This window comes from Alosa alosa, chromosome 20 (genome assembly GCF_017589495.1).
Source record: "Alosa alosa isolate M-15738 ecotype Scorff River chromosome 20, AALO_Geno_1.1, whole genome shotgun sequence".
Taxonomy (NCBI): domain Eukaryota; kingdom Metazoa; phylum Chordata; class Actinopteri; order Clupeiformes; family Clupeidae; genus Alosa; species Alosa alosa.
Window position 1 is genome coordinate 14,339,336 of NC_063208.1, and position 71,442 is coordinate 14,410,777.

The following is a 71,442-nucleotide window of genomic DNA, read 5'->3' on the forward strand; positions in this document are numbered from 1 at the left end:
TTTCATGCAAATAGCCTCATTGGAAGTATACTTACTGAAAATTGTTTTGATGTGTTCAATACTTATTTTCCCCGCTGTACATGCTACAGTATATCTTCCTTTTTCAGGACAGCTACCCATATCTTGCATATTTACCCATATCTTGCACAGAAGTACAGGCCCAGTCCCTGCCCTGTCACTGCAAGGGCCTCACGCTTGATCATCCTTAAACACACTGTGGATTTTTGATTTAGTTTATATAGTATATTTAGTATTTTCTTATCTTCTACTGTCTCTATTGTACAGTGGAGTTTTTTATATGTATATATATATATATATGTATACTTATATTCACTTTTTCTGCTGTAAGTGCATGTTGTGTGTGATGTCTGTATGCTACTGAGACCTTGAATTTCCCTTTGGGGATCAATAAAGTATCTATCTGTCTGTCTATCTATCTATCTATCTATGTCTTATGTCAGGCTTTATAGCCTATCAAGAAAAAATAATGTGCGCCTTATTATTTTTTTCGTCTTCATATTTTTGCATTAGCCTTATGTCACTAGGAAGCATGCCAGTAGAAATGTAGGCTATTCATAGCTATGTAAGGGATTCTTGTCCTCAAACAAGAACAATGTCAGGCCAATAAGGGACGATAGGGGAAGACGAAACCGAAACGTGATAAACAGTATCAGCAACACCTGCAAGCATCAAAAAATGCAGTTAGAAAAATGCAGAAATGTAGGCTACAGCACGAGTAGACCCACATACATTTTTGCTGACTGTTGATGCTAATTATTGTCCGTTTGTACATTTTAGGCGAAGTAAGTAGGCTAGCCTAACGTTAGAAATATCTGATTATGATTGGTAAATGCCTTAAGGCTGGACCAATGATTTCAAAGTTAGTGCCTGTCGCGATTCAAGTGTATGTAAACAATCCCAATCGTGAGTCAGTCTCTATTTACTTTGTGAATGACTCTGGATTTTACCACGCTAATTTCTATCTACAAGCTTCGTTTCATTTATTAAGTAAAAACTGACGAGACATCCTTACATCAATGCGCGCCGTTACGTGACATACTGTTAGGTGCAGATAGCTACCTCCGACATGTCAAAACGAAAGTAGAGTCACGGCCATAGGCCTACCATCGAGGACACTGAGGTCAAGTCCTCAGTATTTCTTTGTTCAAGTTTTGTTTAATTTATGAAGTAAAGGTAGCCTACGAGATAAGTATCTCGCATCAACGCACACATCGTCAAGTGACATGTAGTTGCACAACCTCTGACATGACTAAATAGGTTAGTTCTCCATTCAAAATTAGGCCTAGTTAGTTTCCCATTCAACTAAATGCAGTGTTTCTCACAGAACTGAATTCTATTTGTGGTGGTAGGTTTGCAGAATTAACTTGAATGCAACAGTTTTTAACAAATTAGCACAGCGTGTTTATGATGCAGATTTAAGCACAATTTAGCCAGTCGACTTTTTTACGCCAACAATCGCAGGATTGTTAATGTTTTCTTTAAACGTGCATGTAGGTAGTTGAGATACAATGAGAGGCTGTGCAAAGGTGCACATAGCTCTACTATATACTAATTCCATCCAATTTAAATAGTACAACATGGAAAATCATTGTGTGGTGGTCAGTGTTGATATTGTGGTGGGCCGCCACAAATAAGTCAATGTATGGGAAACACTGAAATGACAACATTTGTTGTCCTGTAGAAGAACAAAACTTGTGCCTGGATAGAGTGGGGGAAAACAACCCCCAAGGAATATGTGACATTATGTGAAACAAAAAGCTAAATATGTGTAGAATTGCTAAGTTACATGTCATGAATTATTGAAAATTGATAATTGAGTTTACAATTAATTAGTTAATTAGGCCTTTTGCTCCAGCTGTGGGGGAAACTGTCAAAGCAGTGCCCCTCAAAAGTAAAAAAAAAAACTAAAGTAAACTAAATCAATTGTGGAGCCATACAATATAATCGACAAATTGATTACAAGCTACTTTATTTGATCAACATAGTCCTATTGCCAATAGCACACTTATGTAAGATAGCTAGCCGACTAGCTATCTGATTCTAACCTGAGGTAATTTTTGAAAAATAAGTTTAAATATTCCCTTATGAAAAACAACTATGGGAATCTTGTAGTATTTTGGGACAAAATATTATAGTAATCTTATAGGAATACTGTAGTATTTTGGGACATACTATAGAAGTAGGCTACTATAAGACTAGCCTACTATAGAAAATACTAGCGGCTAAGGATATTATAGAGGTAGTGTAGGATACATTTTATATGTCTCTCATTGAATGTTTAGTATACCTTACATACATGTAGTGAAATCTAATTGCCATCTCCTTACTCTGACCCTTGTGTTTTTTGCAACTCCTAGGTTAGAATGTTTAGTTAACTTAACCCTTGTGTCAGCGTATTGTGGGTAACCTCAGGATGGGGGGTCATAAACATTTCTTACCTTTGTCAAAACACCAGATGGTTAAGTGGGGTTGTAAACATTTCTTATCTCTGTTAAAATACCAGATGGTTAAGTGAGTAATGGAGGGTGACAACTTTTGATTTTCCATGGGTGTGGGGTAAGGTATAAGAGTTGGCTTCACCCACAGATGTGTGGGCTTGTTACTTTGACATTTCATGTGGGTAACATGCTCCCGGCGTCGTGAATAAAGCTGCAGTCTCACACCAGTTGTCTTGGATTAATTTTGACCACAGTAGGCCTATTACAGAACTTCACAGAAGTAGTATACACTTCTATAGAAATCTTATAGGATTACTATAGTTCTTTTTCGTAAGGGTTTTCATTTAACCACCTAGTTAGACTAGATTTAGTGGATCTGAACAATGGATCTGATCATTTGAACCTAATTATGATGGAAATCAATGATGTCCTGTAAGGGGCATTTCACCCTGCATGAAAAATGCATTATGTAAATAATATAATAGTCTACAGTACATGTAAATATAAGATGTAGGCCTAACTGTCTATATAATAACCAAACTATCCACAATATACACATAAATATGATATCTGTAAAACCACAACCTTTCAAACATTTTAATGACTGCTGAAAATTAGAACACTTGCCTTGAAATCCATTTTTCATCTCAAGTACATTGCACGCATACATTTTGTACGTGTGCATCACCACTGTCAACATAGTGCATAGAAACAAAAAAATACATTTTATTTCATCTAGTGGTTGTGAAAAATGGGAGGGGAGGGGGGACTGGTGCATTTTACCCCACTCTAAGCTAGTCATTGATGTGGAGCTATCACAGCAGTTTCTATTTTATTTCAAAAAGGGGAAGTTTCAAAGGATATATATTGTCCGAGGTTGGAGGGCAGGTAGTGCGAAACAAGTGACAAGAAGAGGAGAGCACATAACACCACGGTCTGGCTGCTGTGAAAGTAAGATGAGTATGCTGATGCTATTGATGGCAATTAGCTAATTTGCTTGCTTATTTTCTCAAATTCTTTTATTATGTCTTGTGCTTTGTCAACTTTTAAGGAGGTGTCAGAGGTGGTTTCAGTTACCTGTAAGATTATGCCTTAGAATAAACACAAATATTGCACAACAGACTACTGTTATCACTCAGATTATGTATCCATATTGATATCTATTATCTGGCCAGAGATGTGTCAGCTATAGAAGAAATTCAGTCTGTATCATCTAAAATAAGTCTCTTTTTTACTATATTTAAACCAGTTGATGTCATTAATGTTTATAGTGCAATTCCAGTACAAGTGGCCTGATCAATGTGCAAACTATAAGACACTATAAAACAGTTTGAAGTAAAATCTTGATATCGGAATTGCAGTACAAAAATGGTTTATGTCATGTAAGGTCTTTGTTTTGATACAGATGTTGGTCCATGCCGTGCTGACATCCCTCTGTGTAGGGCTGGTCTCTGCAACAGTTGTTTGCCCAGATGGGAGTCTGTGTCCAGACAAGAACACCTGCTGCCTGACCAAGGGAGGATATGGCTGTTGCAACTATCCCTCTGTAAGTTCATGGACAGAATGATTGGAGCCAATGAAATGTTGGCAAATTGTGCCAGGCCATCAGAATGATAACAGATGTATTGAGTTAGTTATTAAGTAGGTTTGGTGTAAAAATAGCCTGAATACAAAATAATTTAAAAAATCAACAAATATATGACATGTACAGTACAAATAGCTTTAGTAAGTTAAAATCACTGTGCATATGTAATTTGTAAATAAGATTTAGATGACCATGTAGATTTCCCAGACATTGCTCACTGTGCCATCATAGGTTTAATGGGCCTTGGTGTCAAGGGGAACCTACAAGTGTATATCGTGACTGACAACCTTTTTTTTTTAATGATATTTCCCAGGCTGTCTGTTGTTCTGACCAGCTGCACTATTGCCCAGCTGGCTACCACTGCAGCAGTGCAGCTCAATTGTGTGTGAAAGACGGCCAGCCACGGTACAGACTGGCATGGCTGAAGCACACACCCACCCAGGAACCTGAATCCACTCTCCTCAAGCTCTCTCTTCCCGAGTCTGATAGCAGAGCCATTCAGGAGACATCAGATCCTGTGGTGTGGTGTGACACCGCCACTTACTGCAGCGATGATGAAACGTGCTGTTTAGGCCGTTCTGGTAACTGGGGCTGCTGTGGACGAAAAAATGTGAGTGAAAATGTGAAGCGCTTATTCTCATTTACTATCTATGGTATGTATTACTGTATTTAAGCAGACACAGTTTTGACACATGACTTGGTGGTGGTTTGCTATAATATAGTCATCAACAATGTTTGTCATAATGCCGATGTTTCTCACAGCCCTGTAATTTACTTCCCCATCATATCAGGCACTTCAGATTACTTTAAAAGTTATCTGAAAACTTCTTTGAAAAATCTTTTAGCTAGCATATCCACTGTGATTCACTGTGGCTTTGTTTTATTGGTTGTACATTACAGTTATATCAATGTTTTATGAACTGTATTTGTGTGTTTATATTTTGGATGTAACCTTGGGTTATTAAACATTTTAAATGTATTATTATGATTATTATTATTATTATTATGTATTGTTTATTTTTAGGGTCAGTGCTGTAGGGATGGCATTCACTGCTGTCCATATGGCTTCTACTGTAACATAGCCTCTACCAAGTGCCTGAGCGGGGATCTGAGCATAGATGCAATTCCCCAGCTGCCTGCTGTCAGATCTGATGATGACCAGGTATGCAAAACTCAAACTGTCATGGAGGATTTTAATTTTAAAAAGATAACTTCACAACATAAATGCTTGTATTAAAAATGGTACGAAAGGGGCCTGCATGCTCTGATAACTCATAAGCATATTACGCTCTGCTTTGTCTTTATGGCTGCTGGCCAGTGCCATGCTCTTCTAACCATTAGCACTGAACAAATAGCAATACAAAAAAGTTCACCTCTCCATATATTAACCAAGGAACTCAAAACCTCTGTCTTCCAACACTCTGTTGCTTAGTCTGACCGCAGAGCCATTCAGGAGAGGCCATCAGCTGTTGGTAAAGTGATATGTGATGAGGGTGTTTACTGCAGTAATGGTGAAACATGCTGTTTAAGCACTACTGGTACCTGGGGATGCTGCGTGTATTCAAATGTGAGTGGAAATGTGAAGCATTGTTCTCATTTGCTATTGATACAGTGGCTATAACTATTCAGGTTAAATACATTATTTGTGATATTTATGGAATTATAAATTACTCCTGCCAACTATTGCTGTGTATGTCATTGAATTAATGAAATCCACATAGCAATTGTCTTCTTTGTATTATGTAAAACCCCATACAAGTCCATGCATATTTAAACACATGGTTTAGCAATATTAGAATGATTAGAAATATAGGCTTATTGATGGATTGGTTGATTTTAGGCCCACTGTTGTAGGGATGGCATTCACTGCTGTCCAAGTGGCTACATGTGTGACAGCAGCTCTCACTGCCAGAGTGGTTATCTGCGCATAGCTGCCTCTCCCCAGCTGCCTGCCCTCAGATCTGATGGCTATCAGGTATTTAAAAAAAAAAAAAAAAAAAAAAGCTGAAATGTTGGAAGATTTGCATTTATGTGACATATGAAAATGTGATCAGACTGGTTTGAAAACTCATAAGCATACGTCTTAAAGGGATATTCCACCATTTGGGGAAATACACTCATTTGTTTAACTCGAGGGGAGGTGGAAAATGAGTGTATTTCTCCAAATGGTTTAGTATTGCTTTAAAACTTACGCACTGCTCAGTCTTCATGGCTGCTGAGGCTCTGCTAACCATGACCACTGAAAAACTAACAGGACAAAATAACCTAATAGCTGTTAACAAACAGATGTTTGCATACCACCAGCAGAGAGACCCTGAAATGTAATGCCACCTCCATGAGCTGTGTGAGGGGAGACACCAACACCCTTCATCTACCATGAGGAGGATACAGCAACTGTGATGCTGCAACACTGCTATGGGTCTCATGGCAGAACTTCACATCAGTGGGATTCATCCATCAGCGCTTCAGGATGTACACTGCTCAGTCTTTCATTGCTCACTGTTCAGTGTTAGCTTTTTGATTTCCATATAAAATAGTTCATAAATCATAAAATCATGAGAAGCATCAATAAAAAACATGTGGGAGTATAATCTACACTTGGAAATAAAAAATAAAAATGTACACCTGATCAGTGGGAATGTGTTTTTGCATGCTTTTGTTACACATTAAGGTTCAAAGAATTCAATTTGATGTTGGGCATAATAAGGCCTACATATTAGTCAATTATCTATACATAATTTGGTATTAGAGAAATGAGGAACTATAACATAATTTTGTAGGCTAGTTTGGATTTATGGTTATTGCTATATACAAACAGTAAATAGGCCTAACTATAATATTTTTGTTTTTATTATGTAGGCTATATGCTTTTCCTTTAACAATAAAATTGTTCATTTTTGTCATAAGTTAATAATAAAACTGTTAAGAATTATTAGCATTTACTTAAATGAAAGGCCTGTATAATGCATAGTCTAAGCCGTATACATACACATGAATTCATTTGAATTAGAGAGGCACATGGGAATCATTCTAGTTCAATGTGTTGCTTGCAAACACAAATTGTTTCTGTAGGGTGCCCTTTTCTTGCCAGTATATATATATACTGCCAAGACAAGGGCACCATATAATATAATATATTTTGTGTATATATATATATATATATATATATATATATATATATATATATATATATATATATATATTTATTTTTTATATTTTTTTTATTTTTTTTTTCCCCCCAAAAGAGTAGACAGTTACAGCATAATTCAGTTAAGGGGAAAGTGTATAGACCTTGGTAAGTCAAGAAATACACACACACACACTTACATGCACAAACATACCACACACTCACACACACGCATACTCAAACGCAGGACTCCCTGGACACCAGGGCCCCATCTAGAGGTTTTAAAAAGGGGTTACATTAACTGGACCAAGCCCAGGTTCCGATCTACTGAACCCACATCATGGTCACATCAACTGGACACACTCCAGATTTAGCAGACCATCACTAGGTCCAGGATCCCATCTCTGTTACTAGGTTAGACACAGATTTGGTCGCAAACTGGTGGATCGCCTCCAGATTAAGCAGCTATCCAGGACATTTGAAGCTGAGACTGCCTCCTCTTACGGCGGCAGCTGTGGCATACTGGTTAGCGCTTCGGACTTGAAACCGGAGGGTTGCCGGTTCGAGCTGATGGGAATTATTTTTATGACATTTTCTTGCCCCAGACTAGATGGAGGCTTCGCTCCATTTACATTGAAAGTGTACAGGGATTAAAGTGAAAAAAAATCGTTTGACTGAACTTTTTTCAGGCCATAAGTCATACGTTGTTCATATCTACCTATAGAGATAGCACCCCTTTTGCGGTCGCGACCTATTGGTTTTTAATGTACAAAAAGATGCAAACAGCAGAGTAAAGGGAGTATTCGCCTTATTCACACGGCGGCCATTGTTTAAACCAAAACGAGGCTACAGGGTACACTTACTATAAAATTAATGCCACCTACAGGTGAATGCATAGAACATAACAATCCTATGGTTTGTGTACCCTGTAGCCTCGTTTTAGCCGCCAATGGCCACCATGTGAATAAGGCGAATTGAGAGTGTTCTTGATTGAGATTGAGTTTTCCTGATGAACAAAAATATATTTTAGTACCATCCCTGACCATTGCTGATTAGCCATTGCTGTTCTTTTCTACTACAGCAATATTGTAGAAAGGCTTTAACACACTCTTATTTAATTACTTCAGGCCAAAAGTGTTTAAAGGGGAGATTTTTTTTCTTGTTAATATGCAATTCTACACCAAGTAAAATCTATAAAATCAAGTTTGCAAGACTTCCCATTTCCTCATCAAAGTAACGAATCAGAACATTCTAGATATTGTTAATATTTCCATTTGTTGCCTCATCCGCATTTAATGAAAACATGGTAATTTTGAGTTTTACAGACAACTCAGTTTTCCAATGAGCAGCAATACTGTGTGTGCTCATGCAGGAGGTCTGCGCATTTGATAACGACAATCTGGAGACGGTGCTTTTGTCTTCAGCAACAGATTGTATAAGGTTGACAAAAGGGTTGCGATATGGTGAGGGACAGGTCGTGTTGCGCTATGAAAGAACATGCGTAGCCTAAACGTAAAAACGGTCAGCCATAGATAAACGTAGCCTACCTCTGTCGTGGTGGCTAGTTGCACCAGGTAGGGAAGATGTCCTGAAGTGCACGAACGTTAACCTTATGGCGGTCTTCTGATTGGTGGCGTGCTAAAACGTTTTCCTATTGCATCCATAAACAATTTTCTTGCAGCGAACCGCGCAAAAGCAAACAAAAAGCTTTAATTTCTTTACACCATGGCTTGTTAGTTCTCCCCCGTTTCCAACAGCTGCCCATCTCCATTTATTTTTTAACTTTTGACACCTGCCTTCCTTTAGCAACAACGCATCCATGACAGCTAGTGGCCTTGCCAAATAGACGCACACAAATCATGACGCTAATATGCGAGGTTCTGGTAGGCCTACTGGTTATGGTTTTGTGCTATAAATGAATAATATTTTATAGCAAAGTTTTAAGTTGACTATTTTAATTGTATGGTTATTTTTTGTCAACATACACTCACAACCTACTGTCGTTAAAAGTGAGGCCTAAGCAAAATAGGCTACAAGGCTGACCCCCTTACTCAACAGTTCGCGATGATGACAGTGATATTATTATTTTTTTTATGCTAACACGCTCAGTCAAAACCTTCCGTCGCAAATTGTGAAAAACATTGTTGTACATGTCATAACAGACGGGATAATAAATTACATAGGCTACGGTTTATATTGCGTCGCTTTACACATAATGTTAGTTGCATTGATTAAAAACTGTAACAATAATAGTAGCCTACATCGGGTGGCATAGAAGGCTATCTGTTCAAGTCATAGGTGACACCCAAAATGAATGACCTCCCCTGACAAGAGTTCGCGATAGTAAGAAATTGTCTACATTGATGCACGGAAACAACACAGCCTACGCTTCTTCTCCGAATTCGCACATAGAGCTCACAATATCATATCCAAAAAAGTTAAACGGATTGGCCAACCTCATCAGCTGTCTCTAATGTGTCACTATAATCCAACTTTTAGACCGTTATAGTCCTCCGTATGTGTTCTTTGGAAAAGCAAAGGTGATAGGAGGGGGATCGGATCTGCATCGATCTCAAATATGACATTTCTAAAATCAAATTGACGGAAATCCGTCCTATGACGGAGAACTTTAATCCTTGAGTGTATTCTCTCTTTCTTGCTTTGATACAAGGATACAAGGATACAAGGAAGTTTATTGTCACATGCATATAGTTACTGGAAGTAAGAAATGCAGTGAAATTATGTCTGGTGTCAGCCTATTTGTGCATTAATGGGGCTGCAAGGGCTGCATCAAAAAAGGTGGGGGGAGGATTGGGATTGGGTGGGGGCACCAACAAGGAGCACCCAAGAGCAACAGGGCAAGGAAAAACTCCCCTTACCAAGGAAGAAACCTTGGACAGATCCACGGCTCAAGGGCTAACCCAACTGCCAGGGTCTTGGTGTGTGTGTTGGGGGATGAGGGGAGATGGGATAGTGTGCTGTGTATGTGGGGAGAGGGCAGTGTGCAATATGTGTGTTGGAGAAGCTTCCCTCATGAGACAAATGTGCTGTGTATTGGGGGCAGTGTGCTGTAAGTATGTTGGGGATGTGTGTTGGAGAAGCTTCCTGATGAAATAATGTGCTGTGTATGTAGGGGGGCAGGGACTTACTATTGCAAGCAGAGTACTGTATGTAATGTATGTGAGTGATGACAGTGAAGATGTGTGTGTGGGCGGGAGGGGAGTGGAGCAGTGACTGTGTGTGTGTGTGTGTGTAGTGTGTAGGTGGGTAGGTGGGGAAGTGTGCTGTGGGCATGTAGAGGATGTGTGTTGGAGAAGATCCTGAAGACAATGTGCTGTGTATGTGGGGGGCAGTGTGCAGCAAGTATGTAGAGGAGGCTTACTGTAGCAAGCAGTGTGCTGTATGTATGTGAAGTGATGACAGTGATGATGTAAGTGTGTGTGTTGGGGGTCAGGGACTTACTATTGCAAGCAGAGTACTGTATGTAATGTATGTGAGTGATGACAGTGAAGATGTGTGTGTATGGAGTGGAGCAGTGACTGTGTGTGTATGTGTGTTGTGTGTGTGTGTGGATAGGTGGGGGCAGTGTGCTGTAAGTATGTAGAGGATGTGTGTTGGTCTATTCAATGCAGATGTAGGTGTGAAATGCTCCCCACTGGGGACCTTTTGCTTATACCATCTGTTCCACAAACTCCTTTGTTCTATCTTTGGGTAGACAAAGACCCTGGGTTAAAACTTTAGCTGAATTATATGTTTGTGTTATTAACTGTAAATGTATTCATGTTTGGTATCATTTTTATAGTCTCAGTACAAGGAGTACAATGATATAAGTGTAATAATGTTTAGAACATCTTGTATAACATTTCTACCTGAGGAGCCTGCCTAATATGTTAATGGAAAATAGGTGTGTCTGGGTGTGGCTGACTGAACGGTGGGAAGAGAAAGCCAATCACAGGACGTTGTACCTATGACATCCTCTTGAACCACACCTTTGCAAATTGAGCATAAAAGGCCAGTCTCCTCCGGTAGTAGTTAGAATGGTAGTCGATGCAAGAAAAGGAGTTTTGTTAGAAAGCCCCAAACCAATATAGCAAAGAACTTCATAACTTTCCCTGTGCATAACTGAAATCTATAGAACTCAGGTAATATCAGTAATACAATAAGCCAATTGACAAAATATAATGCTGTACTGCTTTCACTGGGGTAGATTGTAAGTGGGACATTTAACAATGATTCTTTGTAAGCTCTATGTAACATGACAAGGTGGTTTCCCACTCTCTCAAATACAACTACCAGTCCCAAACCAACATAACAACATAACACCCATGAATAATTAAAATGTATAGAATTCAAGTAATACCTGAAGGATTTTCTGTAGGTAATTGCACATTAAATAAAAACACAACCATACATGTCCAAGGACATTTTTATCATCAATAACCCTGAAATGTACAACAGGAGCGAAACCAAATGTTCTGAAAATAAAAAACAGGTTATCTTTTTCACATTTGAAGACATCACAAATGTATTTACAAAGCAAAACAAAACTCAAGGCCCTGGGATAAAGCTTCTCTTGTTTAAATATATACCAGTCCAACTATACAAAAACAAAATGGAGGCTGTAAATAAGGTCACATGATGTCTCCACATGTCCCAGAATAACCATTATACAGTACACTAAAATTAACCCCTATTTAAGCATACAATGAGTGTGTGAGAATACAAAGCTGCAACATGACCTTTTGTCGAGCAGCTGCAACACCCATAAAATGAAACATAATCACACCAGATTGTTAGCTGTGTGAAACAGAAGTTCACTTTTGTTTGCCTTGACACGGTTAAATGCCTCCCTACAATGGAAGAAAATGTCAAACTTCATACGCAGAAATGATCTGCATTGTCAGAACAGGTTTTTTTTGTGTTATTAGTTTGTTTTTGTTGGTATTTTTTCTGAAAGACAAAGAATTCAGGACCCATAAATGTATCCCGTTTCAAATATAGCAAATAGCAGTGCAGTTGCAGTTGCTATGGTTACTTGTCACACAGGAAGAGAACACACAACCCCCCCCTTCATCAGGAAAGCCCATGATGGCACACCAACTGAAATATACCACATATTAGGGGACAGTAGCCTTAAAATTCAGATTCACACACTTTACAATATGCTTTGCTAAAGGTATAACAGAATAACGAGCAGTTATTTTCTCTTTTCACATGGTTGAACATTGAGTATCTGTCTTTTATAACTGTAAATGGAATTTATGAACTACTTGTTATTCTTTTAAAAATGAACTGGCTGTGAAATGCTTAAGACAATGGTGGTGCCACTGTGTGAGACTTCTATTGGTGCATCTTCAATGGACAGCTGACAGTGCACACCAATGCATACAGATAGCGCTATTCACATGGCTGTGGTTTATTCGGTCATAATCCCATACAAGCTAGGTGTAAACAGACTAAGAAGCAAGAACACTGCAAATCTCAAAATTAAAAATTGTTGCTCAATCTCCTAGTGCGTTCATCCTGTCTTTATGCATCAATCAGACACTCCTGGCCGTGATTCCAACTAGTTGGTTTAGTGGCAAATCTAGGTAAGATAACCCAGAGGAAGTTGTAAACCTGATAATAGAACAGCCTGGGGGGGGGTTCAATTTCCAAACTAAACAAAGCCAATGGGCTCTTCTGTTAGGAGGTTTACCAACTTCTCTGACACCACCCATCTTTACAAAAATACGAAAGCTCAAAGTACCACCTCTGAGAAACGTTCACACAGGAGTGGCTACTAAGGGGTGGGGAGTGTGTGTGTCCTCACTATTATAATAATGCTACCGCTGGGGGTCCTCACTATTATAATAATGCTACCGCTTCAAGCAATTGGGAGCAGATGCAGATTAGTATGCCTTCAATACGATGATATTAAATACCCATAAAATGTCATCACAATTTTCTTAAAAAAAGCCTGTGCTTTTCAAAAGATTGGCATTCATTTTCAGTGGTTAAAAGACCAACACTTGATGATATGCAAAATGTGATCATTTACCCCCAACCCCACCTTTGGATGTACAAATGTAGGGAAACAGACCTTTACAATCAGCCAATTAAAAAAAAAAAATCTGGCACTGCCACTTTGATTGGAGTAGATTCAAGTAAACAGTGGAGCCTTCCCCGATGACCTTCTGAAAGTCCTGCCCTTGCATTTGAATGCATGGCTGACTTTAAAAGCCACCCTTGTATGAGGTGAGAGTATGAATGCCTTCGCGAATACTTCATTCACATACAGTAGTCAAGGGCACAGACACAGCAACAAGGGAAAAAAAGCCATGAGGAGGATAAAAACATCAAAATACAAACACAAATATACACCAGTATAAAATATAAGCTTAATTTAAAACATGAAATACTGTACATTGAGAACGAATTAAAAGCGGTGTCAGAGCTATGACATCACAGCACTGGTCAGTGCAAAGGCAAAAGAAACCATTCAAATTTTCAGCAATCAAATCTTTTTTTGTTGTTTTTCTTAAATGATCTTTATAGCTACGGTGTTCTCGACTGGACGGAGAAGGAACCGCTCTCATCTGGGAAAGTATCATTCATTCTAGGGTCCGCTTGTAGGTCCTTGGTTTGTTCTAGACCTTTAACGAGACATTTGTTTAGATGTATCAGCTGACTGTAAACAAGTTTGCAGGCGAGATTGATGAAGATTGCTATTGAAGAGTTCCTTGGGTATGGCCTGGCACACCTCTGTGTCCGCGACTGCATCCGTCACTCAGTTAGATTCATCTGTGTAGCAAGACGATCACTCCCCTTACACAAAATGGGAGCTGTCTGCGAAGTCAAGGATCCTGACTAATCACAGCAGCGCAGCTGGAAGGCACAGCTTTCAGCCCTCGTTTCACCCCACAGACCTTTATCCGACGCTCTTGACCAAGTCCAGCTGGAAGTGACCCCTTTCACAGTCACCCCCGAACCTCGTCCTCCATCTTCTCCAGTGCCCGGCGATCCAGTTTCCATGCCAACTGGCTCCTTCCCCACCCCCCAGCATCACGCCATGTCTCGTAAACCCCCATCCACTTCCTGCCCCCTGTCCACCCTCCTTCTCAGTGGTCCCGGGAGAGCAGCAGCACGACAGCCAGGAACACGCCCATGGCCAGCATCCTCTTGAGCAGCGGGCCGTTCTCCTTGGGGATGGCCACCTGCGCCAGGTCGTTGGTGATCTGCGAGATCTCGTGCGCCACACACACGAAGATGAAGGTGCTGACGATGATGTTGAGCGAGGGGTTGCCGGGCACCAGCACCAGGATACCCTTGGTGTCGGCCGCCAGCCAGATGTGGTACTGGCAGATGAAGAGCTGAGGCAGGAGGAGGAACGGATGAGGGTGGTTAAACTACAGGAAAATATATAGGATACAGGATACACGGCTATTTGGGATCATACTATCAGAGAGGGTTAAAACGGATCTTTGGTAGTATGAAAGCCTGTGTTTGCCTGTATAGTTCAAGTTCAATAAGTTTTACTAAAGATCAACTAGGCTACTCTGGGCCTACACGACTTTGTTGAGCAGATTGAAAGTGATTAGCTTTACAATATATTGACCCGTTTTGTATTCTGTGGTAAGTTCTAGAGTATTTTCTTTTCACTGTCATGATTTAGTTAAACTGAGCCAACATGAATTTGTGATTTGTGCTTACACAATAAAATTAATTTAGTTTAGTTTATTTCATAAAACTAATTTTAAGTACAGGACCGAATACACACTACAGTACAATAAAATGTAGGTGTGTGAAATAGGACACCCTGATAGGCTATCCAAAGTAAATTCAGGCCCAGATAATGTGAAATTGAATTTCTTGATAATCCACTTCTTTAAGCTTACTTTACTGACTAACACATTCTTGAAGACAAGCAAAGGAAGGAGCCAGTGTATCAGCTGATTTTAGATCAAGGGTGGTTTAAGACAGAAACACCTTATCACCCTATCATTTCTAGTGATTTAGTGTTTTTGTCTGAATTGACAACATCAATTATCTCCCCATCATCACACCCACATAAACATAAGATATGAGGTTATGACGAGACACATCACTAGAAAACTCGCCTTACCTCCAGGGAGATCCTCCCAAACCAGGCAAAGAATGAGCTGTACAGGGAACGGGCGTAGCCAGGAATGTTCCGGATTAACACGAAGGCCAGGATCTGAAGCGCAAGCAGTTGAAAAAAATCAAGAGTCTTTTGATAGCATAACGCAATTTCACTACAGTTCAAAATAAACATGACGTTGACTCTGTAAACACAGTTTACAGCATAATATATGGTCATATACAGTATACTGGTACAAAACACAGTTTACAGTATAATAAAACATGCAGTATACTGGTTCAAAAGATTGTAATGGATTTACCTGCACCACAGAGATATAGGGGTGCATCTTGTTGCACTCTGTTTTGTTCTTGCAGCTACTGGCCCATATGGAGTAGGTCTGACACATGGAAGTAACAGGCATTTGAAAGATTTAAAGAAATTAGAAGAAGAAAATTGCTTCCACATGATCTAACTGATGGCATGATGGTAACATATATGTTTAAAATTAACATTTAAAATCGCTGCTTTCACATGATCACCATTTGGGTTGAACAACCAGTTTATTTAAGGGAGGATCAGTGTGCTAGCCTAGAAATCTAGCAAATTACATTTGCTGCCAGGGCTAGTCTAGCAACTCTCCGTTGTGCTCGAAAAATTAAACTTCTATCAGGCCAATCAAATCGTGTATAGAGTCGTTAGGGGGGCTTGACATAATGATGGATGGCAGAGTTACAACGGTTTGGCTTGAATTCCCTGCTACTTGAAAACAAATAAGATGGATGTTGCTGTTGGCGAACAGTGTGACACGAGTTAAGCTTTTATTAAGTTGGCAAAAGTTTGAACTAGCCAACTAGCCCCGCTGGTGGGAAACGCATGGGACTCATAGCGCTGTCCTATTGCGTGCAGAGGGAATTTGAAAGACAACCGATTATCCCGCCCCTCGGACTGAGCACTGCGAACGGTGAGTGCCCAGACCCTACATTTTAATGTGGGTCTGGCTAGTCAGGCTATCAGTGTGCTAGATTTTGAATTTTTTTTTTTTAACATAGTGGAAGCAAGGCTTGACAACGGCTTTCATCGCACACACTGTCTAATAATATCAATCGTATAGTTTATGTGTATGTCAGTGATTCAATTATATTCAGTTCTGCTCCAGCCAGTTATTATGTGTTTCTCTAAATAAACCCTATGTGCTAGTTTCCTGAACATGGATTATAGCCTAGCCTTAGACAAAAAGAGAACTTCAAGGGAGATTTCTAGGCCTAGTCCATGTATGGGAAACTGGCTGTACATGTTTTACTCGGATGCTGATAGTGCTTTGCATTGGAGATTTTCATACACTGCTGATTCCATAAACACCACAAAAGCGATGTCCTCGATCCTACTGTGCCTCCACCCTCTCCCCGAGGGACTGGGAATGACTTAATGGCCAGTGGTTAGAGCTGTGTGAGCTCAGAAAGCCCCCCCCAACATCCCTTACTGAGTGCCGAGTCCCAGGCTCCTCACCATGAATGACACCACCGACACGAAGATGAGGAAGTTGGAGACACGGGTGGAGAAGAGGGGCTCCCCCTTGCCTTCCGAGAGCAGCTGACACTTCTGCAGCGCCAGGTACATGAAAGCAAACACCATCCCATGGATCACTGCCTGTGAAGTGATCACACACACACACAGACAGACAGACAGGCACAAATTATAAGCGGTTTGGCTTCACTGGTTGCAGCTGATGAGTCATCGAGGTTGTGGCAACATGACACTGTGGTTTTGATGAGACAAGTAAATACCTGGCAGGCAGGCACATGGCACATCCTCACTGACAACCACATTTCAGGATGCAACACACACACACACACACACACACACACACACACACACACACACACATACACACATACACATACACACAAAACATACAAATCTATCGAGCTTCCAACGGAACCACCATTCATGGATGTCTCCCTTCAACTCAAAGAGCTTTGAAATTGGCCAGACGGAGAAGACACTCTCAAAGAACACCTATCAAAGTAGACACACAGAACAGACGTGGCATCAGACATCCAGAGCACTTTTCACACACTTAACAAGGCAATTCTAGGAGGCAGCCATTTCCATTTCATTTGGTTAGGATGTGGGTGACTTACCTGCGAATACGCAAAAACACATATGAAGACTAGCAAGCCGAGTAGCTTCATCAGAATCCCCAAATTCCATATGCCGCTGGCTGCCAAGAACAACAAATGTAAACATGCTGTAAACAACACAAGGCAAACATTACACATCCCCGTTTATATGCACATAAGGATTATTTATTAGGTTTTATAGACAATACCATTGGCCTTCTTCTGCTGGATCTGGGGCCAGAGAGCCATTGTGGCGTAGACTACAACAAACCAGAATGTCACCAGTGGCACAAAGTAATAAAACTGGTACGGCCTGTCCATGACCAAACACAGCACTACCACCAGGAAGTTAAGCCGGAACAGCACCTTGGGAAAAATAAAGATAAAGTACAGATAAAGATAAGCACTATCGTCATAGTAACCTTGGGCTATATAAAATTAAACCATAAACCATAATTAAACCACATAACCATGCTATGTCAGACAATATAAAAATAAGGCTACATAATCAGCCCATAAAGCAGCAGCCCAACAGCGTTTAATCCTTGACTTATAACTTCACACAACAGTTGAAAGCCTTGTACAGTGGCTTTCCAAATTCAAAATACATATACACATTTCATGCAAGCACTTCATACTGTCTGAGGCCGACATAAAGACATAGAGTAAATGCAATCAGAGTGTCCTCCCTGATCACCAACAGTTCAGCTACTGAAACAGAGAACAACATCTAAGTGGTATGAGAAGGCAAACACCCAGTGGCCTTCGGCCCCAGCCCACAGGCAGTACTGAAGGTCAATGCTCTCTCGCTGCTGTTACCTGGCACACTCTGTAGAGACCAAAGTCTCCCTTGAGCCAGAAAAAGGAGAAGTGTCCGTATCCCGTCTGGAAAAGGTACGCCGCCACAAGAACTCGCACATGCATGTAGACCGGCAGGAACTGGAAAGAGGCAAAGTAGAGTCAACAATGCATTCCTGTGTATAAGTAAAAGTATCTTTTGATCCCATGAGGGAAATTTGGTCTCTGCATTTATCCCAATCCGTGAATTAGTGAAACACACACACAGCACACAGTGAGGTAAAGCACACACTAACCCGGAGCAGTGAGCTGCCTGCTACAGCGGCGCTCGGGGAGCACTGAGGGGTTAGGTGTCTTGCTCAAGGGCACTCCAGCCGTGGATGTGGGCATGGGAGAGCAGTGCCCAACCACTTCCCCTGCCACATTTTTCCTACTGGTCGGGGATCGAACCGGCAACCCTTCGGTTACAAGCCCAAAGCCCTAACCAGTAGGCCACAGCTGCGCCAATATGTATAGCAGGCAGGGAAGACGAAGTGAGACGAACGGCAACAATAGTGAGAGGACAAACTCACAGCACTCGCTCCAGAGATGTGGTAGATTAGGATGACCAGCTGCATCCAGCCTTTCCACTCATCTGTTTGCTCTCTGTTCAGAAATTTCGTCTGCAATCAGATGAGAAAAAAAATGCTCAGACAACTAATAACTAGACAACGTCTTTTACGCTCTGATATTCAAAAGTAACTTCAGTGTCTTTCTGTGAATGCATTAGTATGCCCAGTTTTTTTTTTTTACATTATCCAGCACTGCATAGTAGAGATGTCTATAGGTTAGCCTACACAGACTTTTCATATATTGTGCATTTCACACGGTCTCTATAGAGAATGCATATATGTGAAAACCAGCTGTAGCTGACTTGAGAGAAGGAGGCCTACCTCTTTGCTGTTCTCGCTGTAGAAGATCCCCAGCACAAACATGTAGATGAGCGGGATGAAGAAGGTGGAGTGAGTGTAGAACTTCTGCTCCTTCATGAAGACGTCGGCGCGGTCGCACAAGTAGAAGTAAGCCATGATGAGGCCCATCTTGCACAAGGCCAACAGTGGGCCGCGGGAGTTGAGGGCAGCCGCCACCGCCGAGCCGGGCTTCTTCTTCTCCTCGCCGCACTCCACGTCGACAGGTGCCGGCGGACGGCTCTTGCGCTGGCGCCGGTAGCCGAGGACGTGGAGCGCCAGGAAGCCCGCAGCGCAGGCCAGGAAGGCTATGGCCGTCAGCTTCTGCAGGCCACTGGTGGCGGGGAGGGCCTGGCAGCAGGAGCCGTCGATGGGCCGGAGGACCTTGTTGCAGACAGCGTTCATCATCACCATCGCGCCCTGGTTGGGAGGATGGGAGGGAGTGGCGTGAGACAAGGTGTGCCATGTGAGTGTAACTGTGTGTGAATGTCTTAGCGAGTCTCTATGTACGAATGAGTGTGTGTGAGTGTGAGTGTGTATGTGTGTGTGTGTGTGTAGATCTGATGATACGATACATCACAATATTTGGGCCACTCTACAATATTATTGCAACTCCTTATGTTTTACGATACAGCCAGTATCGTGATTCAATTCTGCAATACATTACAATTTATTTCTAGTCATTTAGAGTCTGCAGCCATCTTGGCTAAAAATTGGTAAAATTGTCTCACAGTGTCAGATGCTCAGACAGACTCATACTAACTGTAATATACACTGTGACACATCAAGGGCACAACAGTGGCAGCCGGGAATTGAACCCACAACTTTTCTGGCTGCTGCATCCTTGGCCACTATGGCACCATCACAACTATGAATAATTCAATATTGTGATACTTTGTTCTGCAGCAATATAATATATAGTGCCAAAAAAACAATGCAATACTACAATACTTTATATAAGAGCAGTGGCAACATAAAAATGTTCTTAGATTAACTTATCTTTGTCTATATTCACCAAGTCACAGGAAACCATGTAAATAAGCCCTCCTACTCCCACACACACACACTACACACACACACACACAGTCACTGCTCCACTCCCGCCCACACACACATCTTCACTGTCATCACTCACATACATTACATACAACACACACACCAAAGGTATTTAAAACTTGTGACTCTCTCTACAGGTTGCCCGCTGATCATTAGTGGGGTGTAACTGTAGTTCTGCTGCTGCCTTCTGTAATCCACTACCATTTCCTTGGTTTTATTGATATTCAGTGTCAAGCTGTTAGATTGACACCACTGTGCCACCTCATCAACCTGATCCAAGTAGAACTGTTCATTGTTGTTACTAATCAGGCCCAAGATCACTGTGTCATCTGCAAACTTGATGATGGAGGTATGACTACTGTTGGCTTTGCAGTCATGTGTGTAGATGTTGTACAGCAGTGGACTCAAAACACAGCCTTGGGGAGCACCAGTGCTGATGGTTAATGAGTCAGATGTCAGACCCCCCACTCTAACCACTTGTGAACGGTTGGTGAGGAAGTCAAATATCCAGTGACACAGGGTGGTGTTCAGTCCTAAGGCCTTCATCTTTGTGACCAAGGTGAGAGGTACTATCGTGTTGAATGCTGAACTAAAGTCAATGAACAGCATCCTCACATAATTCCCATTCCCCTCCTCCAGGTGAGTTAAGGTTATTTCATCAGGAAGCTTCTCCAACACACATCCCCAACATACTTACAGCACACTGCCCCCCCCCCCCCAATACACAGCACATTGTCTCATGAGGAAGCTTCTCCAACACACATATTGCACACTGCCCTCTCCCCACATACACAGCACACTATCCCATCTCCCCTGTCATCCCCCCAACACACACACCAAGACCTCTGGCAGTTGGGTTAGCCCCTTGAGCCGTGGATCTGCCCAAGGTTTCTTCCTTGGTAAGGGAGTTTTTCCTTGCCCCTGTTGCTCTTGGGTGCTCCTTGTTGGTGCCCCCCACCCAATCCCAATCCTCCCCACCTTTTTTTATGCAGCCCTTGCCACTTAATCTACTAAACCCTCTTCTACTGCACTTTTTACCCCCATTAATGCACAAATAGGCTGACACCAGACATAATTTCACTGCATTTCTTACTTCCAGTAACTATATGCATGTGACAATAAACTTCCTTGTATCCTTGTACTCCTGCAAATACCCATAACTCTAACTCCACATCTTCCCTTGGCTCTTCTATCTACTCACAAACAAAGCGCCATTATAAATAGAACACCAACCACATCTCCGGTGCCCTCGGGCACGTGCAAGCCGTCGTCAGACTGGGCGACCGTTTCCATGGCAGCTTGCCGGGAGGCCTTCAGAAAGCGGATCCTGGCCTTAGCGTTCTTCTTGCTGCTGTTGAGGGCGCTCACCGCCGCCTCGTTATACATGTCGATCTGCTCGTTGGTGATCATCTTATGGGTCTCGCTCAGCAGCTCCTCAGAGACAGGATCTGGAACACGGCATTAACTATTATAAACAACTGTTATACACGAAGGGAGAAGACCAATGGAGGACCATATCCACTTCTGTAAGAAACTGCATCCACTCAAAAAAAAAAAAAAAAACAAGATAAATAGGCCTCTTGCCTACCTTGCAAAACCCAGTAGACCTCGGTGTCCACAGCTAGGGTCTCCAGCAATGGTGCTATGGCCGTGATGTTGGCTTTGTAGTGGAGCACGGTTTCGCTGCTGCCGCTGTGGAGTTTGATGGACCACTACACAGACAGACCACATAATGATCAGGGTGATGGTATTTCAAAGCCTGGGAAGGCTTTTCAGCCAGCACATAAACTTCCAGAGGACCATAATTTGTGTTGTAGTGTCTATTGTTTTAGTGGTCCTGTTTTGCACCTAGTGAATGAGTGTATTCCAATGCTGAAGATTTTTATGTGCGTGTCAAAATTAAATATAGATATGTAGTGTCAGAATGAACACAAAAGGAGCAGAATGATGCTGTTACACTGATGCTCCACCGGAAATACACTGCTGTCTGAAAAGCCTTCCGTGGCATATAGTCTTTCACTCACCGTTGCGGCACCCATTATGATGACATCTGGTTTTGCAGACATCTGCAAAAAAAAAAAAAAAAACATTGTCAGATCTAGCAGTCTCTAAAATACAACGGGCCCCAATTTGAAGTCTAACTAAAGCTTGCTTAATAATGAAGCAAAATCTAATTTAATGTAATACCACAAGATAGGTCCTAAGCACAAACAACGGTGGGTCAGCTAAAAGCTCTCACACCACATGATGCTGTTAGTTCGTGAGTAGAGAACTTTGCACTTTACCCAGAATTTATATCAGGGCTCCACTGTGTAACTGCATCACACACAAATGAAATAAAGAGAATTATTAAGATATTGTCCGCACCTCTATATATGCTTGAAGATGTTCCTTCAGAGAGTTGTTCACTTCTGTGTACCAAAAGAAATTCTGCAAAGGAAGTAGATAGATAGATAGATAGATAGATAGATAGATACTTTATTGATCCCCAAGGGGAAATTCAAGGTCTCAGTAGCATACAGACATCACACACAACATGCACTAACAGCAGAAAAAGTAATATAAGTATATAATATAAAAAACAACTAAGCAATAAGGACAGTAGAAGATAAAGAACATACAAATTATACTAAATAACACTAAATCTAAATCAAGTCTTAAACAGTATCCACATAGTGTGCTTAGGGGTGATTAAGCATTAGGTGCTTGCAATGACTGAGGCAGGGACTGAGCCTGTGATTCTCTGTACATAGTAAGGTAAGGTGCTCTATGAGAGTGAGACTTAATCATCTATGGGCTATTTTTACCTTCCTTGCTATTATTTTTTGCAGGCTTAGGAAATAGATTAAAGCAAGTACAGGAAATGTTGCCTGTGTACACAAATTTGAGGATCATTATGCAAATTACAAGCTCACCACATTGAGTGAGGAGGCCCGATCTTCGAAGGGGATATTTTCATGCTGGTGAGAGAGAGAAAGAGAGAGCGATGGAGAGATTTCAGGAACTGAAAAGATTTTCTTTTGCACAATGTAATGGCAAATACACTGTGTATACTTAGAGGGAGAATGTAACTTATGACTGCAAATTATCTTATTTTTCCATATTCAAAGGTCAAAGATATTCAGAAACATAATAAGCCATGTAAATGTAAACGTGTCAGTCAGGACCAACCTTAATTCCTTCGTTTCTGTAGTCAGGGTAAATAATTTTGACATAGGAATAAAAAAGTTGCCGAATTCTGGAGTCACCAATAAATGCCACACTCTTGTGGCTGAGGCAAAACTTGGCTTCACTGCAAAATAAAAAACCTTGTGATTAAACCTGAAACGAGTGAATGTTCTGTAAACTAAAGCCTACAAGACTCAAAAAGGGAACTGAAGTTTACCCTGACTAGTTTAGAAATAGGCTAGGCGTTTCCTAAACCAGACCGGTGGTCTGCGACCACCACTGACTTACGTGCTTTTGTACTTGTGCATCATACAGCCATAAGGCTGCCACACGTTCTCCCCCAAAAACCGACCGCTTGACAGCAGCCACTCACATGTGTCTCCACCTATGGGAAGAACCAACAAATATCAAATGATCTACATTAACATCCCAATGTTGCCTTTATTTCATCTGTCAGTAATGCGAAATTGGAACACATAGCCAACAAGAACCTTGAGAGAACTGCTACTGGATAATGCACTAAATAAGTTTGGCAAAAGATAATTTGACCACTACCTCCCTTAGCATTTGTGACGGTCTTGACAGAACCGAACACAACACATCTTAATTTCAGCCAAACTTAATGATCAGAATGTCACATAGCAACTAGCTTTTCGAAAACACCAACAAAATATTTGAAAGATCACAACCCTAGGGTGGAATGCATTCGCGAGAGGTTATTTTTGCCCATGAACAATAGGATCAGGCCATACCAAAGATCCTTGATTACTAGCTCCGCTTTAACCCTCTCTGGCCATACCTGTCTGGTTAGATTGAGGTTGCTGCTTGAAACCAAACAGGACACATTTTGCCTGTCATGAAGCTGCACTGTTGCAGGACCTGATAGCTGTGTAGCAAATTATAATCTCTGTGTCGTCGCTAGCATTTTAGCAGATACCCTACCCTTGGATTTAACAGAATGGGTTCATTATTTCCCTTTCTTTTCAACTTAACTTAGCTGGCTTATCAAACGTGAACGAGACAAGCTACTGAGTAAATGAACGGCTAGACAGCTCAACGTTCACGTTACAGTGCTGTAGAACTGATAATCTACTTTTCGAACACTACAAGACCACGGAAACACTGGTATTGATATTGTCAGTGACAGCAGGCTACTGATCTTGGTTAACATTAGATAACAGTTAGCAAGTTACAGCCAGCTACAGCTTGTTGTGGTAGCTAACATTAGCGACTCAACTGCATGAACGATGTAAACACGGATGACGACCGAAATCCACCTGCAGTAACTAGCAGCTAGCATCTATCCTGCCAAACGGCGTGTTTCATGGTGAAGTTAAACAGAAATCAAACAGCAGGTCATGCAATTATGTTCAGGCAGTTATGTTCATTTTGACAAAAAACAAGGACTATCAGATCCCGAAACTCGATTTTTTCTTGATGAATTACTCGCTAGCAGACAGCTCATTTTAACATTAGCTGGCACGAAGCAGCTAGCTTGCTATCGCTGCATGTAACGATAGCAGCTGCCTGGCCGGACTTCATAGCCTTAATTAGAGCAGCACACTTACCTCCATAGTACCGCGATGCAGAGTGAAATGCGATAAGAAGAACGACAGCGGTAAACGAGAGTAACTTTGCATTTTTAATACTAAAATACTGATTTATTTCTCGTTTGCCCAGGCTGTAGGCCAGGACCGCCATCTTGGCTCCTCCATGACAACAAGCAGATAGACGATCAACAGTAGCGGAGTACTCGAACTGACAGCACACCGTCTCGGTGGTTGGGCGCATAGCTGGGTCTGTCATTTCGTCTGCTGCTCCTAGTGCATTGGCTGCCTCACCGGGGCCAGCTTCTTCAGCATGTTCTTCAGGTACAATGAGAGGCTCTTCATCCATTACTAAAACTAAAACTACGTGTATGTATGGAATTTGAGAATGTAGATCGTGGAGGTAGCCTGTACGGAATAGCGTGTGGGTGTGTAATGTTTTTCTATGTCACCTGAGATTGCTTTTGAAATGCCGTAAGTCCTGTCGAACAAGAAAAACAGCTTTCTTTGTTGTTCGAAGCAGCTGTGCTTATTGTAGAATCTAATGTTATAGGCCGGTAAGGAGCACAACACAAGTTCTATATTTCTAATGTACGAAAAAAGCCTATCATTCAAACACACACGTTGAAACCCACAGCAGACAGTCTGCCCTAGTCCTTCCCGGAAGAAAGGAGCGGTCTATGCATGGATAAGTAACATTAGATAGCCTACGTTTGATTACGCCTGATATGCCTGCCAAAACAACATCAGCAAACTTCAACCACAAAGAATCTTGGTCCTTTAACTTTCCTTAGTAGGCTACTAGGCTATGGACCCTTTTAAGAGAGTTCCATTATCAGCATAGTTGGCTCCACAAGAATTCCTTTTTAACATTCCATATGTTATCTTAATGCAGAGGAAGTAGATTGGGGCCCAAATAGAACGTTCAAGTATTGTTTTTGTTTTTATTGTTGAAAGGGTCTATAGAGAGTTCTTGAGATGTCAACTCAACGTATGTACTCCCAATCATCCGTAAATCGATCTAAAGTGCATTTTACTCCGGATAATTCCTTTAACAACAAACTCAGCTTCACTGCTGCAAACAAAGTTGGCTATATGCTTCGCCATATAACGAACCAGCTAGCCTTGTGATAACAAAATCTTTACCTTTTGTTTAGTCCACTGAAAGTTATCCACATATCAAACGATTAAACACAGTTATGGAGGAATTGTTTTGGGGAAGCAGTTGCACTATATCCCACTTTTGCTGCCTTTAAGCCACTCTAAGACTGAGCAGCAGAAAAGTCATAGTCGATACATAGTTTATTATTATAATTAGGCTATTGATAGCCTACTATTACAAAGGAATGTAAATCTGAGTCTGAAATGTTGGCTACAAACAGTCTATACTGCTGTAACTGCACTGCTGCTATTATTAATTGTTAAAGGTGTGATTTGTAGGATTGTTACCGAACGTTCTGTAGGCCAAAATCAAAACACTGGTGAACGTTCTCAAGACTACCAGACGCGAGCCTCTTCTGGGTTGCCAGATGTAATGAAGACTTAGCTAATAACGTTAGTTGACCTGCAGCTGCTTTAAAGTTTCTCCAACTATGACCCAGCTACACATTACGAAACAGTGAAAACAAAAATACCTCTCTAACCAACGTGAACATATTTAGCTGAAGTTAGCGATGCAGATGAAGTTTAGCCTAGGCTACCTGTTGTGGAGAAATATGGCCAGCTCTGGCGTCAGACTTGATATTCTTCGCTTGATCTAAGACGCCACCATCTCAGGAAGCTCCTCCGATGTCCACTTAGGCCTAATTTGTTTCTTGTTTTAATTTTGGAAATTTTCCTGCCTCTCGTGAGGCGTTCATGACTACAACTGACAGCTGTTGACAGTTGGCCTTTGCTAATTTGGCAACCCAAATAGGAGGACGCCAGCTAGCCCATTATTAATCGCTTATTCTAGAATTAATCGCTCAAAAACATAAACTAAAAAATTCCAAGAGATTCACTCGCAACTCATTTTTTTCATGGGTTTTACGGGGTTTTACTGTATGGGTTAGAGTAATGTTGTCAAATAAGCCATTACTTCAATTAGTGGTGTTTCCTTACTCTCTGACAACATATGGTGATCATTTTTGGAATGGTTACAGTTTATTTTCCATTATTTCCTACATACTGGACCTTTAACTTCTGGGAACTATTTGAGGCTTCCATTAGCTGCCATTGTTGGAAAAAAATGGAACATTAGCGTCAATGGAGTTGTAGCAACTCTACCTTTATATGGCTCTGGTATTTGGGACAAAATATTATAGGAGTCTAGGAATACTGTAGTATTTTGAGACATACTATAATAGGCTACTATAAGACTAGGCTACTAATAGCGGCTATAGAATATTATAGAGGTAGGCCTATTACAGAACATCACAGAATGTTATGTTCTGTAGGCCTAATAGGCTAGGCTACCTCTATAATATCCTATAGCCCAGGGGTCTCAAACTCAAATGAGCTGGGGGCCACTTCTGCCAATGTCATCTGATTGGAGGGCCACATCAGTGTTAAAGAATAATAATAATAATAAAAAAGAACGGCTATTTCCTAAAATGCAATGTTTTTTTTTCAAATACTGTATTTTCAAACACAAGACTACAAACAGAAAGTGCAAGTCTTTTTATCTATTTTTAGACACCTGTGCTAGCAACCTTAGCTTATAAATAAAATAATGATAAAATAAATATTAATACAAATTATAAAAACAAACATAAAAACATGTAGGGCTATGTGTGCGTTTCACACCAAATAAAAATATTTTTAAACCTGGCAAACCAGTGGGGTATAGCCTAGGCTACTACGAATCTCGATTAATGGGTTAGCGAGGTATGTTGCGCTCAAAGCCAGGGTATGCTGTGACACGAAAGTGGATCTGTTTTAGTGTCGCTATATCACCATGGTATCTTATGCTGTCAACCAAACCTGGGGGGTATTCCATCAACCTCTAAAGCCAAACCTGGGGGGTATTCCATCAACCTCGCTAAAGGCCAAACTTGGCTTATTTCGATAAGTCTCGGTAATTTTAGTGAGAATTCCGTTCCATTAATGAGGTTAACGTGAATCCCAGGTAACCATGGGAATTTATGCCACAGAACTAACCTGCTCTAGCCTAGTAATCTAGACGTGCCCCTAGCGGCTGCCAGGGCTAGTCTAGCAACTCTCGGCTTGTGAGCTCCAGAAATCGAAACTCAGTCAGGCCAATGAAATATTGTATAGAGTTGTTAGGTGGGCTTAACCAAAGTCATATACCAGCCATATACCAACGTTTTATGGGCACTCATCGGGCACAGTCTTTGGGTCGAACTGCGCGTGCGCAAGGCTTCACGACACCAATCTTGCTCCAGCGGCGAGATCACAACAAATTATTGGCACGATGTCTTCACAACACACCATATGATTGGCTCAATGTATTCACATGTCGACGGTTTGCCGAGGAAGGGGTGGGATATGTGTAGACAACGGCCATATTGGCGTGACAAACTAGCCCCATGCATTTCTATGGAGTATTTTTTGAGTGCTGTGTCTCCTCATTAGAAAGTCTCTGGCTTAACCAAGCGCGCCGGAAGCACCGGTGCAGGGGCAGTTGTTGACCACAACACCGACACGGCATCGCATTGATTAGAGCAGTGGTTCCCAAATGGGGGTACGTGAAGGCCCTCCAGGGGGTACGTGAGATTTTAACCCTTCGAAGCCGATTGATGCAAAGTGCGTCAAAAAACACACCCTTTCTTCTCTGTTACATTGCTCCGCAACTGTTCATAGCAGCGAGAAGCCTTTATCCTGTGACAGAGCAGAAGTAGGGCTTTCCAACGAGACCACGCACTTGTCTGTACGTTAAAGTATGAAGATTAAAAAAAAAAACATGAAATTAAATCAAATTGCATCATATTTTCAGTCTCTGCGTTCACCTGCGCACCCACTCTCGTTTGAATTACTCGCGAACCCGTGAACGCATAGATATGGCAAGCATATCAGATGAAAGAGGAGACACATGGCTATCCATTGTTACCAAGTATGTCGATCCTTCTGGCTTGTGAAAACAGACAAAGTGACTGCAAAATAATAACGTCATGTACAAAACCCAACTGCACACCCATTACTCTCGTTTGAATTACTCGCGGACCTGTCATCGCATAGATATGCCACGCATGTCAGATGAAAGAGGAGACACAGAGCTATCATTTGATACCAAGTACATCCTTCTGGGATATAAAACAGACGAAGTGACCGCAAAATAATAACTTAATATAGCTCGACTTACCTCACGTTTTTCTCTGTTTTTGTGGCAAAGCATGTTTATAATCCAACGCTATTGAGTGTTTCTCTATGGCAAATAATGTTCATAATCCGGTTTTGAGATCCTAGCAAATTCCTGCATGGTATTGGTATATCAAGGCTCACATTGCATCCCAATTTGTTCGACAAAGAAACACCTTTTTTGCCTTTACTTCATGGCAATGCAGTAAAAAGTTGTAGAGAATCATGAGTGCAGACAGGCACACACGTAAACTCGGGTCAGATCAGTTCGTGTTACAAGTATGGAGCGCAGAAAGGTAATTTTTAATCACTAATTAATGTATAACATGATTACAGTCAAACACAAAGGGAACAGGCACAGTTGGGTAACTAATTCTAGTGTCGTTTTCTTACGGGGATAAACAGTGACAGGTTACCGGGGACCTTTTACGCTAACCTTCAAAAATGTAGCAAGTAGGTTACGTGCAGATCTTTTCATCACAGTCATTAACAAGGCTTGGCTGCGTGCACAGGACAGAAAATGGAGATTGTGATTATTATTATTGTAGACTATAGACTACCTCCTTTATTCCTTGAATGGAAATTCAGTCTATGCCGGTGTGTCTGTGTCTGTCAATATCAGGCGCAGTTTATTTTAGCAGATTATTCATTTAGAACTTGTAGCCTAGACTAAATCACTCTGTGCGTAAAAAGACGCTACTTGCAGTCCAATCAGCTTGAATGAAACCACAGCACCTAACCACGCACCTTAAAAATTATTATTAGACTATCTTATATCGTAATATCCCACGTGAAACGTGCGTGAATAGTTGGCCTCTGGAATTTTCAAAATGGTCTCGGGGAACCCAGCACGAAACCAGATTTGTCTTTCTTTTTTTTTGCACCCCCACTTTCAAACTCGTTCCGGCGCCGCTGGGCTTAACATAATGACTGATGGCAGAGTTGCACAGTTTGGCTTGAATTCCCTGCTACTTGAAAACAAATAAAATGGATGTTGCTGTTGGCGAACAGTGTGACACGAGTTAAGCTTTTATTAAGTTGGCAAACATTAACTAGCTCTGCTGGTGGGAAACGCATGGGACTCCGCTGCCGCTGTCCCATTGCGTGCAGAAGGAATTTGAAAGACAACTGATTATCCCGCTCCTCTGACTGAGCACTGCGAACGGTGAGTGCCCAGACCATGTGGGTCTGGCTCGTCAGGCTAAACCTGCTCCGTAGCAGGTTAACTTTCAAGCTAAATTAAGCTGTGTTGCAAAAAAAAAAACAATCTGTCGGAAAACGAGTCCAAAAAGATGGTTCCTTCAACCTGTGCTCTCGTCACCTGTAGCCTACAATTTCAAAAATAGAAGTAGGCCTATAGACATGTTTTTTCCGACAGTGCACCAAGCATGGATTTACACATTCACTAGCTTCAAAGAATGTATGAAGATTATACGATTAAAAATGTTTTAACTTCACATGCGTGTGGTTCTAGGAATCATCTACATCACACACATTAACGATCGGTGGTGGTGTAACGTGCAACGAGACGGCATAGGAAAGGAATTACATTCTTGCGTGTTCGCAGGTTTGCTTCCCATAAGTATTAAGGCTACATTGTTTATCACCTTGATAATGGCATTTTTAGTTATAATCTTTGATGAAAGACATATGTCTACTGCTGATAAAGGGTCATGCACATTTGGTAGGCTGTCCTGTGACAGCTTTGCAGTGGGCTATATTATAGCCTATCTGATGCAAGCCAAAGTATAATTATTCTGTAGCCTAAGCAGCTAATAATTAAAACTGTTTCATGTGTCGACGATTGTTCATGAATGTCAAATCAACTGTGTGCTACACAGATTAAATACTAGGCATACATCGAATTGAAAGCCATTGCATTTCAGATAATTTTATTTCAAACACTTTGGGACTTATGGGAGACAATAGGCTATTATGTTGATAATAATTTATTTTATGACCACCTACAACTAGACAATAATTTGGAGTGAACTCTTTTAATATAAGAACATAGGCTATAGATAGTTTTGAATATGAATATAAGTTGTTTTTGAGTTTATACTATTTATTCATTCACTCGTTCAAGCATACACTGTATAGTGTATGTGTTCAAGAGTGAAGCCAATCAAACTCGCAATTTATTTCAAACCATTAGCATTGCTGTTTTAAATGTAGGCCTATGCTTTTATTCTCCAATTTCCAGACACCCAAGTCTCCCAGAAGTTCCGGGAATCTCCCGCATATTGATAGCGGCTCCCTGACGCCCGCAAATTAGATAAAATCTCCCGGAATCTAGAGTGAGCGATCAAGAGCGTGCACCCGAGACCGCGTGTGTGAGCGTAGCGCGCACACGACGGGAGAGAGATAGAGCTGGTGGTGTATGCCTGAGCGCATCCAAGACAGAGAGCATCCTGATTGGCCTGTTTCGCTAAATCAACCAATCAGTTTTCAGTGTAGGCGGGCTTTTATCTTTTTCTCCCGAACTTAATTAATCAGTTCAGTGCATAGGAACAGGAGCGTCATAACAGAGGCAGTGCCTCAAAAAAAGGAAAATGTAAGACCCAAGGCTACCCTTCTATCATACGAGTAAAAAATAATGATAGGCCTAGTCTTGCACGCTGCACTGTTTGTAACAGTGACTTTAGCATTGCCCATGGCGGGTTAAATGATTGCAAAAGACATGTTGAAGTGAGTTTAACAAGTGTCAATTCATGTGCATATTATTCAGGCCTATAGCCTACTAGATGGCTAGTTGCCAAGGCTACATGAAAAGACCAAACTACCAAAATCTACATATTTTCACAATTTCTATCTATAGGCCTTCCTTATTTGTTGGGATGTCTGAATTTCTGTAGGCAATCAATTTTTTTTCTCTCGATGTTAAATTTGATGACTTTCGATGAAAATCCTGTAGATGGCGCTTGCCTATCGAACAGAAATGGTCTAGTATTGTCTTCATTTTACGACATATATCGTCTTTTCGTCAATCTACTGTTTTGGTCTACTTTTCTACCTCGTGCACGAGCAGAGATGAAGCTGAACTAAATTTCTATCCTTAAGGGTTAACATCATTTGTAAATGATAACATTCCTTTTTTAATTCACATTTTACAAAGCGTCCCAACTTTTTCGGAATTCGGGCCTAGTAATCAAAATTCTCATACAAAGTAGTGGGGTCACCATATCTTGATCTTCTATGTGATCATCCAGATGCTGGAATTTGACATACTCTGTCTGAATAGCTAAATAAATTTAAGAAATAAGCATTTACACTTTTACCCATTACCCATAACCCATTACACTTAAACAATGCCAATTAGATGATACCTAAAGAAAGTTTTAGTTTTAGCCTAATGGTAGCTTTAAGGGGATTGTAAATTAAGTATCAATTATTTGAATCCAAGATGTAAACTGAGTTATTAAAGAGCAAAGTAAAAGAATGGGCCATGGTCTGAAATTTTTGAGGAGTTTTTAAAGAGTTTTTCTTGCTCTCAGGCGCCATCTTCAGTACAGTAGGCTCAGAACATTTTCTTTGGCATTTCATAGTTTGTCCAATAAGTGGCTGTATTGTACTCCTAGTTTTAAAGTATAATAACCGTTGTAATTAATTGAGGTTAGAGAAAAGTTTTCAAATCAATGTCATGTCCTTGGTAAAGCTACTTTATTCATTTCCGTCCTCACCATTTGCTGGATAACAAGGACATCATTTATTTAAAATATTTAATTGTCATCTATGGGTTCAGCCATTAGTTAAATCTGGAAATATACAGAATGCCTGGAGAGGTTGCAATTTTTGGCTTTTTTTATTTCATGCAAAAGCAAGAATGTGACGTTGGAAGTACATGGATGAAAGATTAGAAAGAAAAATCTGCAAAAGAATGGACCTTGCCTTTGATTCATGAAATTAAATTTTCACTCTTGTTTGTAAGCCAGTAATGCACACACATTTTTATCCTCTTTAGCCATTCTCCTTTTGTTTTGTTCAAGGGAGTAGTTTCTCAGTACCATCTCAGTAAAACTCTCTCAGTACCATCTCAGTAAGTACACAGATATTTTACATTTCATGCCGATCACTTTGCATGTAAATATATTAAAGCACTTAAGTCATGGCATGTTGTGTTTTGGAACATTGGACATGCTTTATTTCAGAACTTTTCACAATTTATTTAAACATCTCACATATACAAAATAGGTACAATAAACTTTGTAGTTTGTTTTGAGAAAGAGAGAGGCTTGCTAAACCCATTCAAATGGACGAAATGTGCTGTGAACATAAAGACTAGGGGGGACTGAAGAATTGCAATATCTTGAAATGAAACAGAACTAAATAGAAACAAAACAAAACAAAAATTAAAACCAAAAAAGGTCGAAACAAAAATAAACCAAACAGGTTAAAACCAGACAAACATCAGGTTTAGAATTAGTCCACCTGCTTAAAGTGGGAGGTTATCGGAAAGACCTCTGCAAGACTCCTCAGACACAATACAAAGTAATCCAGTAAAAGTGGTTCTCTCCACAGCTGCATAGCACCATAGATCACCGCTTCAAGTATTGGAGCACCTTCGATACAGGACAGAACTTGAAGCCTTAACACTTATGACATCTTAAATGTGGATCAGGTTTTTGTAATATTATTTTCTTGAACATAAGCATGAGGTAGTTTTAAACCTTGTTTTTGAAAATTGTGGTTTTAAACCTCCTCTTTGGAAGATATACAAAGACCACAAAGTGATGCATACTTTCATTGTTTTTATTACATTTATTTTTTACAAAATGATGACATGTCCCACAACATGATGTTTTCCTGCGTCTCTTTGGGCTTCTGTATTAATTTGAATTGTGCAACGCTTCCATTTAGTCCGTTGGTCCTCTCCGATAGGGCCCAGCTTAAGCAAGTGGATGTGCAGAGGAAATCAGCATTCGGTATAAAAAACGACACAGACAGAAGGGCAGAGATTGTTTCTTTTTTTCTTTCTTTCTCTCTTTTTTTTTGGTTTAATTTATCATGAGTCTATTCATTTGAAACAGACTGGGCCAATGTCCAAACCAAATTCTTGGTCAGCGCCACCAATGTCCAAAGGTGCAATGTCGAGGATGGGAAGACGAGATGGTTTATTCGTTCTGTATTCAATGACTGTCTTGCTCCATTGGCCAGTGTGTCTCTGCAAGGGGGGAGGATGAAAGAAGAAATTGGTTAGTGTGGAGACAATAAATGCAGACAAAATTTGACATGAAAGCTGTGTAATTCTTTCTCAACATTATGGACTGCACAATATGATTGTGAATGCTGGTCAGTATTAATAAGCTCTTTTGATTCATAGGTTTCTGTCTCTGACGTTTCTTTGAGAGAAAGACATGGCCCTACGCTATGGCAGCATTCCATTATCCAATATTCATTAATTTCATGCCTCGAGTCTGTAGCAGGTGACAGCTGACAGACTTGAACTAAAATATGTCTTTGAGAAATATATGATGGAACACCACTACAATGAATCCACTGTTTGTGTAGAATGGAGCTGTACTTTTAACAGTGATAGAATCGCCATAAAAAAAATAAAAATAAAAAATTTGAAAAGGGAAACGTACGGTGCAGCCATCCTCCAACACGTTGAAAGTGAAGCGGCTGTTGCCCTCTGCCCTCAGCTCCACGTCGTTGGAGCCCTGCAGCAGGACGGCCTTCCTCAGGTTGCCGTTCTCGGCGTCCATGTAGGCGACGCTGTTCTTGCAGTGGTAGGTGATGTTCTGAACAGCCTGGTTGGCCAGGAGGCGCATGAAGGCCAGCTGAGTGGCCATGGTCTGTGTGCTCATGGTCTCATCATTGTATGTGAACTGGAGACAAGAAAAGGAAACACGAAAGCAAACATATTAGTACATATCCAACGTATACAGTGAAACTGACCATATCTCATGACAGATATAGCTGATTTTAGTATTTGGCTGAATTTACCTCAGTACCACCATTGATGGTCTCTCCGAACCAGGTGTGCTTCTTCTCCTGGGAGCTTCTGTACCAGTTCTTGCGGGCAATGCTCTCGGGGTGAGCGTAGATGCAGGTCTGTCCAGTGGAGAAGTCACAGAAGGCCTTGATGGCATCCATGGTGCAGCCCTGGTTGGGGTCGATCCAGTAGAAGCCTGCACAGAGAAACCAAAGGTGAGAAAGATTTGTTGATTTGTTGTTTGCTTAAAAATCTTTCATTCAAAGACACTATATATATATATATATATATATATATATATATATATATATATATATATATATATATATATATATATGTATATATATAATATATATCTGTTTAAAATTTGATAGTATTATAATAGTAGTATATTGTGAGGTAATTCAGTGTAAAAGTTCACATACCACTGCTCCAGTCTGGGTGACTGAGCTTGATGTCACGGCAGGTGCGGGCTGGGTTCTTCTTGGAGCCCTCGGGAGAGAGCAGGCTATCGATCTGGGTGTTCAGAGACTTCAGGGTGGCATCCACCTCGTAGTCCTTGGCCCTGAGGGCGGCCTGGTCAGCAGCGTACTCGTCAAAGCCACCAGAGACGTCATAAGAGCCACCAGCGGGACCAGGGGGTCCAGGCAGACCGGGAGATCCGGGAGGACCCTGCAATCAGACAACACCATGACCTTAGTGGAACAAGTTCCCTATGCTTTACGCTTCACGTTATATCTGACTGAAATGTGTATGAGCCTAAGGATCTTTCATTGGGGGATTCCCCATCTGCTAAACAGATATGTGTTTCTATACACCCGGTTACTAATATATTAGATCAGTCAAACAGTTGATTTCAGCTATCTACTTTCAGATATGTTTTATAGTCAAATATTATATTTGAACTTACAGCAGGTCCAAGATGTCCTTGGGGACCACGGTGACCGACGGGTCCAACAGGGCCGTGGGATCCAGCTCTTCCATCCTTGCCAGAAGGTCCAGCAGGACCAGCGGGGCCCTAAAAAGCAACACCACAGAGGGTATGACAGGTTGTTGACAATCTTATGGACCAGCACTGTAGTTCAGTTTTTTTTTATTGAAAAAGAATATTCTGGAATCTGGGCTACTTACTCTGGGACCAGAATGTCCAGTGGCACCAGCGGGACCAGAGTCACCAGGAGGACCCTAGCAAGAAGACATAACACAATGTTTTGATAGCGTATAATAACAAGGCATATGGGTGAAATGACTGTATTACATAATAAAATGACACAAACGTCTGAGAGTTGGATATAAAGATGGAGGAGCAGTGTTAGTCGCTAACAAGACAAGTAGCTTGGCTCTACGCCTACACTACACAAAAATGAAAAGTGCATCATGGGGTCTGATTCTAATTATGGTACACTACACTTCCATAAACAGATAAAGTCTTCCAGAAGTTGTAGATGGAGCCTTGATTTTCACTCACATTGGGTCCAGGCATTCCCTGGAGACCAGGGTGTCCACGCAGTCCCTTCATGCCTCTGTCTCCCTTGTCTCCAGCACCTCCCTTCTCACCACGAGCTCCAGCAGGGCCCTAGAACAGCGGGAGAGAGAGAGAGAGATAATGAGGAGAGATTAATTCAGAGATTCAAGATTCATTTATTGTTACATCTCATTATATTTGTACAAAGAGAATACAATTCTTGAGTTTCAGCTCCTGATTCTGCGGTGTGTACTTACAGATTGGCCTCTGGCACCAGCAGGTCCGACAGCTCCAGCAGCTCCAACGGGTCCCTAAAGGAGAAAATGTTTAAATAAACATAATCACCTCAAATGCAAATTACAGACCGTGTGTTAGCAATCACTGCAAAGCTATTTAAAGTGAGGATTTAAAGAAATTAAATTGAATGTATGACTGTAACAAGTTAGAAATTGGTGGAGATGACCAGCTGTCTTTTAAGAGTTTGGTGGTATTTCTGTAAAAAAAAAATAAAAGAAGAAGTTGATTGGACCACTTACACCCTCACCACGGTTTCCGGGTCTGCCAACAGCGCCGGCAGGTCCAGCAGGTCCAGGGTTACCAGGAAGGCCAGCAGGTCCATTAGAGCCGGGCTCACCACGGTCACCCTGGCACAAGAGAAAGACAAAGCCTTATGTGTGGTGTTGTAGAAATGCCCCTAGTTTTGGGTATCAGGTCTAACTTGGCAGATCTAGGAAGATGTGAATTTATAGGTATCTTTGTTTGACAGCAGTAAATCTATCCTAAAATCTAAAAGACTAGATTATAAATATAATTCTTATGAAGGAAACAATGATCATTGTGCCATGATAATTATAGTTTGTTCCAGATCATTTACTTTACAAATTCCTCAATTCCTGTTGTAGATGAGGCACCTAGAATAGTTTAGGAATCAAATTTTTTGTGTTCATGTGCACTGCAAAAAAAAAATTGTGTCTAATCATAACCTAATCAAGTCATCTGGTTGAGTTTAGTTCATGCATGGGTACTAAACTAGACAACACATATTAACATCTTTATCTTTTTTTAAATGTGGCTGACACTTTTTTACATTCCCGGAGCAACTCGGGGTTAAGTGCCTTGCTCAAGGTGCACAATGGTGGAAGTCGGGAATTGAACCGACAACTTTTCAGGCTACTGCATGCAAACCCAGCTCGTCATCCACTAACTCTATCAAATCAAAAAGATGACTTGAGTGGGTTGTGTTGGCTGCGCTTCCCTTACTTACAGAGGGTGATTGGGTATAGAGATGTTCAGTGTGTATCATGATGGAAAGTATGTGTGAGCATAAAGCCAGGTTGGTTTGCTTCTCCCACCAAACACTGAGCCAAAAACGTTACCTTGAATCCAGCAGCACCAGGACGGCCAGGAGGTCCATCGTTACCAGGGTTACCCTATAAAATGGACAGAGATACAATATTAGATGCACAGTGTCAAACAACCAACCAGCTGAAATGGAATGGTATCCATCACCAACTGCCTTTCAGTAACTGAAGAGGGATTTTGGCTTTGGTTACGCCTATCTGCTCGCCTATCTGCACATTAAATATTATTAGGATGTGTGATGATTTCTCACCTCACGTCCAGCCTCTCCTTGGGGACCGGTCATACCAGGCATGCCCAAGTTACCAGGAGGACCACGAGGTCCAGGAGCACCAGCAGGTCCAAGTCTTCCAGGCTCACCCTGTTCACACAAAGTTACCAGGTCAATAATTCAGCATCATCAAAGGCTAAGTAATTTGCGAACTCACAGCTTAAATGATGTGATAGAGTGAATACTCACAAGACCACCAGCCATACCAGGAAGACCACGCTCGCCTCTTGCTCCGGGAAGACCACTGAATCCCTGAGATCCAAGCTGACCCTGAGGTCCAGGGGTACCGGGGGCACCCTATCAGGAAGCAAAGGTAAGAGTATACCATGTCATTTCAAAGGTAATAAGTGTGATCTGTGAAAGTCTGAGGACTGCTGGACTAAAGTGTTCCATAGTATGGCCCTATCCTATTAAATGAATATGACAAGACTGAATGTCACACAAAACGAATTATCTCTGTCACCACTGGTGAATATGCTTCCGTTTTTCAGACTGACATGGAACATATCATCATGTTAATATATGTTGATCAGTGCTTATTCTTACAGCGGGACCAGACTCTCCAGGGGATCCCTTGTCTCCAGCAAGACCAGCAGGTCCGATCATGCCATTCTCTCCAGGGGGCCCAGCAGATCCAGCATCACCACGGGCACCGCGAGGGCCATCCTTTCCAGCAGCTCCAGTGGGTCCAGGAGGTCCAACAATACCCTTTGTGTTACATTACATTACATTACATTACATTACATTACATGTGGCTGACGCATTTTTAAACAAAGTGACTAACAACATGGTAAACATTTTAAGCTTTTTTAAAGCAATTCTCTCAACAATTCTAGGACAATTAAAAAAAAAGGTAGAGTATAATAGGAATAAGTGCATCAGTGGGTGCTGTTTTTAAACAGACGAGTTATACAGATAAAGAGAGGAAATTACTGTGGAGTCTTAACTTCCTCTAGGTAGGTGAGTATTACCAAATAGACTCTTTATGGACTCCATGAGCTTTTGACATTCTATGTTTCACTATGTTGTCTTCTGACTTGTCCATTGGCATAATGAGTCTCACACAGGAAGCGATATATCAACAAATTGTTGGGGTTAAAAACATTACAAATTGATTCCAATTAAGACAATAAAAAACTGGCTTACGTACTGCTCTTCAGCACTTTGTGCATGTGTCAGAGTATTTGCACACGGCAAAATAAGTGCCCTCAGATAGGGTTTAGACCTAGTGGGCATTACCTAGGCTAATAAACAATTAGCCATGGGCCTCTAATACATTATCAAGTGGGATTCATCATTCGCCATACTAAGGTGAGAGCAGATTTGGATGGCTAAGAATGTTTGATGCATCTGGAGCAGACCTATTCTGACATCTTAATTGTCAGAAGTACAGGAGAATATTGCTAAATATTGCTATAGTCCTATGTGTCTCATATCCCTTCTTTAAATTAATTGAAACATGTAATCAACATTGTACTCACAGCAGGACCGGTAGGGCCAGCTCTGCCAACAGCACCAGGGAAACCGGTCAGACCCTAGTGGACAGACAGAGGGACATCAATGAGACACATTCATGGTACTGAAGAACTTGATACAAGTTACAGAATTTGGGGATCCGTATGATGGAAGAGTCAGTAATGTGCACTTACAGGGGGACCGCCATCACCACGAGCTCCAGGGGGGCCAGCAGGTCCAGAAGGTCCCTTTCAAGACAAAGAAAGAAAGAAAGAAAATCAGTCAAACAAACAAACAAGAGATGAGTCAGACCTACAGTCAGATCAGCCAGACCAACATGTAAGTCAATTGGCTAATTGTTCACTATACTGTAATCATTAATCATGGTTATTCTGATGTGAGTATATAGACATGAATATGGGCACATGCTAAATTGACAGCTGAGAGTGTTTTACCGTCACGCTAGATGTATACACAAGACGAAGAGATGATGGTAAAACTCACAAGGGGTCCAGAGTTGCCAGCAGGTCCAGCAGGGCCGGGAGGTCCAGCATCACCCTTCACACCGGCAGGTCCCTTCTCTCCTCTTGCTCCAGCTTGGCCATCAGCACCCTATAGGGAACACAAGACATGTTAGGTCCTTATGGACCCTTTCAAGAGAGTTCCATTATCAGCATCATAGTTGGCCCCACAAGACTTCCTTTTTAACATTCCATATGTTATCTTAATGCAGAGGAAGTAGATTGGGGCCCAAATAGAATGTTCAAGCATTGTTTTTGTTTACCTTGTTGAAAGGGTCTATATCTATTGTGTGTGTGCATGTGTGTGTGTGTTTGTGTTTGTGTGCGCAATGTGTGTTTGTACAGTGCAGTAAATCAATAATGTTACTGCACTGACTTTTAAATGTAGAATTGGGTACTCACAGGGGGTCCGGCGAATCCAGCAGGTCCGGCAGGGCCTCCCTCTCCACGCTCTCCCTACGATGCATACAAAAGCATACACTGAATCAGAGTCTCAATCCAAGTCTGTCAGAAGCTTTTAAGAAATCATGTCAGCAGTGAGACAAGCTGTTGTGTGGATGATGTCATCAGGAAGGGACTTACAGGGGGTCCACGGGGGCCAGCAGGACCGGCAGGTCCGTAAGATCCGGTCTCTCCCTGGGAACAGAACACGGGTGGACCATGAGGTGTGATTGAGGAAGACACTGTAATCCCAGATGGGATGCCACTTTTTAACAACACTGCAGGGGTGTTAGCACCAGCCACTGGCCATATACTGATAAAATATGAAAGTGGCTGGTAGACTTAGACCAAAATAATGATCTATTATTGAGCGGGTAGTGAATTTTACCATTTATCTGACAGTATGCCTGGTAGATGTTTACATTTTAAGTTCATTTCCAACCAATCATGAGGGTAATAGTTTGGGTAATAGATGCCCCTCCTGTGTGAATCTACAGGAGAAGAGTGCATCAAGGGTTTCAAATCTCATAAAATATGTTTGTTTGTCATTTTACCATTTATCTGACAGTATGCCTGGTAGATGTTTACATTTTAAGTTAATTTCCAATCAATCATGAGGGTAATAGTTTGGGTAATAGATGCCCCTCCTGTGTGAATCTACAGGAGAAGAGTGCATCAAGGGTTTCAAATCTCATAAAATATGTTTGTTTGTCATTTGGTTAAAGGACATGGGAGAAAAGAGGCTGCAGAAGAGATATCATGCAGGTCATGTTGAAATGGTCTGAATAGTTGTTTCCAAATCTAAGTCATCATAAATTCCCTTCCTTGGTCATCACAGGCGTTTATAAATAGTGTTATTTGACATAGTCCTAGCCTTATGGAGCTTTGTTGAACGCAAATCAAGGAGTCAAATTAATATCTCCGTCCACTAGTCCACTGACCAGTACACCTTTCTCAAAACTCTCTTCCAAATACTTCTCAATCAATCTCCTTTAACGTGAAAAAAGTCAAAAGTCTTCAGGACTAGCAGACCAGATTCCACAGTCTTGAGAGCTGACATTGGTGTGGTGTCTCTCCTGGACAGATATTCAGGGTCCATAGATGGACAAAGAAATTATGTTGATGCAAGAAAATGTAAAAATACATGAAAATTGTAAAAGGAATGATTTCCATGTAGGGGTGAAATCCATAAGGTTTTACTCCATATTGTGAAATGTTATTGTCAAATGCTCTCCAATATTCTTGAGTTTCTTCAGGCCTTCAAATTATTTGCTGTTTGCTTCTTGATTTGTTTGTTTTAGTAAAAAATAGCATTGTGCAAATTAGTTAGTATAATTGGTTATAAAATCCATAATAATTGTTTTAATTTCCACAAAGACTGATATCTTCTAGTTCAGCACACATTTCCTGAAGACTCCTTTTAGTGTCAGCCAGAGACCAAAAAGTTTTGATCTTAACCAGCAGATGGCGATGGTGAGGTAATGCTTCCTGTCATTAGCACATTTTCTCTGCTGGTGATAGGTGAGGGTCAATAAGACGTTTTCCATGAAGATAAATTTGGCTGTGTCCATAATACGTGTCCTCATACCGGGTATCTTGGTTGCAGGTAGCTGACTCATGTCTTGAGGTGAGAACTGTGTTCATCATCTTGATCTTGAGGGTTGAACATCATGGCTTGCTAGCGGCTTCGCACCCATCTTAACTGAGTGAACTGAGTGTGTGCCACTCTATTGATCACGTCTGTGATGATTTATCTTTAATTCCCTCAACTTTTTTTCTTTGTGCAGATTGAACTGATGACCTTTGTTTCATCTATGGATGATAACACCTCCAGGTGATATTTACCTTCTCTCCATTGGCACCGGCTGGTCCGGGGGGTCCAGAAGGTCCAGGGGCACCCTAAGAAGTGGACAAACGGAAAAGTGAGGCACAGTCAATCAGGATGTATTTTTTTTCATAATAAGTCTTGTCATAAGATCCAATTAGCAGCGAACTCAAGTACTCACACGGGCACCATCTCTTCCAACATTACCCTCAGCGCCTCTGAATCCACCCTCACCCTAGACAAGAAAACAAAGCATATAAACATATTATGAACAATTCAAGAAAAAAGCAGGTGTGTATCCTCATCAATCATGAAGAGATAATGGTATTTAGATGATATTAGTGAGTACTTACCTTCTCACCCTTGGGTCCAGGAGTTCCGGCAGCGCCACGCTCTCCGGGCATGCCAGCAGTGCCTTGGTGTCCAGGTTGACCGGCAGGTCCAACAGCACCAGGCTCTCCCTAAGGGGGGCATAAAGACCTTGAGCCACATCCATACTGAACACTGTATGACACAGATACCAACACTGACACAAATATGCTTGCAACAATGAATATCATGACATAGAGTAACACACATAGCAAGGTGTTTACTCCGTGGGGAAAACTAAGGTGGTATGTGACAACAAGCATTTCCTATTACAAATATTATCTGCAATACCCATAAGGGCATTTTCTATTTCCTATCCACACGATTAAATGTCTATTAGATTAAAACTAAGGTATTCTTTGCTATTACCAAAGAGAGTATTGGATCCTTACCTTGCCACCATCAGTTCCAGGTGTACCAGCAGGTCCACGGGCACCAATGGCTCCCTGAGGGCCAGAAGCTCCAGCAGGTCCTGGGTTACCACGCTCTCCCTAGGGAACAGCATGAGTTAGCACAATTAGCTCCTTCTCACTTACTGAAGGGATGAAAGTGGCTATGGCCAAATTTGTGTAGAACTTAAGGATAGGATGAACATTTGCCACATGCAGGGGGTGAAAGGTCGAGAAAGGCCAGGTCAAAGGTCTTGTACCTTCACGCCAGCAGGTCCAGATGCACCCTGGTCTCCGGGAATACCCTATAAAGGAATAGCACACATTTGTTACTGCCAGTCCAGAAAGAAAAAGTTAAAGAAACTGATATATACCATGTCCCTCATTTCAGTGCATGCGTAAGTAGTGAATTGTAAAATCATAAAGGCCTGAGGACATTTGTAAACTGTTTAACTGTTTAGTTACAGTTGCATCCAAACAATGGTTTTATACAAACTAGAAGTAGACCCAGTATTGGATACCAGGAAATGTGTGTGTGTGTGTGTGTGTGTGTGTGTGTGTGTGTGTGTGTGTGTGTGTGTGTGTGTGTGGTTTTAGGCATCACTTACTCTATCACCAGCCTTGCCAGGCTCACCACCTGGTCCAGCAGGTCCAGGCAGTCCCTACAAGTACAAATAGAAATGCATTTCAATCTGATATCAAATACATTTTTATTCAGCGTTACATTGTCTTAGCTGGACCATTCAAAGTCAGTGGATTTTCTTTATGGCTATGACATGACCAACCTTGATATTTCATAATGATAACATTAGTAACACTATATATTTTCAATATTTCCAAATTGATATGGTCTATTTGTAGATGATTACTTCAAAGCCTTGGAGATCTAGACATATGATGGTGGTTCTAGAGTAGGCTACACAGTAAACCTAATGTGATTGACATGCAAGAGACAGATACTCACCTGGAAACCAGGAGATCCAGAAGGTCCCTGCTCTCCTTTCTCACCAGAACCACCCTAGAAGCACAAGAAGGAATCACCATGAACCTCAAATATGGTGGAGTAAACAACTGAATCTCATGGAATGTTTTGACATGAAAAAATCCAGCTCTAGAGGACTGAGAAACAGTCTAACTTACAGAAAGTCCAACGGGTCCAGCAGGGCCATTGTTGCCATCAGGGCCAGGGGCTCCCTTTAGAGGAGAGGAAGAGAGATTAATTTTGGTTAAACATTTTGTGTGGTGTCATAGACAGACACAGAGACATGTACATTTATTTCTGTGCTTGACACATAGTTAATAGTGGCACTTACTCTCAGACCAGTTGGTCCAGTGGGTCCCTTCTCTCCGGGCTTACCATTATCACCCTGATGGAAAAGAGAGAACAATAATCAGAGTGTTGCTTTACACACGCTTGTTTGGGTCGTGATACTTCATTCAAATTCACAGTTTTACAAAATTGAAGAGCAAAGCACTTTCTGAAGCCTATCAGGAGGAGATCAAACAATTTAAACATCCACACTGTGGGTTTCTTGGGGAGGCTTTTTCAGATACGTACAGCAGGTCCCTTAGGGCCGGGGAATCCAATAGTACCAGGCTGTCCTCTGGGTCCAGTTGGGCCAGGGGGTCCAGAGCGGCCATCTTGTCCAGCAGGACCCTGTGATAGTAAAAAACGTACTTGTCATAAGTCTGTCCCAAGGAGACATCGTATGGAGCAATAACTGAGCAGTGAGCACTGATGTGACTGATAAATCACATAGTAGGGGAAAGGTACATACAGCAGGGCCCTCCTTTCCTGGGGGTCCAGCACTGCCAGGGCTTCCAGGCAGACCCTGTAGGATAGGACACATTGGATTAGCCATTAGCCTTTAGCATTGTTAGGCAAACTCCTGTGCTAGCACTACAGGTATTGCATTGATTAACTGAAATACTGTATATTGGAATTATTATACCTAATTCACCATGGCATGTGCATGTAAAGTGAGTGGTGTAACTGAAACCAGTGCTTAGCCACAATCCCACTATATCTATAAATGCTGGCCAGGTCATGTCTTACTACTTACTACTATACTTCTAAGTATAAATGTAGGGTTTCAAGAGGATGATAACATTTAACATCTCACACTTACATTGGTATAAAGTCTGCGTTATGTACAAGTTCTTGTGCATAATGGCTACCACGCATCACTCAGATGGGTGCTACATATTAGTGGTTGTTAGTGAGGTTCCCCCTTGAATGTAAAGTGCTTTAGGTGCCTTGATAGAAGTGTTATATGAATGCAATGTGTTGTGGTGTTGTTGTTGTTCTTGTTGTTGCTGTTGCTGTTGCCATGCCACTTATTTAGAGTTTGTCTGGGCTAAGTACCCTGAAGAACGTTATATATTTAGCAGAAAGTTGTTAACTCACTCTGGCTCCAGTCAGACCGGGCTCACCAGCACGGCCAGAGTCTCCAGGGGGTCCACGGGCACCACTGGGTCCAGATGCACCACGAGCACCAGTCATGCCCTATAGAGAAGTAAGGGAAGAATAGCAGGTCAATTAAAGGCTTGACACTACCTATATGTATCATGTCTAATATAATGCATAGCCTGCAGAGATATTATTAATTAATAACAGTTTAAACTGATAAATAACATTTCAACTGTTTCTCACCATTGGGCCAGCACGGCCGGGACTACCAGGAAGACCACGGGTTCCAGGGGTACCCTATGAACAAGGAAGAAACATTTTCGCACTTAAGCACCTAATGTAAAAGCACCTTGCTGCAACTATTAAAGGGACACCAGGCAAGCCTGATGCTTTTTCTCTACAAAACTCCCCCTCGCTCGGTCTGAAGCTCTTTTCCTTTTCTTTGCGTCTTCCGTCAAGGGGTTTTTGCTGCTTCTTCGCCGGCTCTGCCATTATTCACACGTTTGCAACAATCTCTAGCTTTTAGTTAGCCTGCCTCTGTGCTGTAAACTGATCCTGCTTCGGTCGGCGGGTAGGATACACCGAACTTGCAAGTGGGATATTCTTCCTACAGGCAGTAGGGGCAGTTCATTCGCCCCGTAATGAGTCATTTAACCATATACCGACTTACGAAGATGATTAATTAACATGAAAACGTTGCCTGGTGTCCCTTTAAGTGCTTACCAAGTATAGAATGGTCATCAATTCTATTAGTGTACTCTGCGTAAGGGCATGCATTCAGAAATGTAAAATAACAATGAAACATGAATAAATTGCAATATCTAGGATATCCATGTATGTGTATAAAGCTTACTCGCAATTAAGACATCACCTGGAATTTACTCATAGCTAATGGCTTGTAGTATAAAGTGTAGACGTCATAAACACACTACATCAGATCATGGATCAACTCACTCTTGGTCCAGCAATACCAGCGGGTCCAGTGGCTCCTTGCTCACCAGTTGAGCCTCTCTTGCCCTCCTCTCCTGCGGGTCCAGCAGTACCCTGGGGTCCCATGGAACCCTGTGTGGTGCACACAAGCATTTAGTCATGACAACCTGACAGCAGACTCAACACTAAACGTTGTCAACCAAGAGGGAACAAGGTCAATCTGACTATCTTTCTGTCTATAAATATGATTTAGTTGTACCAAATATAAAAAAATATGACTTGGTACACAATAACAATGTTATATTAAGTATAAAAATAACACAAATTGAAATAATGTGAAAAAATACAATTGGATGGTGATTGTTTGATATGAGTGAACAGTCTTTGTTGACAATATAACTGGTATGGTGTTATGTTCATTATTTGTACATATGCAAGATTGCATTGATGAAAATGTGTGTGTTTACTTACAGGCTCACCCTTGGGTCCACTCTCTCCCTTGACACCAGCGGGACCAGGGTCTCCCTATGACAAACAAAAACAAGGTTTCAGGCCTTTTACCCAGAATGCACCATTGATCTTCAGGACATTGTAATCCACTTGGTTATCTCAGTTAAACCTGCAACAATAGATTTGGTCTGTAGTGTATCATAAAAAAAATAAAACCTTGACTAGTGATGCTTGCTGCAATTTGCCATTTTGAGGGCTTGGATTGGATTGTCTAATTTGGCATCTTTTGGCATCAAATGTTGACAGGGTGATGTGTGATTATTACGTTATTTTTATTTGCCATTTTCTTCTTAACTTGCGATGTTTCCTCTTGTAAGGATTGGATATGTGAATTTGTAACCCATGTACCGGTATGAAATGCTTGACCTTATGTAGTATAATGAAATAAATACCATAACTAAATAAATAAGTCTCAAACTTTAAATATGTACTGTTTAAGAATATATGAATATATTTACATGTAGTGTACATGTTTGTATCCACTACTTAAGCCAGGTTGGATAATAATTTTGGAAAATAATCAGCTATCTGCAGAGTTACTGCACAGATGTTTCATGATGTAAGTGTAGCCTTTTCAATGATAAGCCCATGTGGTACAGGCATTTTCTACACCATGTACCAGCATTTTCGCGCTAGAGGGACTTTTTGAAGGTCCTATTTTTGTAAAGCCATTAACTTTTTGTGTGTTCCCACTGCATGGAACTGGGGGAGATTGTAGTTAATAATATATAGTTAGGGTCTTTTCCCTGCACATAGGAACCAAGACTGATGTAAGTACATGTTGATTGGTCAGAATACACAGATAAAAACAACAAAGTTGAGAACTTCCTGATACCATTCTCTTCTCTCAATAAACAGTAGCCTATAGCTATGCTATCAGTTTCATTCTTTTCTATTTTAGACTATTCTTTTATGTTCACATAAGAAATAGGCTGCTACCCTAATGCCAAATTGATGGTAACTTTACTGGAAAAGAATTACTGATTTGTTTGATGCTATCACCCGGAAAGATGTGAGTAGGCTACATTTTCCACTATAATGGGGTAGGCTATGCTCCTTAAAGCTTATTCTATTAGCTTTTGTCATCTTCAAAGTCGAGAGGGTCGAGAATATGAAAATGAGACCACTTTGTCTCAGAGAATGTAGGCAGGTTTACTAAAGTAAAATTAAACATTTAGCAGATGTGAAAATGTTGTTGTAGGCTTCATAAAGAGGATGACCCTCTTAATAATATGTTTTAACTGTACAATTTCTCACTTTTTGAAATTCTAAAGGGGAAAGTTTATGTGCAATGTTATGCTTCACCATCGTGAGTGCTCCATTAATGTATGCACTACGTCACCTAGTGTTCCTGCTGGCGGTGTGAATGCAAACTTATAAACAGCCTTAGGAACTGTGTAGTTCGAGTATCCAGTTAGTAGTTATTATAACTGTGTTCTTAGAATTTATTTGGTTCAAAAACACCTTTCATTCAATCCTGGTCAAACATTCACCTTTCCTCAAAAAAATCATCATTCTAAAAGTCAGTGTTGATGACTACTTCTGCCAAGTGTGAATTACATTACATTTACATAGATTTGGGAGATACTTTTTATGCAAAGCAACTTACAACAGGGGAGCAAGCATAAAGCTAGGGTCAACTTTAAAGACTGGTCGAGAGCAGGAGCAAAGTCCTTATCTAAGTCAACCTTGGTGTCAAAGTGTGATAAGACTGGTGCAACACAAGAACTGCACAGGTCACTTACAGCCAGGCCTCTGGGGCCAGAGGGACCAGCTGGTCCCTGAGGTCCGGGTCCTCCTCTTGGGCCGGGGAATCCGGGGGTACCAGCAATTCCAGGGGTGCCCTAGTGGAGACATACACAAAAATAAGACAGATACACATATGTGTCAGGTCAGGTTAGGTTAGGTTATCTCAATCCAAAGGATTGTACATATCAGTAAATCTGCTTGGATCATATATCTGAAGGTCATAAGTAAAAGGGGTAATATAACAAAATCTATTTTGCAATTTCAACATAAACATCATGATTGCTTTACTATGCTATACTAATACCAGACAAGGGTTTGAAATGAGTTAGGGCTCAACTGACCATGTATCATAAAGGCTATCATAAGCTAAATATGGCTGCACATATTATTCACACAACAGTATGGGTGAATCTTCACTGACAGCTTAATAGACTCAAGGTGGACTGCTTTGTGAGTACATATTAACGTCTTAAACATATATTTTTCTTGGTAACTATAATTACTAATTTACTAGATACTTACAGCAGATCCCTTGGATCCAGCCAGACCATTAGCTCCAGGATTTCCCTACAGAGAGGCAAAAAGAAACATATTATTGATCACAGAATTACCTAATGAATTGTCAGATAATCTTGTGAAAATAATATACAAAACGGGATACTTACGGTAGGACCAGCGGGGCCAACAGCTCCATTGGGACCAGGCTCACCTCTGGCTCCCTGAGGTCCAGAAGGTCCAGTAGCACCAGCAGCTCCAACCTCTCCCTGTTTACATAGACAGAGACAGTGTGAGTGCTTACACACACAAGATGGCTGCAGGTCAGGAGACCTACTTTATCGTTACTAGAGGAAAACAAGCTCCTCTTTTAGCTGTAGCTGACCATTAGAGTGGCATTGCTGAATATGTATTTGCAATATTGTATATGAAATCATTTTTCAGTTTGCATTGAGAGAAGGAGACAGTAGGGATATGAAGGTGTTAGCTTCCACCACTATAATGCTACAGCTACAAACCTAGTGTAATGCAATGTGAAATCAGTAAAATGAATTTGAAACGAGTAAATACTCTAGCTTTTTTGGGGGTTATTTACACAGTTCAAGGCTTGTTGTATGCCATGACATAAGGCAAGATGTCTATCTATGTTTGTGCACTACGTAGCTAAAAGGAAAACCGCAATGCCCTGTCCTAAGTTTGTCCCAAAAGTGTGTTCTTCTATGTGCTTGTTCAAAGCTGTGAAATGTACCTTAGGACCAGGAGCACCAGGGAAACCAGGAGGTCCAGCTGCTCCCAAGGGACCCTAGGAAACAGAATATAGAGAGACAACAATTAGAACTGTAATCAGACCATCGTTCTGTCAAGTTTATTTTTCCAGTTGACTACACCATACAATGTACGTATGTAATACTGTCTACCTTCTGCTTCAAAGGTTGTATTCGTTTTTTGTTACCACAACTAGTTAGCAGTGCAGTCAATGTTTGATGATGTTGTTCTGGAGAACCAGGTCTAGAGTTACCTGTCAGACTGTGTTCATGCTGTAGCAAACTAAGTCTAGAGGTACCCGTCACACTGGGTCACTGTTCTAGAGTGCCAACCAGACCGTGTGGGTGGTGAAGATTACTTACAGCAGGGCCGGCAGGTCCAGTGTTGCCATCAGCACCACGAGCACCAGCTGGGCCAGCAGGGCCAGCGCGACCTCTCTCGCCATTCAGACCACGAGCACCCTGGAGACAGAGAGCATGAACCATGAGCAGGTATCCCATAATGCCACAGAAGCAGGTGTTCAGTGTACAACAGAAGCCATGCTCAGAGGTCTTCATGAATTGCACTCTCTGAAGCTAAACTGATTCAGAGAGGTAGTTTATATGCCAAGATCATGGCTTGAATTCTTAAGTCTATATAGCTGTATGTATGTAAGTGCATGTGTATGACATAAAAGCTACTTCTGGGCTGGATAGTTAATCTTAAAAAAATCATCTATGGGAAAATTGAGATGACAAAATGAGTTGGTAAAACGTTTGAGTCACTTACTCTTGCTCCGGGGGTTCCAGGGGTACCATGGGCACCATTCTCACCCTAGGGAGAGGAAAGAGAAAACATGGGATGAGAAAATCCACAAGGAAGCTTGTTGTAGACCATTGAGGAAAACCATAGAGGGAATGGAGAGAAATGTAGGCCTACAGTATGTTCAATTGAACCTTTTCAAACCTTTTAAAATGTGCAGAGCTAATTCTATGGTATGTGTCTGTTATTTGTAGGGAACCTTAACATCCCAAGTTCCTTTTCTAGAATGTTCTGGGGTAAAAGATAAAGACAGACCCCCAGAGAGCCAATAAAGGGTCAGGGTTATCAGAGTTATCAGTGCTTATCGATGCTATCAGAGTAATCAGTTATGACCCTACTGTGTTGGATGGTCAGTGCCAAACATTGATCTGTCTGTTGGACATTACCTTAGCTCCAGCAGCTCCAGGCTCTCCCTTGCGTCCATCAAGTCCGTTGTAACCCTAAAGCATCAACAGAAAACAGTGTGAGCAAACAAGCTTGTCCAACAAAATGATGATTACATTATGATTTCTCTCAAACGTGTCACTATTCCAACATCTAAACTACGGGATTAAGTACAACAAATTGCAGGAAAAGAGTGAGTTTTCCTAGGGCGATGTGATGATATGATCTGGATCTGATGGCTGATGGTCTGGCCAATAAAGATGCCTTTTGGGGAGAGGGTTCTTACTCTGTGTCCCTTCATTCCGGGGAGTCCAGGAGTTCCAGGGAAACCACGGGCACCCTGTACAGCACAAAGAGAAGAGAGTTGTAAATATGAGCATTTCAACACAAACATTGTTGATGTACATAATGTGTCTCTCGTATTTATGTTCTCCTGTCCACTACGTTCCTGTTGCATATCCAACCTATACCTTAACTACAAGATTTTGACTAGCAGTAAAATTATGGTACCTAAGAAATGAAATGTTATGTTTGCTCTCACCTGAGCACCAGCAGTTCCTCTATCTCCAGGCTTGCCAGGTCTTCCATTGTTACCCTACAAGACAAGAAGAGCGGACATCCAAATTAAGTGACCCCATAATGACCTCTAATATCAGAAGCATCCATTCCCCACCATTTGACCACTTCAACTTACGTCCTCGCCAGACTTGCCAGGAGGTCCAGGGGGGCCACGAGCACCAATAGCACCCTGTGCAAAAAGAGCAAACGGGGGTTAAGGCATCAGTGTCCATGACCTTCAGGCCAACTTCTCAACAGATGATGAGTCTTTGGAAAATACATTATTGAAATGAACGATTAGAAGGCTCTCTTACAGCCTGTCCAGGCTCTCCGGGCTCTCCAGCATGTCCTTGGAATCCTTGGGGTCCCTATGATGACCATAAAATCAACATGTGAGTATTATTTAATTACTTCATATAGCAAAAGCAAAAAAAGAAATATATATAATATGTATAAGTACTTACAGGGGAACCAGGAGGTCCAGGTGGGCCTCTAACTCCCATCAGACCCTGTACAAAAGCAAATACAAATGATTGTTCATGTTGTTGTTAACAACACTCATAGTGCATTTGGATGTGTCTTCATTTTACAGGCCTCACACAAATCAAGAAAGCTACATTGTGATATTGGTACCTCAACAGTCAAAAAGTATTTTGAAAGGAAGTGAAATATCAGCTAGTGTTCTTGAAATGTGTATTGTTTATTGTCTATAAAATATATGTATTAATAAATATATACAATTCAAAGGGAGAGTCACATACCATGGGTCCAGGGCCAGGTTCAGGTCCTTTAGCTCCATCATACTGAGCAGCAAAGTTCTGTTTAAACAGAGAGGTACATTTTCCTATTAAAAGGTTTCATAATAATAATTATCTTTATTGTCAGATGAGTGTAAACAGGACCAGGGGTAAGTTCAAGTACATGTCCAAAATCAGCTGTTGGATAATAATAATTGCACTCATTTGTAATAATGATGTAATAACAATGTAATGTGTATATGAAAGCTTATTTTAAGGGTTAACAGCATGACCCCAAAAGGTCATAGGTCACAAGGTCATTGGAAACTAGGTCATGAGGTCATGACCTGATTCAATAGGGCAATTTTTTTTTTCATTGTTTTTAACCACTGCACAGAGGGACTGAATGGGTTTACCTCCAAATTCCAAAACTTGCATAGCTACAAACACACATATTTTATCAGATAATCATACATTTCCTCTCATGTATTTTATGGCGTGTGTGAAGGTTTTCCAGACTTACTCCACCAAGTCCAGGGGGCCCAGGGGGGCCAGCGGGGCCGGGAAGTCCAGGTTTGCCGGGTTTACCATCGGGGCCTTTAGGCCCCTGAGAAAGAGCACACAAACAGCAAGATCAGTATTTACTCAGTGACTCAAAATATAACAAACCTACTGTATGCATTACTAAGGGTATCAAAACCTAAACATGGTTACGAAACCTAACATTTCCAAAACTGATACTTTCTCATTACCTCACATATGTTTGACTAAGAATATTATGCCATATATGATGGAAATCGGGAAATACAATGTTAATTATATCTGAAATGCAAATTATTAGTTTTAGTCTAGTTCATCATCTTATCCTGTCATGAGTATAATTATCCAAGAAAATCAACAAATAGAATACAAGACACCACTCTCTTCACAGATTCAGCTCCAAAAGTTATACAATTAATTTAGCTACTTATCTTATCTTAACACTACATAAGGACATGACCCCTGCAAGGTCATAAGGTCAACCATTACACTCTTGACCTTTTAAGATTTTTTGTTTTTAAGCAAAATAAACAAAAATAGGGAACAGTATAATTCATAATTTGACTTACCCGGTCACCTCTGGGTCCTTTGGCCCCCTGTGAATGTGTGAAAAATGCACAAAATCAACCAAAAGACCACACTGGCTATCTAAATGCATGATGCCTTCACATGTGTGCTTCAAGCCAAGCAGGTGTAAACAGTGGAGCATAGCACAGCAAAGCACTGCATTCTCAACATGTGTTAGCCATTTCAAATAGTTTATCCGTTTTACCATTTATTTTAATTATTGCAGTTATAATGCATTATAAAATTCATTATAAATCTATTCAGCACATCAGTGTGAATACGTTACACCAGAAAGTATATCAGCAAGCTAGTGAGGGCCTAATTCTGAGTACCATGAGCCACAAGGCCCAATTAACATTAAAATAAGAAATGCCAATCACACTGAAATCATCCTGTAGAAAGGAAAATAAATAAATATAGCATTTATTCATTGTATCTTTCCATTTATATTATATAGGACTATGTGTTGGCTTTTCATATGCTATGTAGGACTATTTGTTAGGTTTTCAGATGCTAGTGTGTCACATTGATGTCATTAAGAACAAATCACACAGCACAGTGAAGCATAAAATAGAGACTTTCTGTGTCTCTTAAAAGTTTAGGTGAAAATGAATATTACAGTGAAGTGTCATTGCATAAAACAGTATGATGCATAAAGCTTGGCCACTGAGACACTATCAGATTTTGAAATATCATCTTAAAATCAGGCTGAGGTAAAATCTTTACCAACCAGAATTAGAATTAAGGAAAATACTCTCCTTTAGGCACCAAACTGTTACAAAATATTAGTGATATTCAATGGCGCAATCTATAGCAATCTCAAAGTACTGCACTGCTCTGATGATATGCCAAATTAAAACTCTTTATCATAGCCTAGATTATCAGGCTGCTTGAAAAATCCAAGAGGGATATCCAGCGATTTTTTCAGGAATGTCTCTTACTCCTAAGTTTCCTTATTTTTCCAGGCTTCTAAATAGGCCCATTGTACCCCGAACCCTGAAGAAGGTGGTTTCTCATTTCACTGACATTAGCTGTAGCCAATGGGACACCTATCCTGTCCTCAGCAGGAAAAGACTTCAAAAATGTGCATCACAGATATTTCCCAAAAATACGAGCGACAGCAGTAACTTCGAGATTGCTCAGATTGACATGGATATTTTCACCGAATATCATCAAGATGAGTGTGACAAGAAACACATGCTAAGACGGATGGGGTGAGTGTGATTTATACCAAAAAATCATGCAAAATGTACTAACCGCTGTTCAGAAGAGAGAGGAGGGGAGAAGAGAGACAAAGAGAGACTCAGTTAGAACATGGCAGAAAATACTTGATTGGTACAAGTGCATGTGAAAACATCTGCAGTAAATATCTTAACATAGATCCTAATTGTAAATAACCATCATAAATGACAATCGGTCCTCATTACAAATATAGCTTTTTCTATCTTGTAGTCACAGTAAACAATAGATTAAGAAAATAAACTACATGCTACGAACATCTATTATCCATCTCTCTCTAAAGGGAAAACATTACAATATCATTGCACCAGCTTCAGCAAACAAGCGGAAGGCCTTGTCCACAGGTGGCCTACAAATACTTGGCTGCATCATGTATCAGAATATTTACTACTATACAGTATGTAATAACATTCTCCTCAAGTATATCCGATGGATCAAAGTGAAATCCTGATTTCTTATGACTAAATCTTATTGATGTTGATTTGAACAACCTTGAACAACACTTTTTGCTACTTACTTTTGTAATTCAAAAGTAAGTAGCAAAAATCACTGTTAAAATATATCAGTCCTTTGATTTGAAATGCTTGAACAATCTCCTAGCAACAACTGTAAATATTTACTGACAGCATATCTAATGTTTCTATCATGGGCAATGTAGAATAAGTATAATGTACATAAACAGTGAAAAGAGTTGCATTATGTCAGCATGTGTAAAAACATGTGAAAGTATTCCTACAAAGTGTAAATATTGCTAGTGATTGAGAGCTGCCTGGATTAACTCTTGAAGGATAGTATTGTAATAAGCCATAGGCAGTACCAATGAACTGTCTGCTACTTATAGGAGATCCTGACATGACGTTGATGACAAGTCCCTCCCCCTTCTTCCATAGTGCCATGACCTCAGATACCCAGCAGATGTCGCTTTGGGGCCATAGGTGGCAGCCGAAGCATAGGTATGGGTGCTCACTAACAGTAGTTTGGCCTATAAAGTTGATTTTACAGGCCTTGTTTTCATAGCTCTGCTTACTTACTTTACTGCTGCTTAAAAGTAATGTCTGGTTTGTTGCTGAATTTAGCACTTCATAGGATAAATATCAAGTATCCTATGAAAAAATGCCCTAAATACTCTCCATTTACTGTAGGCTAGGAAAAATGACTAATACCTCTATCGTTTAGTTTTACACTACCTATAGGGCATTGCATGATATTGTGTTGGCCTATGCCTAATCTAAAAAACAGCCTGACCTGGAATCCATCCATTCTACTGCCAAATGTAATGCTTCATGTAGCCACCAGGGGGCACACGGACATTTCACTATAATAAACGCTCAACCTTTGGAAGCTCAAGACAATAAGCGCGCAACAACGCCCCAATCTTTAGATTTAGAGTTACAAAACTGAATCTAAGAAAAACTGTCTAACCAAATGTTTCATCTATATATACTTTACACTAACAATGTTTTGTACTTCACATAAACTTTTAAACACTTTTTGACCTCTTCTCACACATTGTAATAGTGATACGATGTATCCTCAGGAGAAAAAAGAACGAAGAATCCATGAAAAGATGAAAATCCATTGGAATTTTACATCTTCGAAGGAGAAGCCCTCGGACGCACTTCTAGCCGTCCTTGATGTTATTTCCGAGTAAGTCGCCAACCAAACAGCCCAAACAAAAGAAGCACGTCCTTGCGATCTCAGACAGATCAGGCGCAAAAAGCGAATAAAATCCATGGTTACAAGCGAAAAATCAGAAGTAAAACTTACATTGGCATGATGCTAGGTATGAAGTTACTGCAAGCAGCAACAGAATCCGGGTATCCACAAAGCTGAGCATGTCTATTCAGACATGCAGACTCCTTGTGCTGCAGTGCCTTGTTTTAACTTCTTCAAGCAGGCATACAGTGGTGATACAATAACTCCAAACTTAGCAGGAACCTGCTGCCGTGATGCTAGTATAATAAAGTCCAATCAGTCCGATTTATATGGCAGGAGGGTCTTTGACTGCGTGTCAACAGTCAGCCCCTCGACCAATAGGAATGAAGATATTCTATACACTCTCATCCTAGCTCAGCCCGGACAAGTCATGTGGTCCAGCATCCCTGCCTTCTCCCAGAAACTTTGGCAATCCTTTGACGGTGATGACGAGTGCAACGTTTTAATTAGATCCATTCTTTTGAGGACGTGGACATTGTCGAGACCTAAAAAGACAAAACTATTGCACTTTTCTTAGACTTTTTTAGTGAGTGTTAACGCTGTGACAGGTAGGCATGGAGTAGAGAAGGTTAGATTGAACTAGAGTGAGAGCTTTCCCGTTTACTGTGTGGCGCAAATGTGCACTTTTACGCAAAACTTTGGGCTACGGGGTGATTATTTCATCCCTGGGAGTGCGTGTTTAGAGCGATATTGGATGGCTACACAGCTCCGCTGAGACAGACTGTAATATTTGCATAGTGGAGAGAAATATTAAGCAGTTTATGGTGTTCTGAAGAGAAAGTTAATTAATAAGTTTTGAAAGAATTGTCCATGGAGCAGTCTCTATTCCTTCCAGAAACTCTGAAATGGACGCTAGTCCCACAGGGTAGTTGCATGTATTGTACATTTGAATATTTTTTTGCTTTTTAACCGTTGACATTATCATGTACGATTGGTGCTTTTTATTACTCAGTTTAATCAATTATTGTGTTCAACAATGTTCATGTAAATGTGAACAACCTTTATTTATATCACATTTGTGTCTGGAAAGAAAACCTTGGGAGATTTCAATATACAATATCCCATAACAAGCTCACAACATACAGTACTTGTGCATAACCTATGGAATATCTAATCTCTTTAACAATGACTTTACTGGGGTCCTATGCACATATCTGGAATCCACTGGAGTATAGTCAGTCCTGGAGAGAGCAGGGAAAGGGGAGAGGGTTTAAAAAGGCAGGTGTGAGAGAGATCTAATTTCATGTCTCATTCTCTCCAGAGCTGCCTCGCTACCTGCACACAGGACCAGACATGTCTGCAAACGCACTGCTGCCATTTTAGTGCTCTGCAGGAGCCCCATACCGCTCATCTCCATGCTCACAGTCTGAGCTGGCCAGGCCCCTGGACAAATCGCCCCTAGACACCCACATGTGTCTGCCTGAGATTACTGACTCACAAACCCTGCTGTAAAGAAATCAGTTGATTAACAGTGGTTCACAGTGAGTCCCTTTTCCAATACAACAAAATCAGGCCATTGATCTACAAAGGAAATAAGCAGTAGCCTACTTTAGTCGTGTGCGTTCCCTGAGGTTAGATGTTCCAGTGTATTATTCAACACTTCAACATTCTGTGTAGCTCCCATTCCTTTTCACGTTTTCTATCCAAAAAATGGATGATAGAAATATAGTTTTATTGATAGTGTATGTGTCAAGTTCAAGTGATTCTGAACGGCCATAGACTCATCATAATGCATATAAATATATATGTATTTGACAATGCCACCAAACAAGCAGGTCAGAGGTAGTCTGAAAACCAACACACAATTACCCTGATGTCTTGCAACTCTATAGGGCATAGCCCCGACATAAAGACACTCGCTATCAAAGTTCTGAGAACACCTACAGTATGTCGTTAATTACATCCCTCTTTAATGAACCCCCTCATCGTCAGCTCGTTAGCAAGTAAATGAAGCAGCATGAGGCTGTCAGCAAGGCTGCATGCAAAAGGAACTCCTGACACCTCAGCACTGTTCAAGCAACTCTGGCAAAGGACTAATGACACAACCATGTACTCCTCCACACTTCTCACAACCACTAAGATGACCGTTCAGTCTTAGAGAAGTTCAGAGGTATTCAGGGCCTGAAAAGCCTGGCTAGAGTGAAAAGAATCAACATGCACCCTCAAAATGGCGTCTGCATTTGCTCTTTTTCTTTTTCCGTGGGGCTCCTTTTACACCCCCCAACTCTCCACCGTGCGCCAGAAAAATATTAGTCATCGCTGGAGTATCCAGACGGGTCGGGGAGAACACTCACCCAGAGAGAGAGAGGGAGAGAGAGAGAGAGAGAGAGAGAGAGAGAGGGAGGAGAGTGGGAGAGCTGGGGAGCAGAGAGGAAAGGAGAGGGGGAGGAGCGAGTTTGGAGAAAATGTGTTTTAAAGATGGCTGAAGCTGCTCAGCACTGCAACATGGCATGTGTTCCTTCTAATTCTACTGAAACGGAGGTGGGGAAAACTGTGCATAACACTACAGAAACTAATGTTTTTATAAGGCTGACATATACAGAAGACATTAAGATGCAGTCGCACTGTCATGTTTCAAACCATTAACTTGTTGAGATAAGTGAAGTACTTGTTTTACCTTTATGTAAAATGTTGCACTTATGTGTTTTTTGCAGTTTATCTCTGTTAATTGACAACACCTTGTGAGTATAACCTGTCTTGTATACTGATATTGCACAGCCTCTGTGCATGTTATGAGTTAATTCACAATTAATAGGCCCAGTTCAAGTACAGTACATAATGGGACATAAGTGACAAAGATGGTATTTTAGGCACACTCATTAAATCTGCCTCATGTAATAGGCCGCTAAACCCAACATGTCAAACTAATCCAGTGAGGTTTTCAATGTTTTTCAGGTTTACACACTTCATTACTGTTGACATCTTCAGCACCATTCATGAATGAATGATGTGCTTTATATTACCATGAAATACAGTGAGACTCCACTGTGATTCTTGTTTAGTTGGTCGTCACTCCCCAGAATTGCTCCCAATGAGTAATTCCCAGGAGTGCTGATGAACTTAGTGTCATCACTGTGTGATGCAGCCACTGATGAGGTGCCATGTACAACCGATGGTGGTGGCATGTTTTCGTGATGTTATGTTGGATAGATGTCAACTTTTTCATTATATGATGCATTTGATGATGGTAGGGATAAAATAGGATAGCATAGGATAAATTGGGTTAATTCCCATAAACCTGCAAGGTATCTCTGTGTTGTAGGAGTACTAGTCATAAATCTTTCAGAAGTGAAAAAACATCTTTAAATATAAATATTTTTTTGGTACTTATTTTGTAGTTATTTTTGTTCAGAAGTACATAACCCCCCACCAACACACACACACACACACCCCCACCACACACACACACACACACACACACACACACACTCACACTCAGCTATTCCACAGTCTCCACTCAGCCATGTCACTAAGCACCATTTTGTCTCTCTCACTCCGCCATCTTTGTCTCCGCACTGCGCATGACTTGCCAGAGTAGCATGTGGTTGGGTTCCAGATGTGCTGGGCTCTGATTGGCTGACTCTGGCCGGCAACTGGTCCTAGCATTGCTTGTTTCCTCCCATCTCTCTCTCTCTCTCTCCCCCCTCTCTCTCTCTCACACACACACACACACACACAAACACACACACACAGGCAGAGAGTCCTGCAGGCATTGTGCACTGTGCAAATCTCTTCTTGTCAGCGCTGACATATACACCTGCCATCCAAATGGAATGTAAGCATCTGAGCTATATCTGAGCTATGAGTTTCAATGACACGTTTTCAGTGACACCTGCTAACAACAAAAATGACTGCAGTATCATTATTCCCTCTTCCTAATTTGATTGAATGGTTTCTTTTGCTGATGGCCTCTTCAGGTTCCTATGTAAAATGCTGTTTGTTTATATGTTGGTATATGTTTGTAAGATATTGGTATGTGTGGTAAAATGTTATGCATGAGTTAGATATTTCATATCAAAGGGCTTTATGTGTTATAGTGGCATGACTTCTAAAGACATCATTTGACTTCTAAAGACATCAACTCTCATTTGACTGTGATGTATGTTTTCTTCTGGGCCTCTTCAGGTGTACATCTAAAGGTAAAGAAACAATGTGTTGTATGCTTGCTTGGAGGGTCTGTAATCAATGCAATCATCTTCATATCTTCATAAACAGTAATTACTGTATGTTTGTTTAATGACTGAGAAGGGCTTAATAGGAGGTTTTTAGGTCAGAGCTGTTAAGATTTTCACAACCGTATTTAGTGCAGTATATAGGCATGGTGCAACATTATATAAAAAAGGCATTGATGATGATTTTGCATTGAAATTCAACACAGTGTAGACTTGTTAGCACTGAAGCAGTAGGAGGAATGTCCAAGTATGGTAACACCACTGAACTGTCACTGCTATGCCTACTATGTCCAGCCTCTGTTGTACTAAATGGATTGTATATGTTCAGAAAGGAAACGTTTGAGCGAAGGAAGATGTATTTCTATTCATTTGTGCTCACAATCCAGTGAAGACACATTTCCATACACGTTTCATGCAGGCAAACATTGCTGCAAAGTACCTTGCGCAGCATTTATTTGTATGGAAAATGTACTAAATACAGAAAATAAATATTTTGATTGATTGATCCAGCACTGTGTGCATCTGGTTCTTATTCCTGACTTTCCCAACAACCAGACAGGTAGGGAGGTGCCTACCTTCAGCCCTTCCTATGGGCATGTACTTTGGTTGTGGAGAGGAGAGGGCAGGAAAAGTGTCATTAGGGATGTTCTGTGTGTGTCAATGTGTGTGTGCTCACCCAGACAGGTGGGCAGGTATGGGTTCCTTCAGTCCCTCCCATGGACACGTGTGTGTGTGTGTGTGTAGAGCAGGCACAGAGTGTGTCATTACAAAGGAGGAGAGCAAACTCCTATAATACAGCACTCATTACGCTTACACTGGATAGGAGACACACACATACACACGTACCTAACACACGTACACACTCACAAGCGCATACACACAAAAAGAGACACAGACAACACACACAGGCATAAACACAGACTCATGTACACGTATGCACGCACACATACACACACACACACACACACACACATATTCACACACACAAGACTGAGGCAGCTGAGGTTTTCAAATTATAGGCTATGCTCCAAGGCACATATCCTCTTACCCTATCTGGACTCAGTGGTGATGATTTTTCCATATGAAAAGAGTCTGAGAGGAGAGTGCTGCAAAGCCTTACAACTAACTGAAGACCTTTTCAAAGATTAGACTGCAACTATGACATTTCCACAAAAAAGATGCTTTTATTTCTTCTTCTCATTTTTGTGCTTCATTAAGAGCAACACTCTCTCAAATGAACACTCAGACTGCACAAGTGTTTGTCAACTCTTGTCAAATCTTCACCACGACATAGGGGCATTCTGGGGAGTGCGCAGAAGAATTCAGCTCTCACGGGAACAGGCCTCAGCGCATATCAGAATGCGAGAGAGAGCCAGAGGCATGTGCTCCCCTGGATCTTACACTTTTAGCACAAAGCACCATGGGTAACGAAGAAAGAAAGGGAGGTAGGAAAACATTTAAAACTTAACTAGCACAACAGTTTGAGCAGGAGCTCATTGACTTTATGGGTGTCCAATTACCCAGCATCTAAACAGCATCCCTAAGCCCTGCGAGTGTTGACAAGGCCGTCTCTCCTCAGAGTGCGGTGCTACAAATACACACACACACACACACACACACACACACACACACATCTGCAGTCCATTTCAGCGCAAGCAACGTTTCCACTGTTACAGGGTCCAGGAAAGCGAGGGGGGTGGGGTTTTTGACCCATGCCTCAAGGATTGGGAAAAAGGAGGGGGGTGGGGTGAGTGGGGGGCGGCAAGAGGCTTTAAATATGAGTCAACAAACACGAGAGAACATGGTCAGGGTAATAGGCCTGATGGAGGTCAAAAAACAAAAATCTACAAACAAGGGAAACTTCAGTGTGTGAAGTAAATAAATAAGTAGATCTGGCAAGGAGGACTCTGGTGCATTTCTTGGTGATTAACTGAGTCGGTGGATAAAAAGATGGCACTTTGTAGAAGAAGAAGAAGAAGAGGTGCAGTTGTAATTGCCTGTTCACTCGTTTAAGCCAATGACAGGGAGGACAAAGACGACTCTTTAATATAGCCTCCGAGCTCCTGAGAAGATTCTCCAAAAACAATACGACTGCTCTCTGTCTGAGGAGAGAGAGAGAGAGAGAGAGAGAAAGGGAGAGAAAGATAGTTTGACTGTGAAAGAGAGGGTAGAGAGAGAGTCTGCGTGTCACACAACGAAGGAGAAAAAGAGAGGGAGAGAAGAAAAAATCAAAGTGAGGAACCACCCTTGGATCGGCCTAACACATAGTTAGTTTGCTTCTGTGTCCACATGACTCACGGTCTGGTCAGCAAACGCATAATAAAAGACACAAAAATATCCCTACACAATGTCAGCGGAGAGCACAGCAAAAGTCAAATTGGTGGATTGCTCTTGCCTGTGGTTTTGGAGAGAAGGCCCAACGTATAATACCTTTCATAAAACCAAGGAAGAGCTCGGTCCAGCTCAAAATGTATTTCCGTCCACCAAAGGGCCATGAACAAATGCATTCAAAAATCTCATTCTCAGATAAAGTTCAGAGCAAGTAAAAGTTTAGTCAAGGAGTTCCAACCATCTTCCCTCTGACATACATGACTACACATCCAATTGACACATTGAGGTCCAGCTCAACAGCACAACTCATTGCTGTCAAATCTGTACATTTATCAAAGCTTAAAGTTTTTAACTTTCTTTTACATGTTCCAGAAGTGTGGTGGTAAAAAAAATATACTTCCACATTAATACTATATTCTAAGCCCCTTAACTTGACCAGAATTGTAGGTAGTCTTTCCATTTGTGATGTGCTGTTCTGTTTCTTACTGATCTAATGATATTGGCGGATCAGGAATAGATTCAGATCTATTCTAAAGTAAGCTTTCATCAAAGTGCTATGAAATTGCTGAATAGGAAAAGATAAGGACTACTTTAGATTGTGAAGTTTCAGCTGGGGCAGCCATATTGTGGGCAGGGATGAAGAAACTGAGTCTTTTGCCTGTCTGGCAGAGAAACAGTTAAAAGTCCCAGCCACCCCAGTGCAGTCGAACGCAGAAATCTTTTCCATATTATTGCACACATGAGGAACAGATTTAAGTGAGTCCAGCTGTCTGGAACATCTCTCCCTCTCTCGCTCTCTCCTTCTCTCTCCCTTTCTCTCTCTCTATCTCTCTCACTCTGTATCTCTGTAACTCTCCCTCGGTCACTGGTAAGGGGCACATTCAGAGCAGTATATCATTACCCATCTGGGAATGATGGTGTGAAGCTGGAAGACTAAAGGCAATGCTCTTCATTTGTAACCAGGCTTCTTAACAAAGACTTCACAATCAATAGAAAGGCACATAATACAAATGGTCTCTTCCTTTCTTGCAAAATGGTAGAGGAAAAGCATGTCTCTCTTTTGAGAACTACATTGGTTTGGGTTGGTGATGTGGTTTCCAGTTGTGTGGCTAGGAACGGGAGCTTGTGAATACCAGAAAGGGGGACCGGTATGAGTCATAAAGCTCTTTGCCCATTGGCTGTCTCTCGGCAACCATAGCTGTCATTTAAAGAAATTGGGAAGGAGCTAGTTTCGAGGTCCCACAGCCTGAGAAAAAGTGGGACCCTTTTTTAAAAAAAAAAAAAAGATTAAAAGACAAGCTAAATAGAAACCCAAGACTCCAAGCCCACCCCCCTGATTGAAATCTTTACTTTTGTCATTTTCCCTGCACTAACATGTGTTTGGAAAAGAGTTTCTCATTGGACCATATATCATGGGGGGAGGGCTCAGCACTCTGGTCTTGTCCAAATGGAAAATGTTGCTGTTTGGCAGTCTGGGCAGCGCATTCCACACTGATATCCTTCAAATAAATTGCCAGCGCTGCTTCTCGCTTAGTTCAGGTTTGACACTGTGGACTATCCTCTTTAGTTTATCATGCAGGCAGTAGTGCAGAGGGATGAAAGAGAGAGGAGGTAGTTAGGAGTGTTGGGTAACCTGTGGAACACCCGTTAGAACACTCGTTAGAGGTTCCATTACTTCACTGTACTCTGTAGCTCCCCCCTTCCCTCGTTCTCTCTTCCCCTGTCTGGAACTTCTCTCAGTCTCTTTCTCTCTATATCTCTCTCTTTCTTTATCCCTTGCACTCCAATACACTTTCTCTCCTTCTGTCATTCTGTCTCTCTGCTCTCTCTCTCTCACTTTCCTTCACTTGCAATTTCTTTTTCTCTTTCCTTCTACCCCCCCTCTCCCATCCTCCAGATCTCAGCTCTTGTGGCATGCTGTCAGATATAAACAGCAGGAGAGAGAGAGTGCAACAAGCAAGAGTCATTGGGGTGGGGGGTGGGGGGTGGGGGGGACAAAACAATTTCTCACTGAAATTCCAACTCTGTGCTGGAGGGGGTTCTAATGCTTCCTCTTGTCACATTTCTCTCTCCCTTTTTTCTCCACCTCTTCATTTTTTCATTCCGTCTCACACTTTATTTAACCCTCTCTCCCTCCTCATATGTTACCCCTGTATGTGTAAGTCTCTAGTTACGCAGAGGAAGGGTTCATGCTGCTGAGAGCGAACACTAAGCAGCTATGGACTGGCTGTGGAGTTTGTGAATGAAATTCAACACCAAATCTCCAAAACTGACAATATTTTTAAATGTGATCTGGGTCCATCAAGCTGTACTGCAACTCTTTTTCCATAAATCCCTGACAAGCTATATCAGCGCTGATGCTTTGCTTTACTTTCATATCAGGTGAAAGCCATGGCAAAGGTACACACTGATAAACACCCCACAAAACCCAAATATCTTTCCTCAGTCCAATGGCCTCTTCCCATACCCCTCCCATACCTCCCTCACACACCCCTAAAAGACCAGGCTTCCTTCTTTATAGCTGCTGTGGCCATCAAAGTCTCAGAGAAAATGGTTCCTCCAGACCGCCTGTCCACATGTGCAGTGCTTCAGTGCTTCAGTTGGAGGAGTGAGGAAAGTCTGACAACATGGGTAGAAACAAGGCTCTCAGAGGTATCTTACCATGAAGGAAAAAGTCAGTTCAAACCTTCAATAAATCAGTTCTTGCAACTGTAACATACAATAAAGATATAAAATGGTGTTACCACAAACAAGATGCATGGAATATGAGGCAAGACATTGGCTGTGTCCAAAATGGAAAAAATCTGCCTCCTTCTGCATTCTAAGGGTACGTTTACACGTGGCCGGCTATTTTTTTATATTGTTTTCAAAAATGACATCGTGCACATCTGTTCGTTTTCAGAAAAGTTTTCGTTTACACTAACCCATTTATATGCCTCAAGAGCATGCCAAACCTCTAGGTGGCAGTGTAACGAGAAGCTCAAGCACACGTTAGCCAATCAGAATCCCGAAAATCACTTCCTCTTTCTCTTTAGAACTGACGAAAAATCTCTGCCTCGTCCCATAAATCTCCGTTTGTACCTGTTTAGACGCAAACGAGCAAACAGAGTTAGACGCAAACGGGGGTAAAACCTCCGTTTGGGTCTAAATGACAGGCTCAAACGCAGAATATGACCATTTGCATCGTTTTCAATTGTCATCTAAACACCACCTGAGATAGTGTTCGGTGGTAGCAAGGCATCAAGGCAAACAAAGAACAGAAACAACCAGCAAGTCACCACAACAGTCAAGTTTGGTTGGTCCAAATTTATGGGCCATCGAATAAAGGTTCCCCTTGATTTTGTGTAGGGTCTTCCTGTAATAAGGATAGATGAATTTTATGCATATTAAACTAAACTAAATAATCAACATGTTGACAAATGGGTCAAGGACTAATATGACCTGGTAGTGTCAGTCCAGGTTCAACATGATAATACTGGTCGATGATCTACATGGTAATGTTAGTTCAGGAACATGGTAATGTCAGTGCAGGGACTATATGCATATGCAAGTCCAGGGACTACATGGTAAGGACATGGAAATTATGAACTTGGACTAACATTGCCATGGCAATGGCAAGAACTGTTCATCCTCCATGCACTGTTCAAATGAGAACTATCAAAAGGGACTGTTTTAAAGCGTAACTCTCGGCAAAATGTAACCTATTGTCAAACTTTCATTTAAAAGCATAATTAGGACGGAAGCGCCACTTTTAAGATTGACCGTATTGCAATTTTCGGGTCAAATGGCCTTTTGAATGGGAGTGCTTGAAGCATCACCAGGGTCTCTACACATGAACTCAAGCATTAAGAACATTGTTTGTGTACACAGAGTTTACTATAAAGAAAGGTTTTGAACAACTCACGCTCGCCGCCATCTTGCCAGTCAAGAAGTGAACCTTTATTTTTAGTAAACTCTGTGTACACAAACAATGTTCTCAATGCTCGAGTTCATGTGAAGAAACCCTGGTGATACTTGTAACCAGCAGAGATGGAGACAATCGACTTTTTATTACGATCGACTTTGAGCACAATGAGCTACAGTATATGACTGCTTTTGCTGCCAGCAATTTTTCAAATTAAAAAAAGCACCCTGACCAACTTCTTGTTCTTGTCAAAAAAAGAAGCCTAGTCTGTCCACACCCATAGCCTATTGTATAATGTATGGCTCCTAGCCTAGCAGCTATCATCAGCACAAATAAACGTGACACCAAGATTGATAAATCAGCCTCAAAGTTACTTCCTCAAAATAAATTATTTAAAAGGTGCATTAACAAACCACCTATTATCTTATCTTAAATGTATGGTCCCTAGCATGGCTGCTAACATTAGCATAGATAAACATGGATCCAAGTCAGCTAAGGCAACGACAAAATAACAAACCTAAAAAAAAACAAGCATATGTTTAACAAATTGGAGATTTTGCTCAGAATACATGAAACTATGCAAGACTTACAGTACCTGTATTCAGATAAGAGATGTGGTGGTTGTTTCTGGAGGGAAATTTTAAAATAGCAGCTGCAGTACAGCTGGCAGCTGTCTTCTATTTTGGATCCATTGCCTCAGCACGCCTATAAGGTCAAAAAGTAAGGGGGAAACGATGGCTAAATGCTCCTGTAAATTCCCTGGATTTTTAATACAATGCAGACGTTTGATGCATTTGTTATATTGTTATGTTTACGGTGATGAGAGTTTGTATGGTGTTTACTTGCTTGGAACTTTTTTTAGCTTCATTAAAGCTAAAAATTTTTTAACCTTAACATAACATTTCTAAAATAATTTCGATGGCACAACCTCATAACATACAGAGCCCAAGAGGTGTCATTGCAAGATATTTTTGTGCATCGAGAGAATGTGTGCTCATTTTAGTAAATTGTGCACTCATTTTACTAAATTATGGTCTCATTTTAATAAATTGTGCAAAATTTAGTAAATCGTGCACACTTCTAAATTACTATATTGTGGGCACATTTTACTAAATTGTGCGTTCAATTTACAACAATTAAAATGAGAGCACAATTTAGTCAAATGAACGCACTATTTCGTAAAACATGCACATTATTTAGTAAAATGTGCATACAATTTAGTAAAATGAGCCCACATTTTCTGAATATATACCAAAAAATATCTTGCAAATCTTCTTTAAAGTTTGCAATTCTTTCTAGCCCCGACTAAATTCGTAGATGGCTTGAGGAACAAGCCCTGGCAGATGGATGGATGGACAAAAGTACCGATGTAAATAAAACCCATTATATACCCATAATACCCATTATCCATTATAAACAAAAAAAGTCCAACCAAAAACAAATACACAAATGGCTACTGGAGCCATCAATTAATCAGTGCAAAGTTTCCCCACACAAAGTCCTGAGAGGTAACTAATTGGCCTTGCTGGCTCCAGTTAGGCTGTTAATTGGATTGCTTTGCCTCCTGAGTGGGAGGGATGGTGTTTGTCAGGAGGAAACGGTGTCTGCCACCTGTTTACAATCAAGCCCCCACCTGCCACATAAAATCCTGTGAGGAGTCCGGTTGATGGCCCTCATGCCCAGCAGTGCCTGTGGTAAAATTAGCACTCGTCAGCCTCAGGCAGTGAACACCTAGCACAGATGGACAGTCAGTCAGTATATATGCGAGTAGTGCCTATTGCTGCACTAATATGTCCAAATCACACTGTTCCTTTTGTAAGTTGTTTTGGATAAAAGCATAAGATAAATGACTAAATGTCAATGTCACTCACTCGCTCAATCAGTCACTCACTCAATCTCATTTCTCATCATCATAGCTCTTTACTTTCATTCATCGTCTCACTGATTCAATCTCAAGCTTAGAATTTCATATACTATTCTATTTATACTGTTCATTTACATGTGTAACAGCACATTGATACACTGTACTAAGACGTCCAATAATAGACTAGATGCACAAAAGTTTCTTCCTGTACGATTGTGTATTTCCAATGGAGTGTTAACTGTGTTGTAATGACATCCTCTGTTACTGTATATTCTTCACTCCAACACTGAATATCTTGTTTGCTCAACAATAACAATTTTTAAAATGCTGATTCCCTAGTGCAACAACCAACCGGGTCCGTGTAGACACTAATTTTATTAACAATAGTGGCAGGTTCAAACACACACCAAAACTGCATCTGATAGTTTAGTTCAACTGTAACTGCACTAGAACTGTAGGATGAATATAAATAAGACATCCCAAAGCTGTTCAGATTGGACAATACTGTTTAGTCAGTTCTGAGAGAATACAGCTGTGCGTGTGAATATTCAAAAATATTCAAAAAACTCCTGAAGACCCAGCTCTTCAGAGAACATCTCCTCTCATAGCACAACTTACAACTAGTCTTGCTGATCCTAGCACTTACCACCTGACTAGAAATTACACTTGACTGTTTAAAAACAGCATTCACTTATGCACTTATTCTTATTGTACTCTACCTTTTTTAAATTGTCCTAATTGTTGAGAGAATTGATTTAAAAAGCTTAAACTGTTTACCATGTTGTTAGTCGCTTTGGCTAAAAATGTGTCAGCCAAATGTCATGTAAAATATTAATGCTTTAAAATGAAAACAATTTACACAATGTCATTGCTAAAAATTGCAAATGATGTAACTACATGATTCTATTACAGCTAGTTACACACATTTGTAGGCTACAGTGTCAAGATATTTAGTTAAACAGATAAAAGCTATATGGGTAAAACCCATTACACATTCGTTTGGCCAAAACGCTCTCTACTTGCTTGCCAGTGTACTGTGAGGTGCACAGTATGTGCACATCTGTTTCAATATGGAGTTCAGGACGTTAGTTTCTGTGTCCGTTTACTCTTGTAACCCCTAAATTTCCCTGTTCCACCCAGAGCAACACAAATGAGATGGGGCCGCGCTCCTCCTGCATTCCGCTTTAACCATTTCAGAACCTAAAGATCCAAGTCAGTGACCACGGGAGAATGATGACGTGGGAGGCACAAGAAAGAAGCTGCAACAGAAAAGTGTGGTCGAGAGGGATGGAGAGAGAGAGAGAGACAGAGAGGGAGAAGGAGAGAGAGAGAGAGAGAGAGAGAGAGAGAGAATGAGTGATTTCAAAGTTTGAGGCACTATATATTTTAGACTTTCATCAAGATAGCAGAGCTGCAGTAAGATCATTGAGTCTCCTCTTTCTTTGAAAAGGAGGCTTGCCCATAGCTGAATGTCTGCAAACAGTTACCAGTGTCACTTTTTCCAACTCCTCAGACAGAATAAGGCAAGACTTATAAGGGGGGGGGTGATGGAAGGTAGAATCGCCACAGCTCTATATCATGCCCTTTATCACCTGATGAACATGTGAATTGCACACTGTTGTTTTGTTTTGTTTTACTTTGACACATGAAATGACGGGACACTCTTCATTAATGTTCCTCTCCGGGCTGTTTATTCTTTTCCGAGGAATCTTACCCCTTCCTTCCGTCCAGCAGCTGCGCTCTCTTCTAGGTCCTGCGTTTGGGTTTCTGGAACAGGACCCAAATGTTGGAGCGCCTTGTCCAGATAAAACAAGATCCATGGCCAGCGCCAGTGGCGCTAACAGTGTCCTAAAAACCCAGAGCAGAGGGAAGCCTCGTGTCTGCCCCGGCTCATTGTCTCAGCTGTGTTACTGTCTAGGGGAGAGATAAAAGAGCTTAACATAGGTCGCAGTTAGCGTGCATAACTTAGCAACTTAAAGAAAATATATATTAAGAAGGGCAATTGATATTGAGCATTATGCACTCATGTTTGAAGTCAAAGAAGGATAAGATGAATGTTTTCTTTTAGTGAGTCAGTAAATAATGTTGGGTTGGGGTGGCGTTGGGGGTAGGGGTAGTGCAGACAAACTGTGGTCTCTGCCCCATAATTGAATGTGCTCCTCCTCTTTTTATAGGCAACAAATGGAGAGATGATTGCTACTCTGTCAGACAAACAGAGCTCAAGTACCTGAGTGGTAAACAGACTTTTTTTTAATTCTCTGTCTCTGTTTACCCCACATCTCATTCATCTTCCCAGTGTGCCAGTCTCTCAAAAGCAAATATCAAGGGAATCAGTGTCAGATTCAGGCTGAACATTCTTGGGGAGGGGGGGGGGATTAAACTGATATAAATGCTTCCTAAAACTAAAACAACACAATTCCTCATAACTAAAGGCATAAAGGGAGCCTCTCTGGACAGGATTATTTAAGTGGTTTTAAATATTTTCGGCAAACACAAGTACGCCAGAGTGTCTTGGCTTGGAGTGAGAGTGGCTGTGGTTGAGTCTGTATGTTTT

At 41.1% G+C, this 71,442-nt stretch overlaps 3 protein-coding genes and 1 long non-coding RNA gene across 7 annotated transcripts; 2 read left to right on the forward strand and 2 right to left on the reverse strand.

The window, feature by feature from the left end:
* Positions 1–3,173: 3,173 nt before the first annotated feature.
* LOC125285028 (progranulin-like) lies at positions 3,174–6,673 on the forward strand. Of its 2 annotated transcripts, none has more exons than XM_048229219.1 (7): positions 3,174–3,410; positions 3,865–4,005; positions 4,358–4,654; positions 5,069–5,206; positions 5,477–5,611; positions 5,885–6,019; positions 6,352–6,673. In XM_048229219.1, the coding sequence occupies exons 2-7, from the start codon at positions 3,865–3,867 to the stop codon at positions 6,367–6,369; spliced, it is 864 nt and encodes a 287-aa protein (XP_048085176.1). In that variant the 5' UTR covers positions 3,174–3,410; the 3' UTR covers positions 6,370–6,673. The 2 variants fall into 2 exon arrangements, with proteins under 2 accessions (XP_048085176.1, XP_048085175.1); XM_048229218.1 differs by having other exon boundaries at positions 3,180–3,410; positions 6,349–6,673.
* Positions 6,674–14,075: 7,402 nt separating this feature from the next.
* casd1 (CAS1 domain containing 1) lies at positions 14,076–25,577 on the reverse strand. 3 transcript variants are annotated; one of them, XM_048229208.1, is made up of 18 exons: positions 24,912–25,577; positions 23,632–23,728; positions 23,347–23,467; positions 23,091–23,135; positions 22,543–22,605; positions 22,200–22,241; positions 21,764–21,887; positions 21,409–21,623; positions 19,105–19,539; positions 18,745–18,834; positions 18,194–18,313; positions 17,584–17,740; positions 17,396–17,475; positions 17,169–17,270; positions 16,761–16,901; positions 15,574–15,651; positions 15,276–15,368; positions 14,076–14,523 (listed from the first exon to the last, which is right to left on the reverse strand). In XM_048229208.1, the coding sequence occupies exons 1-18, from the start codon at positions 25,237–25,239 to the stop codon at positions 14,272–14,274; spliced, it is 2,583 nt and encodes an 860-aa protein (XP_048085165.1). In that variant the 5' UTR covers positions 25,240–25,577; the 3' UTR covers positions 14,076–14,271. The 3 variants fall into 3 exon arrangements, with proteins under 3 accessions (XP_048085165.1, XP_048085167.1, XP_048085166.1); XM_048229210.1 differs by lacking the exon at positions 24,912–25,577 and adding an exon at positions 23,899–24,108; XM_048229209.1 differs by lacking the exon at positions 24,912–25,577 and adding an exon at positions 23,835–24,108.
* A 7,722-nt stretch (positions 25,578–33,299) lies between these two features.
* On the reverse strand, positions 33,300–56,869 carry col1a2 (collagen, type I, alpha 2). Its single transcript, XM_048229204.1, has 50 exons — positions 56,669–56,869; positions 54,920–54,921; positions 53,665–53,691; positions 53,079–53,162; positions 52,580–52,636; positions 52,283–52,327; positions 52,133–52,186; positions 51,955–52,008; positions 51,802–51,855; positions 51,547–51,600; positions 51,263–51,316; positions 50,844–50,888; positions 50,438–50,536; positions 50,059–50,112; positions 49,481–49,579; positions 49,338–49,382; positions 48,812–48,910; positions 47,028–47,081; positions 46,581–46,688; positions 45,870–45,923; positions 45,624–45,722; positions 44,995–45,048; positions 44,775–44,873; positions 44,530–44,583; positions 44,357–44,410; positions 44,181–44,234; positions 43,825–43,878; positions 43,477–43,521; positions 43,220–43,318; positions 42,812–42,919; positions 42,640–42,693; positions 42,479–42,532; positions 40,775–40,828; positions 40,595–40,648; positions 40,176–40,283; positions 39,866–39,919; positions 39,698–39,751; positions 38,763–38,924; positions 38,406–38,513; positions 38,199–38,306; positions 37,963–38,016; positions 37,123–37,230; positions 36,844–36,897; positions 36,590–36,697; positions 36,253–36,306; positions 36,032–36,139; positions 35,547–35,793; positions 35,133–35,317; positions 34,772–35,014; positions 33,300–34,347 (listed from the first exon to the last, which is right to left on the reverse strand). The coding sequence occupies exons 1-50, from the start codon at positions 56,736–56,738 to the stop codon at positions 34,201–34,203; spliced, it is 4,050 nt and encodes a 1,349-aa protein (XP_048085161.1). The 5' UTR covers positions 56,739–56,869; the 3' UTR covers positions 33,300–34,200.
* Positions 35,224–36,943, forward strand: LOC125285030. The gene is made up of 3 exons (XR_007191976.1): positions 35,224–35,336; positions 35,588–36,161; positions 36,846–36,943. It is a non-coding gene; the product is annotated as an uncharacterized LOC125285030 (long non-coding RNA).
* Positions 56,870–71,442: the final 14,573 nt, after the last annotated feature.

Excerpts from the sequence above, each read along its gene's own strand:
- casd1 (XM_048229208.1), bottom strand. The coding sequence starts at position 25,239 with ATGGATGAAGAGCCTCTCATTGTACCTGAAGAACATGCTGAAGAAGCT. Across the intron at positions 18,835-19,104 it reads ACAGCGAGAACAGCAAAGAG|ACGAAATTTCTGAACAGAGA; the intron begins GTAGGCCTCCTT and ends ATCTGATTGCAG. Across the intron at positions 18,314-18,744 it reads ACATCTCTGGAGCGAGTGCT|TTCCTGCCGGTCTACATGCA; the intron begins GTGAGTTTGTCC and ends GCCTCTTTCCAG.
- LOC125285028 (XM_048229218.1), top strand. The coding sequence starts at position 3,865 with ATGTTGGTCCATGCCGTGCTGACATCCCTCTGTGTAGGGCTGGTCTCT. Across the intron at positions 4,655-5,068 it reads GCTGCTGTGGACGAAAAAAT|GGTCAGTGCTGTAGGGATGG; the intron begins GTGAGTGAAAAT and ends GTTTATTTTTAG. Across the intron at positions 5,207-5,476 it reads TCAGATCTGATGATGACCAG|TCTGACCGCAGAGCCATTCA; the intron begins GTATGCAAAACT and ends TCTGTTGCTTAG.
- col1a2 (XM_048229204.1), bottom strand. The coding sequence starts at position 56,738 with ATGCTCAGCTTTGTGGATACCCGGATTCTGTTGCTGCTTGCAGTAACT. Across the intron at positions 46,689-47,027 it reads GTGGACCCAAGGGTGAGCCT|GGTTCCATGGGACCCCAGGG; the intron begins GTAAGTAAACAC and ends TGCACCACACAG. Across the intron at positions 38,017-38,198 it reads AAGGAGAGGCTGGACGTGAG|GGTAACCCTGGTAACGATGG; the intron begins GTGAGAAATCAT and ends TCCATTTTATAG.